The following is a 72089-nucleotide window of genomic DNA, read 5'->3' on the forward strand; positions in this document are numbered from 1 at the left end:
TGGATCCTAGGGTGTCAGGAAACCATGTGTGTATTATTTTGGCAATTGACGAGGGCCTTCCATAAAATAACAATTACAGAGCGAGCGTGAACTTGCAGTCGTCTGAGGGGTTTGTTTATTGTATGAAAATGATCTGATAGCTTCTGTCATTCAAACACAATTCATGAAGTCCGGAATGATGTTGTGGTGGTGTACGGCGATGAGGTCTTGGTCTTTTGTTGGTTCCTGGAGAGCCGTTTCCTGGTGGGAAAGGTGTGTTCACTTTTCACTGGCGAACGTACCCCTGACTATGACCTCAGAAGTGAGAACATTAGGTTCTACTCATCACTGGGGTGCAGTTCCCTCCTAGGCCTTGCAGTTCCCTCCTTCCCTTGCCTCCTCACCCCCTCCTCTCCTGCTGTAGTGTGCCGTTATCACAGAATGGCTAAACTATCACGTGGAGGTATTCATGTTTGGAGATGCCTTCAGCTGCTGAAATAAATTCTCCCCTCTAAAATCGTATGGGTCGTGACTGTTCCTTGTTGTCATTGTGTCTCGGTGCTCATGGTATTGCAGTGGTTCTGTCATTATTTTATATTGCTCAATATTTGGACATTTTGAGAGGTAAATGGCCAACAAAGTACAGGGTATGGTGTCACAACGACAAGTACAGGGTATGAGTTAGATGGCGTCACCCTCCTCTCCTGTGTTCCACTGCCTAACAGCCAGCACCCCTTCTGGCTCTCACTCTCAATACAAAACATTACACTGAACAAGAAGCAGAGAACTGTGCCTGTAACTGTTGGGAGCATTGGGACCGCAGTGATGACAGGACCCGGCTGGTGACCTGAGAGGTGCAAGGGGACGTCACCGGGCCAGCGGGGTGAAAAGGTAAGAGGGACCCACTGAGGTTCCCCTGACCTCAATTATCACAATAATACTATGGCCTAGACCAGTGGTATTCAACTCTTACCCTTTGAGGTCCGAAGTTTTCTGTTCTACCTGATAATTAATTGCACCCACCTGGTGCCCCAGGTCTAAATCAGTCCCTTTAGAGTGGAACAACGAAAGAAAGTTGTGGAACTGGCTTTGAGGTCCAGAGTTGAATTTGAGGGACCTAGACGAACCCGTGTTTACAACAATGCTATATCCCTACAAGACCACAGCACAGAGAGAGAGAGAGACAGAGAGAGAGAGAAAGATAGAGAGAGAGAGAAAGAGAAAGAGAAAGAGAGAGAGAGAGAGAGAGAGAAATAAACAAGGGAGAGAAAGAGAGAATGATAAACAAGGGAGAGAAAGAGAGAGAAAGAGAGAGAGAGAGAATGACAAACAAGGGAGAGAAAGAGAGAGAGAGAGAGAGAATGATAAACGAGGGAGAGAGAAGGTGGAGAAAGAGCAATTTATAGACACTTTATAACAAAATTAATTCAAACAAGTGATACTTCCAAAAGTACCGAAAACATCAGCGGGGCACCTCAACTCTTTGTTGACTGAGACTTGCTTCCATGGTTATGGTCGACGGTATGTGCTGTGCATGACGGCGGGGCATGGCGTGTGCCAAAAGAGGAATGGCACTACCAATACCTGTGAGTTCAGTACATACATGGAAACACAAGGTTTGTCAAAACAAAGTTAATGGCCAATTAGAAGAGTGCAAAGGTGTCTTGTTATTTCTTCAGGCAGTGTGTGGAGTGGGCCAGTCCTTCCGCCTCACAACAGCACTTTTCCCAGATATATAAACTGTATACAGCATACTTTATGTGGTGTGACCAGACCAGACAGACATGCTTAGTTAGCTGGGCCACCATTAAAACATTCCACCCGTATAAAATATGACAACAGGACAATAAAAGTATAACCATCACAGCTATCCAGTACTCGCTGGTTGACTACGGTAATCGCCAGCCCACCTCCTACAGCCCTTTTCCCTCCCCCACGCCAACTCCCCTCTCTCCCCTACACCCCTTTGTACTGAGTCCCGTTTTCCATTCCGGAGGGGTCTTTTCTCCATAGCCTGGTGAAGGGCAGGGCAGCCTGTGGTGGAGCTGCTCTTCGATGGTCCATAGGATGAGATGCCCTGACGCGAGTGAGATGCGTAACGCTTAGTTTACTATGGGGCTGGCTGAACTCCTTTATGCTTTTAGGCAGTGTAGAGCAACACAGGAGGGCGTCCATCACCTCCAATGTACTGTAGACCTGTTGATGGGCAATCGCCTGCCAGTCGCATATCCTGTTTTGGTGATTTGCTGCTGATTCTGTGAATACCTAAAACAAGTTAGGTCTTGGAATGTGGGCAGAAATATCATCATCAATACACACCACTCATGCAGTACACCGTCATCTATTTTCATCTGAGGGGAATTTTGGTTGAGTGAGATGCTGATGTTGAATGGAAGATTGCCACGTTACTTATTTTGACATTGTTTTGCTTGACTGTGGGAAAAAAAGTAGGTTAGCAGCTCTCAGGCTTCGCAGATTGACGTCACTTCCTGTTCACATACAGATCTTAATTTGATCACCCTGTTACCGAAGAACTTTCCTGCAATGCAGAACATTTTTAACTTGTAGTGTTTTTTCATTTTAAAAACACTTCTGAAGTTTTTAATTTCCTCTTCAAAATGTTATATTTGGTTTTCCATTCAGAAAAATGTATCACCCCCTACAAAAATGTAAATGCATTATAATCCACATAATAATTCACATTTCCTGTTGCTGCAGGATTATTTTATTGATGTAGCAAACTGGCTCCAATTAAGATCAGACATCTGTAATCAGTCACTCCGTTAGATCATACAAAATGTCTAATTATTGTCATCAAGTAGTGAAAAGCTGTGGTAGCCCATCTGTAGTTTGAGCTCTCTTCCTGCCTGTCCATCAACCCTTCTCTTGATCAATCTGCAAACGCTGCTTTGCTCTACTAGATGAAGATTTGGAGATTGTCACGCCCTGACCATATAGAGCCTTTTTATTCTCTAGGTCGGGGTGTGACTAGGGTGGGTAATCTAGGTAGTTTTTTTCTATGTTGGCCTGGTATGGTTCCCAATCAGAGGCAGCTGTTTATCGTTGTCTCTGATTGGGGATCATATTTAGGCAGCCATTTCCCCACTGTGTTTTGTGGGATCTTGTTTATGTGTAGTTGCCTGTGAGCACTCCATAGCTTCACGTATCGTTTGCTGTTTTTTTATTGTTTTGTGCGTTTCACGAATAAAAAGATGTGGAACCCATATCACGCTGCGCCTTGGTCCGAATGTTATTACGACGATCGTGACAGAGATAAAACAAAGAGTTCACTAATTTCTCTGAGTCATCAGGTTTTGTTATTATTTTTTGTATTGGTACTATGATGCAAGTATCTCACTCTCCAGATAAAACAAAGGACTTAGCATTGATTCCCTCTGTTTTTGAACTATAACAGGTTCTGGCCAGCTAGACTCTCTGCAGACAATTCACCATAATTAATGGTTGGACTCATGTAGTGGTAATGACAATGTTTCAGGGAAAACGTTCTGGTAGGCAATATCAGGTTTCATTTGATTAGTGACTCATCAGTGGTAGTTTGATTATGGTGATTTTTCTCAGTTCGGATGGCAACATGTGTTCAAGGACAAAACTCTATGTAACACCACAAGGTGCGATACTGACCTGAACTAACCCAATGTTATCATGGTGTCATTCTGTATTAAAGTAATAAAAACACATTCACTACCTTTTACGATATAGTATCGATTTATCTAAATATTTGATCTGCTTCCATTTCTTGGATTATAGCAATGTCAAAACACATACTAAATCCCAGTGATAAACTTTGATCAAAACATATAGTTGAACATAAAACATACCAATACTAAGATCACACACATTGACAATCTGCAGAATATGTAATTCAAACCAGAATTTTCAAATATCTACTGCCAGAATCTGTCGTGGTAGTTTTAGGAGCTGGTCTGATTGGGCCAAGCAGTACAAAGCCAACAGGATCCTGATGAGTACTGTACAAAGAGGAGCCTCTAGTCAGCCAGGGAGTTCAGAGGAAAGCGTCCGTCTGTCTCCTGGTGAACAGAGATGTGGACAGAGATGTAAGGGGGAGGCAGAAGACTCCTGGCATCAAAGACACACTCACTCACCTAAATGATAAACATGCCTCGTTGATATACTAGAAATATCTCTCTCTCACACACACACACACACACACACACACACACACACACACACACACACACACACACACACACACACACACACACACACACACACACACACACACACACACACACACACACACACACACACACACACACACACACACACACACACACACACACACACACACACACACACACCAGTACCTCTGGATTGAGATCTACAACTATAACATTAGGATATATCTTCCCGGATGGGGAATGAGATTACACTAACATGCTACTGGGGCTACTCCTTATCCATAATATAATCACTGTTCTCATTTGTCATCGCATGGGGCTGACCAGCATCCCGGAGTCGCCTCTTCACTGTTGACGTTGAGACTGGTGTTTTGTGGGTACTATTTAATGAAGCTGCCAGTTGAGGACATGTGAGGCGTCTGTTTCTCAAACTAGACACTCTAATGTACTTGTCCTCTTGCTCAGTTGTGCACCGGGAGTGAAGGGAGTAGTACACAGCGTTGTAAGAGATCTTCAGTTTCTCTGCAATTTCTCACATGGAATAGCCTTCATTTCTCAGAACAAGAATAGACTGACGAGTTCCAGAAGGAAGTTATTTGTTTCTGGCCATTTTGAGCCTGTAATCGAACCCACAAATGCTGATGCTCCAGATACTCAACTAGTCTAAAGATGGCCAGTTTTATTGCTTCTTTAATCAGATCAACAATTTTCAGCTGTGCTAACATAATTGCAAAAGGGTTTTCTAACGATCAATTAGCCTTATAAAATGATACACTTCGATTAGCTAACACAACGTGCCATTGGAACACAGGAGTGATGGTTGCGGATAATGCCACTAGTGGCCAAAAGGCCGTATTAGTATGGGCAGTGGCATTGAGGGCTTCCACCATTTTAATGTAGTCAACTGGGTCGGATATCCAACTTCATTGGCTAATCTCTGCTGGTGACCCTGTTGGAATCATGTCCTACCTGGTCATCAGGAGGGATCACCCAATTGTGAAGAAGAAAATTGACTACTTCAAAATGGAGATTGCCTCAATGGCGCTGACCATGCTGTCACAGACGCTATAATGGCACAGATACAAAGATGAGTCCTCTAGCTAACTCTATGGATCTAGCCCACTCCCCTATGTTGGTCTAAGGCCAGTTTGGCAGACCAAGGTAGAGGAGCGCAGAGCCATCCCATCCCTGTGTACATAACCTTTAGGAAGTATCAATCAGGTAAGAGGATGGAATCGTGTTCCCTCAATGCATCATAGTCTGTGTTCCTATGCCATTCACTTTTTCAACACAGAAGGTATAGGTTTAGGTACTACCAACCAGTAACTTGCTCTTGAAGTCCAGAATCGTAGGTAGACGTCAATACCATGAGAGCGACAAGCCATAAAAATCCCTACCACCTCATTTTGGGTTTTCCATTCCCTCTTATTGAGTTGATCATTTCCCACAATGCATTGCGCTAGCATACCTCCTTGACATTTGCGGTTGGTGGTGGCACGCATGGTATTGTGCTTGGTTACCATAAACCTGAGATATAACAACCTGCTAGTCAGAGAACACACATCGGCAGCGTTTACACAGGCAGCACAATTCTGATCTTTTTTTTCCCAATAATTGGTCTTTTGACCAATCATGTCAGATCTTTTCACATCAGATCTTTTTCAGAGATGGTCTGATTGGTCACAAGACCAATTAGTGGGAAAAATAACCGATACGGGCAGCATGTGTAAACGCAGCCATCTAGGCCACACCATGCACATATTAGCCTACCCACTTGGCTGCACCAAGTGCGGTTTCACAGAGAAAACAGCTTAGAACAACCTGCTAAAGAACATTACAACCTCAACGCAGAGCACATATTAAAACTCTCTAGGAGAGCTGCTGTGGTCGCTGCGCGTGCTACAACTCCAGACCCACCAGACCCCCAAGAATCAAGCGAAGCTAGTTCAGCCAGGCAACCTGAGTGTTGCATCAGCTGATATTGCACTAATTAGATTCATCATACTAACTTCATATGGTGGCCTAATAGTCAACCAGGTATGCACACACATTCTCTGATGGCTGCAAGCTATGCGCTAATGTTCTTGGTGACATGCTAATGCTGTAACATGCATTACTCGCTAGCGTGTCAGTTTTCTGCTTTCCTACCACACACCCCAGTTTCTATTTGGGCTCTGCTTTTGTTTCGGTCAAAGGGATTGTCTAGCATACCTTATTCTCTGTCTGTTGTTATTGTGATGTATGCTCTGTTATGATGCATGAGCAGAGCCTAACGTCAAGAGTAATGTACTGCAGGTATTGTGATCTTAAATAAATGGTTAAATGAATACGTGGCGTTTCCTGTCTGAACTGGTGTTATGGGCAGAATTGTACCTCAACAAAAGTGGCTTCCCTCAGCAGGGTCAACTCAGATCATCTGTGGGAGGCGTGAAGAAGTGAGGTGATTGACACGGTGTTGTTTGTCTTCTTGATCTGTGTGTCGAGGGGTGAGATATTACTGAGTGACTAAGCATGTTTTTTCCCTCTGTGGCTACGTTGCCTGGACTTGCAGACCATAACTCTGTCTCTTCCTGTAATGTCTAGGGGCTCTATTCAATCCGTATCGTAGAAGTTCAGCGTTACAGCGTGATTGAAATGTAATGGCATAGTTCCTGCATTCACGGTATACGCTGCAATAGGAAATTACCTTTAAGCAGTAAGGCACGAGGAGGTATGGTATATGGCCAATATACAACGGCTATGGTCTATTCTTAAGCCGGACGCAACGCAGAGTGCCTGGCTACATCCCTTAGCCGTGGTATATTGGCCATATACCACAAACCCCCGATGTGCCTTATTGCTATTATAAACTGGTTACCAACGTAATTAGAGCCATCAAAGTTTTTGTCGTACCCGTGGTACAGTATGCGATCTGATATACCACGGCTGTCAGCCAATCAGCATGCAGGGCTCGAACCACCCAGTTTTTAAATACATTTATACAGCGCAATCTGTAACGGTTGAGCTATAGAGATTGGATAAAGCCCTAGGATTCCTGCTACTTGAGAACAACACATGCAGGCAGATGGGAGGATAATTATGCTTGGCAAGAACTATACATTTTTATAAAAAACTATTTCCCCCCAATGGTTTACCAATGTGTGCTTTCCAAGCAACTGATTAGCTGTATAATAGGTCTCCTATGATATAATCTTTCATGACATTGGCATTTACCAAAATCAAATTTAGCTTGATTTAACTTAGCTTCATTTCACTTAACTTGATTTAACTTAGCTTGTATTGCTTTCCATCTCAGTGCACTCTTTCCCTAGTGATGTCCTCACATGGCACGAGACATCCAATCATCACACACACACACACACACACACACACACACACACACACACACACACACACACACACACACACACACACACACACACACACACACACACACACACACACACACACACACACACACACGGAGGATAAAGTGTTTTACACACACACAGGGAGTAAGGGAGGTGTGACTGTGCCACCAGCATTCTGACACACACTTGTCATCGAGCTGTCCCTATAAACCGTGAGTGTGTCACCCGATCTGTCCCTATAAACCGTGGGTGTGTCACCACCTGATGCTGCACGGCTATTTTTAAACCTGGTTTATTTTCACAGTGTGATGTCATCAGCCCCCGACACAGTAAAACCCACAGGGGTGTCTCACACCGGGGTGTGAGGGAGACAGGGAGCGGGAGCAGAGAGAGACAACGGGGGGGGGGGGTGGGGGGGCATGGTAGACACAAGTTCCACTGGGAGGAAGCACAACAGAGAGGGGTATTTTACACCCTGACGACAGGCCCAGGGCCCAGGGTAGTCCTCTGTTCCTCCTGTCCTCTCACCCTCTCTGTGGGTTAGGAGGACAGCCAGGGGCGCAGTGAGGGAACTATGTGAAGTTTCCACCACATGAAAAGGCACGTTAAATCTATGGATGTCTCTTTCCTCTCTTTCGGATTCACAGTCTCCCTGATTTACCAGACACAAGTTAAAGAACCAGAATTACCTTCAGAATTGAATAAGCATTTTTTTTTGTCCTAGTGGGGATATCTTATTGCCTTCACAGCCAAATGAAATCACCTAACTAATACCAGTGTTTCTGTATGTCTTACATACACCATATTGCAATAATCTATCTTATTAACTTCAGTTCAGGTTGAACAAACCAACTGGGCTAAAACATGGGAGTGACCAGCAGTGGAACTGACCTTCAGAGTACATACACATCATATTTAACATTCTTTCCGTTCATCACTTATTGGCATAAACAAGGCAGGTAGGAATAGCTCACCCTCATTCCTGTTGATGTTTGCTTTGTCACAGTAGAGACATTGGATGCTGCAGGGTGTTTTGAGACAGGTTGTTTGGGCAATTTTTAATAATCTGTGTTGGCCCAGGTCCAAAAACAGCAGACTTTGAGTTGTTTGAAAATGGGAGTGAGTCAGACAGACAGAGACAGAGAGACAGAGAGACAGAGAGACAGAGAGACAGACAGACAGAGAGACAGACAGACAGAGAGACAGACAGACAGACAGACAGACAGACAGACAGACAGACAGACAGACAGACAGACAGACAGACAGACAGACAGACAGACAGACAGACAGACAGACAGACAGACAGACAGACAGACAGACAGACAGACAGACAGACAGTACAGACAATACTCATCCGTGAACCTCGGAAGGTGGCATCTCAGTTGGTCTGCCAGGGCTGTTTGGAAGCAGAAGAGTTTTTTTTTGTCAAGCATCAGACAGACATGAACACTGTAAAGTGTGGGCTGTGATACAGAGACAGCGCTAGAGCAGTGAAAGCACATGCGGATCCGAACATAACGTACAGCATATCCATTACCCTGTCTGCCTGATCCCCACCCACACACATACTTTACCACGTCACCTTCGCCACTTTACCCTTTGCCTCAGTTGCTCATACCAACTATTGAACAACAAATAAAAGCTACTTCATCCTTGATATCATCTTACATTACAAACGTGTACGCTATTACAGTGGATTGGGTACTTTGTATAAGTTCTTCAGGTTCAGGACATGGAGCCAGTGTAGCTTTCCCCTGGACTCATAAATCACAGTGTGCCAGAGAATGGCAGGATAATATTGTTGCTGTTAGTGATCGGGAAGTCTCCCCTGGTTATTCCACAGTCTGTTTCCCAGCTGATCCCCTGCAGCCTTGTGGGTCACACACACACATATGCACCAAGACACACATGTGCATACACTATGGGCATTTTAACTCCTTGGCGCCTGGGTCTTCCTGTAGTCCCAGTCTTGGACTGGACAAGCTCTTCCCATAAGGGGCCCGTGGTTTCAGACGGGACCAAGCACCCATTCACCACTGTTTGTTTTCAGTGTCATTAAGGGAGAACGAGTCCTTCTCTGACTTACCGGATCGAAACAGTCCCTCTTCTTTGTCAGCCGCGCTGCCCCGTCACGGAACGAAATAAAAACAGGCATGTGGCTAGATTCCCACACTTAGAAATATAGGTACGTGCACACTCACGTGCAGGGGCACACATACACATCACAGGAGGTTGGTGGAACCTTAATTTGGGAGGACGGGCTCGTGGGAATGGATGGAGCGGAATGAATGGAATGGTATCAAACACATGGTTTCCATTCCATTCACTCTATTCCAGCCATTATTATGAGCCGTCCTCCCCTCAGCAACCTCCACTGATTCACACACATACAAGCACAGTGGCGCGCACACACACACACCCACACACACACACACGAGTGAGCACGCACACACACATACACACCTTTTGGTCTACATCCCATAATGTTTCTCCATTTAACATTTTACTTTAAGTGTATATTTCTTGAAATACTGATACTTTTATGGTCATGCAAAGCATGCTGGGTTATTATGTTTGGACAGTCCACTCTGTCTCCTTTGCATAATGGCACCCGAAAATGAATCACTTTTGATTAGATTAAGATGCGGTTGCAAACAGGATAGGAAGACAGGAGATATTTTGTCTATTTTCTAACATTGGCATCTCACTGTGACATTTTCCAGTCGTTAACCTGAATGTTATTTTTGAGCGTAACCATTTGAAACACTCAAGCAAATCTTCAGGCACATTCATTTTTCGGGAACGGGAAATGAGGTGGTGGGTGTAGGAGATAGACACTGGTCATTACACCAATCCTGACAAATATGAGGTAGTAGGCGGAAAAACACGTTTTGATTAGCAGGTGGAAACTGTGCATATCCTCTGTAATCCACCCTGTCGTAATCACAAACCGACCGATGTTCTTACGCTTCCTGAAAGAGTGGAGGAATGAACAGAGTGTATTGAAATGGACAGAGACATAAACCTTACAATGTACAGACAGGTGTGTGTGTGTGTGTGTGTGTGTGTGTGTGTGTGTGTGTGTGTGTGTGTGTGTGTGTGTGTGTGTGTGTGTGTGTGTGTGTGTGTGTGTGTGTGTGTGTGTGTGTGTGTGTGTGTGTGTGTGTGTGTGTGTGTGTGTGCATGTGTGTGTTCGTGTGCGTACGTGTGTAGGTAGTTTGAGGGTTGTGATTAAATTGTCTCCTAGGCTGCTATATAAGGACTCAGGAACCACATCCTCTCGGTAGACAACTAAAGGAGTAGCTCCTGTTGAGAACAGAGTGTATCCTTGTACAGAACACAACATGCCAGGATATACAGGGTACACCAACATTCAGTATACACAAACGTTTGGTCTTAACTTTGACTTATGGGACAATGATTAACCCTGGGTATGATTTGAGTTGGTTTTAATGTAATACCTGGTCTAGAACAGCAGGGAGAGTGTCTTTGAGGAGAGAAGAAGAGAAGAGGAGAGAGAAGAGGAAAGGGGAGGAGAGGAGAAAGAGAAGAGGAGAAGAGAAGAGAAAGAGAAGAGGAGAAGAAAGGAGAAAGAGAAAGAGAAGAGAGAGAGAAGAGGAGAAGAGAGGAGAAAGAGAAAGAGAAGAGAAAGAGAAGAGGAGAAGAGAGGAGAAAGAGAAAGAGAAGAGGAGAAGAGAAGAGAGGAGAGAAGAAAGAGAAGGAGGGAGGAGAGGAGAAGAGGAGAGGAGAGGAGAGGAGAGGAGAGGAGAGGAGAAAGAGAAAGAGAAAGAGAAAGAGAAAGAGAGGAGAGGAGAGGAGAGAAGAAAGAGAAGGAGGGAGGAGAAGAGGAGAGGAGAAAGAGAAGAGCATGAGAGACATAAATACATAAAAAAACAAGATCCGCTCCAGCCGCCCCACCACAGGCGTCCTGGCCTGTCTGCCCACCACCTCTTGATGATGTCATCCGGAAGGTTCCAGCTCGGTAGGCACCAAACAGGAGCATGAGTGACGTGACAGGTGCTCTTAATCATACCCCATACTCTCCGACAACCACACCAAAACAGATACAAGCAAACACTCACCCACACACATGTAAATATGCGCAAACAGACACACGCACACACATAAACACACACAAACACACAAAAACACACACACAGATGCAACAGCACGTATGCCCACCCACCATCCTCCCACGACATCATCATTGTCCATAGCAACCACTACAACCTCTGTTTTCACCAAAATGTTTTTCCACATCAATATTATATCTGTCAATTAAAAAAAACATAATTGGAATAATCACAGACTGTAGAATAAATCAAGAATGAAAAAAAAAGTAAAAATAAATAAATAACATTGTATAAGCAATCCCAAGAAATCAATTAAAACTAAATCAAGAAAGCATGAAACAGACAAAAAAGTTTCAAACTCCTATACGTCAGCACTAACCATAATCACACCACAGCCTGAAGGGCGATGGTCTTCTACATGTGGTTCACTCACATCATATCACATGGTTTGTGTGTGTCATTGGTGTCATTCTAACTTGGAAAGCCTTCTTCCCATCATTTCTTCATGTTTTCCATAGTGGAAGTTCACCAGCCTCTTTGAAAGCAGGCAAAAGCAGGATTGAAACGTAGTGCTGAGATAGTCCTGAGATATTAATGCCTTGAATATCTCCATGGTAATGTTTTCAGAGGCAACGCAAAAACAAGCCAGTCAATTGTAAAGCAGCTCTTTCCAACTACAGATGTAGGATCTTAATTTGATCACCTTGTTGTAGGAGAACTTTCCTGCAGTGCAGGACGTATATTATTTGTAGTGTATTTTGAGTTTTAGAAGGGCTTCTGAAGTTTGTAATTTCCACTTCGAAATTTCAGACTTGATTTCTCCCTTACGGAAAAATGTATTAAAACCCTACAAAAATGTCAATGAATTATCATCCACATAATTATTCACATTTCCTGTTGCTGCAGGTTTCTTTTTCCTGCTGTAGCAAACTGTCTGAAAGTAAGATCCTACATCTGTAGTAGCTCACCAACACAAACATCCCCTGATTCCTCTGTCTCTAATGGTTTTTACAGAAGCTGGTAGACTCTCACAACGTGTTGGGACTTTAGCTAGCTCCGTTTGTGGCAGTAATGGAAAGTGATGTAGAGGGTATATGACAAAACATTTACCCACAGGGTAAATATAGCAACCGGGCACAGGTACTGTTGATCTGTACTCTCTGGATGCAATTACAAATTATTGAAAAGGAAATAAAAACACATTTTGTTTTTAACGCCTCATTATGGTACATTTTGATACAAGAAAATATTTTGTAGAAATGATGATATTATAGGTCTTTTGTTTTCTGTATCTTGTTGTGATGCTCAAATGGGTGCCTCTTACTTGTCACATTCACTTCCGTATACTGCACCCTCGTACAGCACCAAAGGCTTCATGTTTGTATTAGGCTAGAGAAAACTATTCTTAACCTTGAGTGGTTCAGCCCAACCAGATCACACACAAACGTGTGGGGGTCTTTGGTTAGACCGGCCACTCAAAACGCTCCAGTAGGGTAGAACGAATCTAAACCAAACACATAGGACTGAGCTGACTCAGACACTTCCCCGGACACATGCACTTTTACACATAGACAGATGAGAAGCACAGGTCTGCAGAGCTATGTCTATGTCAGAGGAGGACTGGCGATGTTATATTCCACCCCGGCACCTCGAACTAATCCCACCCACACCAGATTGCTGAGCGTGGTTCTACAGAGCTGGTACTCCCTCTCACATTTCCATCGTATTAAGTAAGACAATACGTTAATTGCCGTAGCACACAAAAGCAGTTTTTGTTGCCTGAAGTGCTGAAACCCAGAAGTCCCACACATGAACCTTGGGGAAAGAGTTGACAGCTACTCTGAGCGTGCCGTGCGACTTCTCAGAAGCGAAGGGAGCAGATTAAAAATGTTCTGCCTTCCGTGGTCTAATTGTTAAATATCACCCTGTTTATTTGAGTGTCTTTGATTGCAGACGAGATGTGGCGTTTGGCATGCAGCTAAGGTTGTGAAACGTTGGAGTTTTGTACTGTTTTTCTTCCGCCTCTGTTGACCCTGGGGTAAATGTGATACGGATGTTCAGCGTGTCAGAGGTCTAAATGAATGGGCTTGCACGGGATATTCTACCTGAGACTCTTCAGAACATTTCAGCTGATATCCACATTTGGTTGTGTTTGAGATAACCGTCTGAGAATGAGAAGATATTGAGAATGATATAAGTGTGGAGTTCCATTCAAGGAATTATATTCTTGTACAAGAACTATCAAACTATCTCCAGTCTTTGGTCGTTGATGAGTGTCATTGTCCTCTTGACCTGGTGTAACCTCTGTTCATATCTCTTCTGCCTTTGTTATATACCGCTGAAGTCACATCATGTCAACACACTGCAATGGCTTAAGAACTGTGGCTGCACTTGTAGTCAGACTTGACCAATACCAGTCAGTGCATTGTGCCTAGCCAAAGTTGCCTGCCTCCCTCTCATTGTCCCAGGTAGGTGGAAACATGACTGACACTGGCTACAGTATTTTGGAACACAGATTCTTTTGAGATTTATTTCCCGAAAAAATCATGCAGCTTATTTCTATATCGGCGACAGCGGCAGACGCAGTTGATTAAAATGTCCCTCTAGGCCCGTCATTTACCGAGAGGTATTGGGTTTCACCTAAAATTAGCCATCACTCTCAATTTATTACCTCAATTGAAAGGCCAGAAAGAATGCCTGTAACAGCTTCCCAACCAACGCAGCCTAGCCTTGGCCCGGCCATATAATGTTGCATTTTAATTCACCTGGAATCACTGGAATCACCAGTGAGGCCAGCCCAACTTTCTTCCAGCTTTTTTTCCTGGAGCGTTGTAGAATATTAAGGGAGTTAAAGAGTGTTAGAAAAACACTCAAATCCAAACAAATTTTTATTGAGGTAAGAAATGTATTTTCCCTGTCGACTAGTTGACGGCACACACACTGGCTCTCAGACACCTTCGCGTAGTTTTGTTTAGTGTAACATGGGCAAAAATAACGAAGACCAAGACTGCACGGGTACTTCTGGTCTCTCTCGGTCTGGCTAAGAAAATACCTTGTGGAGGAATTATATTATTGAGTCAGGAATTATGGAGGCAAGCTTTTTTAGTTAATTACCCAAACGTATGTCTCCATAAAAGCAAGGGAGACTGAAGAAAATGTCTCCATAAAGGACTGGTAATCACAAAGATTGAGCAATAGAACATAAACCCATCCAGAAGTTAACAAACATATCCATACATGTTCTCTACTAGTGTAAAATGTCTCAAAGCCCCAGAGCCAATAGATTAGGTGTGCATTTGGTGGAAGTAATACGAGAGTAACAAATTCATATTTTTTTCATCAGAAGTAATGAGGTACCTGTAACTTATTTTGGCACGAGGTGTTGATTTTATAAGACTCTCACATGACTCCCCCTCCTTCTCTCCGATCTACTGTGAAATCTGCCCCAGTCACTTTGCTCTCTGCAGCCTATTCTTAGCTAAAGCTGCGGCCGCTCCAGTAATATTTTCAAAGATTATTATAGTATTCTGTAACCATTTTTTCCCCTTCGGCGGCCTTCCAGTGTTTTTTTTCTCTTTTTTTCCCCCTTTCTCATTCCCCCTTCTGCCTTTCTCTCGACAGCGATCTTCGGTTGTAAAATAATAGACCATCAGCCAGCAATAATTTGCAGTCCAAACAGAGCCGACGCTGCCTGACGTTTATTGAAACCTCATCCCCTGCGCGCCGGTTTCCCTTTCCCCCTCTCCTTCGCTCTGTGTTTGTGCAGACAGACCCTGAGCCCTGGCCATCGCTTTTAATAATGAGGGCCGCGGCCGGCCTTGGCTAGTCCCTGTGTGCTTGTGTTGGCCTGTACAGAGCACCGGCTAGCAGTCAGTCAGCAGGAAGACTAGCATGCACGCAGGAAGAGAGACACAGACAGACAGACAGACAGACAGACAGACAGACAGACAGACAGACAGACAGACAGACAGACAGACAGACAGACAGACAGACAGACAGACAGACAGACAGACAGGCAGACAGACAGGCAGACAGACAGACAGACAGGCAGACAGACAGACAGACAGACAGACAGACAGACAGACAGACAGACAGACAGACAGACAGACAGACAGACAGACAGACAGACAGACAGACAAGCATGCAGCAGACATGCTCACCTGCAGGCAAGCAGCATACAGGCTAGCTCAGGGTGCTTGTGTTGGACTGTACCAATCACCGGCTAGCAGGCGGCAGGAAGACTAGCATGCCAACAGAAAGATACGCAGACAGACAGATGAGCATGCCCACAAGCATGAAGCATACAAGCCAGCATGAAGATATAGAGGCAGCAAGAGTGGGAAAGGGGTCACGTTGACAGACAAAGAGAAAGGAAGGAAGGCTAAAAGGCAGACAGACAAGTGGTCAGACAGATATACAGGTGGTGTAGACAGACAGATAGACAGGCTGAAATCTAAGCCATATTTATACTCCATCTGTTTCCTTAGATTTCAGCCCTGTGGACTCTTTCACGGTTAGTGGACGGACTGTGAAAACTAATTTGAGAATGGACCGTGGCCTGAGGTGTATCAGAGGAATAATATTTTTCATCATCATCACCACAATGACACACACACACACACACTCGCCCCCCCCCCCCCCCCCCCCCCATCTCCTTAATGTCAAGCTAATGTCGTTATAAACCCACTCACAACCATCATGATTTTCCTCTGACTAACCCTACCTTCCTCTACCTTTCCCCTCATCTCATATCATTAGTAAGGGAGGAAATTGAGCAGGACACTTCATTAAGGGACAGAGATTAAAAGCTTGGGTGGATGCAGAAATAGTGTGATTGCAAATACCCATGAAATCATAATTATGGGCGCTTTACGTAAAATGATTTTATAGGAGTGTGAGTAACCCCCAGGGTCAGGATGGGGGCCCGCGTCGCCCATCACATAATACATGCCTTGTTATCCATGACCCCTGGATGAGAGAGAGAGAGAGGAGAGAGAGGAGAGAGAGGAGAGAGAGAGAGAGAGAGAGAGAGAGAGAGAGAGAGAGAGAGAGAGAGAGAGAGAGAGAGAGAGAGAGAGAGAGAGATGGATGAGCTCAATTATCCTCCTATTTTCCTCCATGGAAAGCAGGGGGAATAGAAAAATATAGAAATGTGTCGGCTGATGGAGGGTGATAATTAAAAACGTCTGCGGTCCCAGACCCAGTGATTGTACTGTAATTAACCCATCACGGGGACTTCTTCCCTCTAATGATTCCAATAAGTGCAAGGGTGAGGGTTTGGCTGAGAGGAGTTTACATGCACACTCCATTGAACCCACTCATACACGTCAAGGTGTTCATTAGTCATGGTATGTTTTCAACATCCAGCCGTTCCACAGTCCAAAGTACCAAACGTTGGCTTGTTAGTTGAGAAGGAATTGAGCAGATGTTGGATTTGAATCATAACATAAAAGTAAACAAATAGGGTGGAAATACAGTGAGTTAACGAACGGAGAAACATCATGTTGGACATGTTTGAGTCGTGTGCTTACGTGTGTGTCTGTATTGTGGTCACATAAGGGACTATGTCCACGAAGGAGAACACCAAAGTAGAAATAATGAATGGGTTTCGGGGTTAAAAGATCCCGCAACAAAATGCCTCACTACAGCAGCTGTGATACCTCAACCTCTGAGAAGACACATCCTTTTCCTGTCTGCTTTTCTCCTGAAGCCCTGCCTGGCCTCTCTTCAGTTGTGGAATACAGCCCAGGCTGGTCTCTAGCATGTTCAATATGTTTGCTTTAAACTCTACAGTAATTTGTCTTCCTGGTCTCTACGGCCTGTTTATCAGCTGTGGTGATGCATCCAGGAAACAGCCATCTATTGAATTAGCTCACACAGCAGCCATCACATCAGTCAAATGTGTCTTCAAAAACACTTTCACCCGTTTGCTTTTCAACATTGAAAATGTTACATTTCAATACAATATTGTGCGGACCATCATTTGTAGTGTCTTTATGCTTATGTTCAATTCCCAGTGGAAGTTAGGAGTTCCTCTATTCCCTGAAAAACAATGGAGGGAATTCCTGGAAGTTGTTCCCTCATCTGTACTGTATGTGACAGGTGGGGCCTTCTTGATCCAGGGCTATTCCGATTTCAAAAGGCCAAACTATCTACACTGTCTCATTGTCTAAAGAGCCCAGAACAGGTACACCTTCACCTGTCATATCAAAATATGACAGAGTTGTGGTGTTTTCTCGCTTTAAACTAATCTAAATGATGTCATAGGAATTGCCTGTGGATAAGAACGTGGATGTAGATATGCCTCCCTCTCTCCTCCTGTCATTCCCCTTGTCTGAGTCTTTGATGATGGGATGGTGTCATGTGGTCTCCTCCTGTCATTCCCCTTGTCTGAGTCTTTGATGATGGGATGGTGTCATGTGGTCTCCTCCTGTCATTCCCCTTGTCTGAGTCTTTGATGATGGGATGGTGTCATGTGGTCTCCTCCTGTCATTCCCCTTGTCTGAGTCTTTGATGATGGGATGGTGTCATGTGGTCTCTTCCTGTCATTCCCCTTGTCTGAGTCTTTGATTATGGGATGGTGTCATGTGGTCTCCTCCTGTCATTCCCCTTGTCTGAGTCTTTGATGATGAGATGGTATCATGTGGTCTCCTGTCATTCCCCTTGTCTGAGTCTTTGATGATGGGATGGTGTCATGTGGGAGGGTCATCTCTGTCGGGCTAACTTTGAGAAAGTATAGATATCCACATCTTCTAACTACACTCTTAGAAAACAGTGTTCCGGAAGGGTTCTTTGGCTGTCCCCATACAGTAGGATAACCCTTTTTGGTTCCAGGTAGAACAATTTTTTTCCCAGGTAGAACCATTTTGAGTGCCATGTAGAACCCTTTCTACAGAGGGTTCTACATGGCACTCAAAAGGATTCTACCTGGAACCAAAAGGGTTCTTCAAAGGGTTAACTTATGGGGACAGCCGAAGAACACTTCAAGGTTCTAGAAGGCACCTTTTGGAGTGTAGATGCTCCAAACAGCATTGTTTTCATTCTCTTCCTTATTAACATAACACCGGATCTGCAAACTAACACCTCCAATTTTCTATGTTAGAGTAGATTCAGATGTCGGATAAATGAGAAGTCGGGAGAAGTAGACATTCTTCAGACTTTACATAAAGAGACATTATAAATAGACCCGTGACACGAACAAGCACATCATTTTTTATTTATATCATTATATACCTTAGTTTTAATTCTCCAACTATGCCTGCAAAGTTTGGAAAGCCATTTTAATGTACACTGAGCGTACAAAACACTAGGAACATTCCTAATGAACAGAACAGCCTCAATTCGTCAGGACATGGACTCTACAAGGTGTCGAAAGTGTTCCACAGGGATGCTGGCCCACGTTCACTCCAATGCTTCCCACAGTTGTGTCAAGTTGGCTGGATGTTTTTTGGGTGGTGGACCATTCTTGATACGCATGGGAAACTGTTGAGTGTGAAAAGCTCAGCAGCGTTGCAGGTCTTGAAATGCTCCAACTGGTGCACCTGGCACCTGCTACCAAACCCTGTTCAAAGGCACATAAATCTGAATGGCACACATACATAATCCATGTCTCAATTGTCTCAAGGGTTAAAAATCCTTCTTTAACCTGTCTCCTTCCCTTCATCTACACTGATTGAAGTGGATTTAATGACAACAATAAGGGATCAAAGCTTTCACCTGCTTTCACCTGGTCAGTCTATGTCATGGAAAGAGCAGGTGTTCCTAATGTTTTGTATACTCAGTGTAAATCATTTTTTCACCATACATTTTTTATTTCTTCCTCTTCTCCTTTGTTTCTGAGGCCAATCAATTGTTTATTGACGTAAACAAATAATAATCAATATACAAATGTGAATTATTGTTATTGATAATGACATTTTTGATATCTAAAAATATATACCCCAAAAAATGTTTTGATATCGATAATTATGTTTTTTATATAAAGCATTTGAATTATTGATATAAAAAAAGTAATTATCGATATCAAAAATGGGGTTCTCCATTGAATCCTATGGGGAATTATTACATTAAATTATCATTATAATGTTCAATATTATTGATATTGATAATTCAATTTATTTAAAAAATAAAAAATGTTGATATAAAAGATTCGATGAAATATGTTAAAACAGCTTCCCATAGATGTTTAGTCATTTTTTTCATCGTGAATTTATTTTCTTACATATTCTCATTTTCTTCTGATGCCAACCAATTGTTCTTGGATTAAATAGTTGGAGATTAAACTATTTGAGATTAAACTATTGGATAGAAAGTGTAAGTAGGGATATCCAAAGGCTGAAAACTAAAATAATGAACCAATTTGTCACACCCAGGATGCCATAGACAAAATAATCTAGAAATAAAAGAGAAGCTAGGAAGACTTCTAGCGGGTGTGGAGAAAGGATTGGGGCGATATGTAAGACTTGTGGTGAGGTGAGGTGCAGTTTGTAAGGAAGGATCACTTAGCATGAAGCATTAAGCATGGGAAGACTGAAAGCAACATGTCGTCTTCACCAAAGGAGGGAGTTGTTTTAATTCTTGCAATATTTAAAAAAATATATATATTTATATATTTTTTTACTATAGTCAATGAAAATAGTAGCCATTTTTTGCTAACAATAATGAGCCAGCTAGTGCTAGTTACTTGGCTGGCTAGTGGCTAGCTAGCATAACAGAATACTCCTGCAGGGAAAGCAAGCAAACAAGCCAACCAACTAAACTAAAGATATTTTATGTTTTGATCAAACATTATTTTATCATAGAAAGAAAATCATAAGCTTCCCACATTGGTAACACCAAAGTCACAGTTTGGTAGCAAGATCCAGCTAGTCAAAATGTTGCAAACGTTTGAGCAGAAGGCCAGGCCAATTCAACTCTGCTCAAACGTTTGCAACATTATATAGTCTATTGTAGTCTCGCTTAATGGTATGTGATGTTCATTAATGTTTTGGATATGTGTACTAAATAGCTCTCTGAATGGAGACAGCACCTGGGTTTGTTCTCTGCACCCCAGCACTGCCTGTTCACCGGTCCCAATCACTACCTCTGCCCCCAGTATTGACTGGTGATCGGCCCCCAGCCCATCTCCTACATTGAGTTGCAGTGCAGAATTAGAAACAATCTCCATGCAGGACCTGGGAAGCTCTTTCCTCGACCCATTTCCAAGACCTACTCCACTGGCTTGCTCCTCACAGAGCAGCAGCAGTAGTAGCAGGGTTGTGAGCCCCTCAGTGTTGCCACAGAGCAGCAGCAGTAGTAGCAGGGTTGTGAGCTCCTCAGTGTTGCCACAGAGCAGCAGCAGTAGTAGCAGGGTTGTGAGCTCCTCAGCATTGCCACAGAGCAGCAGCAGTAGTAGCAGGGTTGTGAGCTCCTAAGTGATGCCACAGAGCAGCAGTAGTAGTAGCAGGGGTGTGAGAAGAAGGCAGAAAAGAGATGCAGACTCAATCCTTGAGACATCATTCGCAAAGGCATTGCAAATGATTGAAGAATATCTTAAGATCTGGAGAACGTCATGCACCGAGCTACCAGCTTGTCCCAGAGGTAAATAAATATAAATATTTTCAGACTACTCTGATCCCCTTTCCTCTCTTCTGTTGTCCTTTTTCCTCCTCTCCTCACCATGTACACTGCTCTCCAGACACTCCTAATTTCTCCCCTCTTCTCATCCTCTCCACATGGTCCTGGCACCTATAGCTGATTTCGTGGACGAACTCTGGCCAAAACTTCCGATCATCAGCTGCATGAGTTTATGCATGACGAACATGGACCGGACGACTGGTACCACAGTGGTTCAGACATCTCAGGAGTCAAACACTTGACACTTTCATTCCCCCAAAAAACTTTTGTTATTTACACGTCTCTTCATAAGACACTGATTTACTACTGTTCCGAAATATTCATATTTCTCATAAATCTTTGTACCTTGAACATCAAGTGCTGACAACGTACTGAAGAGCTGTGTGCCACAGACTTTACAGCCTTGTGGTGTAGTTCAATCTTATCCAAATGACTCCATACTGTGACCTCCCAGAACGAGGTTTAACGTTATTAACACGATTACAACTCTACTGGTTCACAGTACACACAAAGAACTGAGTGTGTGTCCATCAAGAGTCCTCATCCTTGCAGCCATGATGCAGAATATATTCTCTGACTCTCCTACAACAAGAAAGGTGGTAGTTCCAGGTAGGCCCAGGTTTATTGAGATGGACTTGATAAAAATACATTTCTCATATAGGGGTACATACATGTATGCAGAAACAAGGGAAATTAGAAATATAAAAAGTTAAATTGATTCCAACATTCTATTATCAACATACCTGGATAAGGGCGCATGAGGTTCTCATGTAGGAGGAAAGCTGCATCTCCCAGGAAAACATGAGGACTTGGCATTGTGGTACCTGGAAAGATAGCTGGCGGTGGTAAATCGAGAATCTTTTGCAGCAGTTTGGACCCAAAAGAACTCTCTTGAAACACTCCACCATAGCTCTCTTGGCCTTACGTCCCTACATCCACAATAGTGAACCTGTAGCGGGCATCTTCTCTGTCTCCGTATCTGGCCTATTATACGTACAGTGGGGCAAAAAAGTATTTAGTCAGCCACCAATTGTGCAAGTTCTCCCACTTAAAAAGATGAGAGAGGCCTGTAATTTTCATCATAGGTACACTTCAACTATGACAGACAAAATGAGAAAAAAAAAACCCAGAAAATCACATTGTAGGATTTTTAATGAATTTATTTGCAAATTATGGTGGAAAATAAGTATTTGGTCAATAACAAAAGTTTATCTCAATACTTTGTTATATACCCTTTGTTGGCAATGACAGAGGTCAAACGTTTTCTGTAAGTCTTCACAAGGTTTTCACACACTGTTGCTGGTATTTTGGCCCATTCCTCCATGCAGATCTCCTCTAGAACAGTGATGTTTTGGGGCTGTTGCTGGGCAACACGGACTTTCAACTCCCTCCAAAGATTTTCTATGGCGTTGAGATCTGGAGACTGGCTAGGCCACTCCAGGACCTTGAAATGCTTCTTACGAAGCCACTCCTTCGTTGCCCGGGCGGTGTGTTTGGGATCATTGTCATGCTGAAAGACCCAGCCACGTTTCATCTTCTATTGCCCTTGCTGATGGAAGGAGGTGTTCACTCAAAATCTCATGATACATGGCCCCATTCATTCTGTCCTTCACACGGATCAGTCGTCCTGGTCCCTTTGCAGAAAAACAGTCCCAAAGCATGATGTTTCCACCCCCATGCTTCACAGTAGGTATGGTGTTCTTTGGATGCAACTCAGCATTCTTTGTCCTCCAAACACGACGAGTTGAGTTTTTACCAAAAAGTTCTATTTTGGTTTCATCTGACCATATGACATTCTCCCAATCTTCTTCTGGATCATCCAAATGCTCTCTAGCAAACTTCAGACGGGCCTGGACATGTACTGGCTTAAGCAGGGGGACACGTCTGGCACTGCAGGATTTGAGTCCCTGGCGGCGTAGTGTGTTACTGATGGTAGGCTTTGTTACTTTGGTCCCAGCTCTCTGCAGGTCATTCACTAGGTCCCCCCGTGTGGTTCTGGGATTTTTGCTCACCGTTCTTGTGATCATTTGACCCCACGGGGTGAGATCTTGCGTGGAGCCCCAGATCGAGGGAGATTATCAGTGGTCTTGTATGTCTTTCATTTCCTAATAATTGCTCCCACAGTTGATTTCTTCAAACCAAGCTGCTTACCTATTGCAGATTCAGTCTTCCTAGCCTGGTGCAGGTCTACAATTTTGTTTCTGGTGTCCTTTGACAGCTCTTTGGTCTTGGCCGTAGTGGAGTTTGGAGTGTGACTGTTTGAGGTTGTGAACAGGTGTCTTTTATACTGATAACAAGTTCAAACAGGTGCCATTAATACAGGTAACGAGTGGAGGACAGAGGAGCCTCTTAAAGAAGAAGTTACAGGTCTGTGAGAGCCAGAAATCTTGCTTGTTTGTAGGTGACCAAATACTTATTTTCCACCATAATTTGCAAATAAATTCATAAAAAATCCGACAATGTGATTTTCTGGATTTTTTTTCTCATTTTGTCTGTCATAGTTGAAGTGTACCTATGATGAAAATTACAGGCCTCTCTCATCTTTATAAGTGGGAGAACTTGCACAATTGGTGGCTGACTAAATACTTTTTTGCCCCACTGTATGTGTTGCTAGGCACATAAAATCTAGTAGAGCCTCGAGAATTAGCACAATTTAGATTTTCTCGCAAGTCGATTGTCGTCTTCTTCTTCTTTAAGTTTAATTTGGCGACTCGCAACCAACTGACATGTGCATACACCACCACCTACTGTACTGGAGTGTGAGGCCAGTCACGACCTACACCATATATACAAAAGTATGTGGACACCCCTTCAAATTAGTGGATTCGGCTATTTCAGGGACACCCGTTGCTGACAGGTGTATAAAATCGAGCACACATGGCATGGAATCTCAATAGACAAACATTGGCTGTAGAATGGTCTTACTGTAGAGCTCAGTGACTTTCAACGTGGCACCGTCATAGGATGCCACCTTTCCAACAAGTCAGTTCACCAAATTTCTGCCATGCTAGGGCTGCCCGGTCAACTGTAAGTGCTGTTTTTGTGAAGTGAAACCGTCTAGGAGCAACAACAGCTCAGCCGCGAAGTGGTAGACCACACAAGCTCACAGAACAGGACCGCCAAGGGCTGAAGCATGTAAAAATCATCTGTCCTCGGTTGCAACACTCCCTTCTGAGTTCCAAACTGCCTCTGGAAATAATGTCAGCACAAGAACTGTTAAGCGGGAGCTTCATGAAATGGGTTTCCATGGCTGAGCAGCTGCACACAAGCCTACGATCACTATGCGCAATGCCAAGTGTCCACTGGAGTGGTGTAAAGCTCACCGCCATTAGACTCTAGAGCAGTGGAAACACGTTCTCTAGAGAGATGAATCACGCTTCACCATCTGTCAGTCCGACAGACAAATCTGGGTTTGGCAGATGCCAGGAGAATGCTACCTACCCGAATGCATAGTGCCAACTGTAAAGTTTGGTGGAGGAGGAATAATGGTCTGGGGCTGTTTTTCATGGTTCGGGCTAGGCCCCTTAGTTTCAGTGAAGGGAAATCTTAACCATACAGCATACAATTACATTCTAGATGATTCTGTGCTTCCAACTTTGTGGAAACAGTTTGGGGAAGACACTTAGCTGTTTCAGCATGACAACACCCCTGTGCACAAAGCTAGGTCCAGACAGATATGGTTTGTTGAGATCGGTGTGGAAGAACATGACTGGTCTGCATAGAGCCCTGTCCTTAACCTCATCGAACATCTCTGGGATGAATTGAAATGCTGACTGCGAGCCAAGCCTAATTGCCCAACATCAGTGGCCGACTTCACTTTTTACTTTTATTTTATTTCACCTTTATTTAACCAGGTCGGCCAGTTGAGAACAAGTTCTCATTCACAACTGCGACCTGGCCAAGATAAAGCAAAGCAGTGCGACAAAAACAACAACACAGAGTTACACATGGGATAAACAAACGTACAGTCAATAACACAATAGAAAAATCTGTATAGTGTGTGTAAATGAAGTAAGGAGGCAAGGCAATAGATAGGCCAGTAGTGGCGAAGTAATTACAATTTAGCAATTTACACTGGAGTGATATACTGTATATGTGCAGATGAAGATGCTCATGAAGCAAGAATGGAAGCTCCATTCCCATCTAACCTCTCTGACCCTGTCAAAGAACCTCTCCCTTCTGTTCCCATTGTAGGACACTATCTCACGTACAGATTTCATTGTACTATAAAAATGTCTGCCCATTGTCTCTACCAGCAATCTAAACCATTTTTCCAAATCAATATTTTAATTTCCCCTCTACCCAACTGCACCTGTATATCCACAATATTATTTTCACTGCTCTTTTTGCTGTTATATCTACTATATAATTTCCATAAACACCTGTATGAGCCGGAATCCAACAGAACTGAATTTCAATACCATTTCCTTGTAACCCCAACAACAGCATCATTATGTCCTACCATGAATCCTCACGTTCTGACGTTCCAGATCTTTAAACTACACAAAACTGATGCAGAGTCCCATCATATTACTGCTCTTGCTGGTTGCACCTCCTCTATCCATTCCTACCCTACAATTATCACAACCATTCCTACCCTACAATTATCACAACCATTCCTACCCTACAATTATCACAACCATTCCTACCCTACAATTATCACAACCATTCCTACCCTACAATTATCACAACCATTCCTACCCTACATTTATCACAACCATTCCTACCCTACCATTATCACAACCATTCCTACCCTACCATTATCACAACCATTCCTACCCTACCATTATCACAACCATTCCTATCCTACCATTATCACAACCATTCCTATCCTACAATTATCACAACCATTCCTACCCTACAATTATCACAACCATTCCTACCCTACAATTATCAAAACCATTCCTGTTGAATATACAGATAAATCATTTGTTAGATTAACATCAACCTCAGGAATAAATACACTTGCTCCTGTTTTCCCGTTCATGGGATCTTTTGAACCTTCTGTATACACTGCAAGACGATAATAAAACGGATTACTTATATATTGATCCACTATTGTTCCTACATTATCTCATTCAGACCACCGTTTGTTTTCTTCTATCAGGTTATAAGATCAACATGTGATTTTGTATAAAACCACATTGGTACATTTCCTATTGCCACAGATGGCCCTATGGCAATATCTCTGAGTTCATATTCATCAACTCTTTTTCCAATCTCTGGGCCAAAACCTCTCTTTTGATATCGTTCATATTCACAGCAGTCTTCCAATACTGCCAGTGTCCAGTCAAATGTCTTTCTGTGTACAGTATTTTATTCTCCCGCGCGTATTCCTTTTTTGGGTGTGTTGTCACGTCCTTGTTTGGCCGTAGATCGCTATTACCAGCTTAACGCCGTCTACTGACCTGGGGTTATATTGCCGCTTTCCCCATTTTTTTTTTTTATCAAACGTCTTTTTAGGGAGCATTTTAACACACTCGTTCGGTTCGGCTAGCTGACAGCCGAACTGAAGCCTGTTGACGCCTTTAGGCCTGGTCATCGAAGCGAGTCAGGCAATAGGTAGAACGAGGGTAGAGGAGAAAGGAGAATGGGACTCTAGGGCGCGTCCATGGGAAGGTCACGGACAGTGTGGAGAGCTGGTGTTGTTCCTGGCGAGCGTCAGGAGAAATGTCACATTGGGGGATGTTACGTTTCTGAAGTGGATCCACTGAGAGTAGTGTAAAACAGACTAGACACACTTTATCGCTCCCCGAAGCATAACGTTTTTGCAGAGCTCAGCGAATTTAAAACAAAGTGATGTGTCCAAACAGAGCAACACCGTTGTGATCTTAGCCAAATGTAACGTTTTGAGGATACAAGTTACTTTACAGCTTGGAACTAAAATCAAACCAAATCCTATTTATTTATAGAGCCCTTTTTACATCAACAGATGTCACAAAGTGCTTATACAGAAACCCAACCTAAAACTCCAAACAGCAAGCAACGCAGATGTAGAAGCATGGTGGCTAGGAAAATCTCCCTAGAATGGCAGGAACCTAGGAAGAAACCTAGAGAGGAACCAGGCTCTGAGGGGTGGCCAGTCCTTTTCTGGCTGTGCCAGGTGAAACACATTTGATTTGACGTAATTAATTCTCCCTGTGACTGTCCAAACGCTGTCATAACAGAGATTGTCAAATTGTCGCTCTTGGCCATTCAACAATGTTAGGGTCTTTTTGCAGCACAGGGTGTAGTTGTGAATAAAGTTTAAAAGTGTCGACTGCATCAAGTCTTACTAATGACTAACACACAAACTTAATGCTCGTTAATCATTCATTTGAATGCATTTTAATCACTTCCTATGTGATGCCTTGGTACCCTATTGGAACAAAACTGCTTAATGCACTGCCAGCAACACACTAATAAAGGCCATGGCCATTATTATTATTGAGGGAGACGACTTCCCCGGGACAACAGTCACAAGTGATTCAGCTGATCAAACTACCTCTGAGGAACACCGTTACTATTAGCTGGACAGATTTGATATATGTGGGGGGGGGGGGGGGGGGGGGGGGCACAGAGACTGAGGCGGAATCTTCCAATGCTGTGTGTATCCCCAACCAAGCGTTAATTTTTTTCTCAGAGCCGGCCCTGCTTGGGAAAATATGTTCCATGATTTCCAAATGGTATCTGTGTGGCTGGGGATCGGACGACCGAGTCTGTAGAGTAAACAACACCGGGCAAGGTTTTGCTTGGGCCTTAGTGAATTGAGTGGAAAAGGGGAAACTCACTGGCCCGTGTAGATTGATGGGTAAATATTGCCTGCACCTCAGAAGTTACCCCTGGAGGTTTGGTGAAGTGTCCGTTAAGCTAACTGATGTTGATGCTCGTCCCATGCAGGTCCGTTCAAACAAAACTTGTTTGTAGAGTTGCTAAGCTTCCATGAAAGTTCATTACCTGGTTTGGACTATTACATTGATTTGGGAGAATTTAAAACAAGAAATTATAGATCATTATTTATGTTTACCTTTGCACAGCGGCGCTTCAATTAAATCAATGTGACTGTAGTTTGGGAGAGCTGTTGCGCTTTATTTTACAGTTTGATTGATTTCATGGTAAAAAAATTAGCCTACATAATAATAACATAATGACTTGTTTTTGGTTTCTTCTGGACTCCATATATGTTTAATTTGTTGCCAGGTAGTTACCAAATGGATTGAATTATCCTTGTTACTACATGATGAATAGGCCTACCAGCTGAAATAGAACGATAGAATAAACCATTACCCAGCAGGACAAGGAACACCATATCCCGTATCAGTGGCAGCTTCAAAGAACATATGATAGTCTAGGGTCAGAGGGCGAGCATCAGAGGAGAGAGATTAAATAAAAGCAGTAACGTGGCATTAATCCGACTCCGTCTCCAGCCCTGAGTCGCTCCCTCACGCTATGCCATCCCCAGGGCAGGGGCACACTGGCACACTGCCCACCATGACCCACCGATCCATCAAAAGTCCCTTATGACTCCGTTTGGCATCATCTACCAAGATTAACAGTCCTGCTTTTCACACTACGTCCAGCACACACACTGAATGTAACCTGGGTGTCAGGCTGAGCGAGAGAAAATTAAGGGTAGCTAGGCTGAAAGAAAGAGGCGCTTTTGAAAAACGTAGTATCAAAATGTTTGCTTGCAGTAAAATATTGGCTAGTCTCTTATTTTCAAGGATATTATTTCCCCCTGTTACCGATGCTGTCCCAGGGCACAGCAGGGGGTTGGAAAAACACTTGCTGTTCTGGACGTGTTGCTGAGTTAGTGAGCAAGCATCCTGACTGAAAGTCCAGATTTGACCATTCTTCAGTAGCAAATGATTATTTCATGAATGGAATGAAGTCTGTACATAACCATAGCAAAATAAAAATGTAAAAGTATTAATGTAAAGTCACAGATTGATTTAAAAAAAACTGATTTAGAAAATAAAAGAAATAATAAAATAATAAAAATATATAAAAAAATATATAACCTGATCTGCTATATTGAATATTTTTCTAATCAGCTTCCAGCAATTCCTGAGCTAATTATCTCAATGATCTTTTCTATGCACGGGAGTTTTTCGATCCGTTTTACTTTTGCCTTGTAGGAGCCTCGTTCCATTTAGTATAGAAGGAAAGCAGGTTAGCTTGAGGTTGCTGAAGACAAATGGCTCGGCGGGGTTACCATAACAAACACATGAAAGGCTACATTGAGAGTGTGTCTGTTTATTTCACACAAGGGATGTGAATGAACGCATGACGTGATCACATCACGTAAGATGTTAAAGCCATCACAACAGACCCCTACCTCCTGACCACAAACACACACAAACACACGCACACCCCTTCACACACACAAACACACACACACACAACCTGTTTAGAGCTTGTAAGGAGGAGGAGAGCAGTGGGCAGCGGGTCACACAGAGAATCTATTTTGCCCAAAGCAACAAGTCAGAGCTTCCAGATTCATGACGGTTGACATCAGCTCTCTGTTGGCAAGCCAACAACAGCATCCACACATCTCCCAAGCAAGTGGCTAGAAGTTCAGGAGGAAGGTTAGTGCTGTCAGGCACAAGGAGTGCGGTTGTTTCGGTAGTGCTCTTTAGAGAGAGTGATTGTTTTATTATTCACAAATCTGCAATGACGAAGGACTATGTCCACAGCTACTTGACTTTTCAATTTGACATTTTAGTAATTTAGCAGACACTCTTATTCAGAGCGACTTACAGGAGCAATCAAAGTTAAGTGCCTTGCTCAAGGGCATGTGTCTGAGTGTTTCAGCCTACAATGGACCTGGAGGGGATGGCTTCTGTTTTACGGGCTCCTAACCAATTGTGCTATTTTGTGTGTTTTGTAACTTGTTTTGTATATAATGTTGCTGCTACCGTCTCTTATGACCGAAAATAGCTTCTAAATATCAGAACAGCGATTACTCACCTCGAACTGGACAGAGATTCTTTCTCTAATGAGTCTGACGCGAAGGACCTACTTTTGCTCCCGGACCAGGCCTAAATCCCCGTCATTTGCATGAAGAAAAGACAGAGATACAGGGGCCGCAGATCAGGGTGCCTTGTGAGAATTCGTCAGCGAGTGGTTAACCCGTCTCTACTGTAGTATCCGTTCTATTGGCCAACGTGCAATCACTGGAGAATAAACTGGATGAGCTCCGTTCGAGATGATCATAACAACGGGACATTAAAAACTGTAATATCTTATGTTTCCCCGAGTCATGGCTGAACGACGACACGGATAATATGCAGTTGGCTGAGTTTTCCGTGCATCAGCTGGACAGAACAGCTACGTCCGGTAAGATGAGGGGTGGTGGTGTGTGTCATTAACAGCTGGTGCGTGATGTCTAATATTAAGGAAGACCCAAGCTATTGCTTGCCTGAGGTACAGTACCTCATGATAAGCTGTAGACCACACTATCTACCAAGAGGGTTTTCATCTACATTTACGTAGCCGTCTATTTACCACCTCAAATCACTGCTGGCACTAAGACCGCACTTAACGAGCTGAATAAGGCCATAAGCAAACAAGAAAATGCTCACCCAGAAGCAGGAAATGCTCACCCAGAAGCAGGAAATGCTCACCCAGAAGCAGGAAATGCTCACCCAGAAGCAGGAAACAGGAAATGCTCACCCAGAAGCAGGAAATGCTCACCCAGAAGCAGGAAATTCTCATCCAGAAGCAGGAAATGCTCACCCAGAAGCAGGAAAACTCAGTTCTACCAGCATGTCACATGTGCAACCAGAGGGGGAAAAAACTCTAGACCACGTTTACTCCTCACACAGAGACGCGTCCGAAGCTATTCCAAATCTGACCATAATTCTATCCTCCTGATTCATACTTACAAGCAAAAACTAAAGCAGATAAAACTAAAGCAAAAACCAGTGACATGCTCAATACGGAAGTGGTCAAATGAGACGGATGCTACACTACAGGACTATTTTGCTATCACAGGCTGGAATATGATCCGGGATTCATCCAATGGCATTGAGGAGTATGTCACCTCAGTCACGGGCTTCATCAATAAGAGCATCAACGACGTTGTCTCCACGGCTCACAAGTCCTCAACTGGCAGCTCCATTAAATAGTCAAATCAAATCAAGTTTATTTTATATAGCCCTTCGTACATCAGCTAATATCTCGAAGTGCTGTACAGAAACCCAGCCTAAAACCCCAAACAGCAAGCAATGCAGGTGTAGAAGCACGGTGGCTAGGAAAAACTCCCTAGAAAGGCCAAAACCTAGGAAGAAACCTAGAGAGGAACCAGGCTATGAGGGGTGGCCAGTCCTCTTCTGGCTGTGCCGGGTGGAGATTATAACAGAACATGGCCAAGATGTTCAAATGTTCATAAATGACCAGCATGGTCAAATAATAATAATCACAGTAGTTATCGAGGGTGTAGCAAGTCAGCACCTCAGGAGTAAATGTCAGTTGGCTTTTCATTAAGAGTTTCTCTACCGCTCCTGCGGTCTCTAGAGAGTTGAAAACAGCAGGTCTGGGACAGGTAGCACGTCCGGTGGACAGGTCATGGTTCCATAGCCGCAGGCAGAACAGAAATAGTACCCGCAAAACACCAGTCTCAACGTCAATAGTGAAGAGGCGACTCCGGGATGCTGGCCTTCTAGGCAGAGTTCCTCTGTCCAGCGTCTGTTCTTTTGCCCATCTTAATCTTTTATTTTTATTGGCCAGTCTGAGATATGGCTTTTTCTTTGCAACTCTGCCTAGAAGGCCAACATCCCGGAGTCGCTTCTTCACTGTTGGTATTTTGCAGGCACTATTTAATAAAGCTGCCAGTTGAGGACTTGAGGCGTCTGTTTCTCAAAATAGACACTCTAATGTACTTGTCATCTTGCTCAGATGTGCACCGGGGCCTCCCACTCTTCTATCTATTCTGGTTAGAGACAGTTTGCGCTGTTCTGTGAAGGGGGTAGTACACAGCGTTGTACGAAATTTCTTGTCAATTTCTCGCATGGAATAGCCTTCATTTCTCAGATCAAGAATAGACTGACGAGTTTCGGAAGAAAGGTCTTTGTTTCTGGCCATTTTGCATCACCTGACCGGTTGCATCACCACCTGGTATGGCAACTGCTCGGCTTCCAACCTACAGAGGGTAGTGCGTATGGCCCAGTACATCACTGGGGCCAAGATTCCTGCCATCGAGGACCTATATACTAGGCTGTGTCAGAGGAAGGCCCAAAAAATTGTCAAAGACTCCGGTCACCCAAGTCATAGACTGTTCTCTCTTTTACCGCACGGCAAGCGGTACCGGAGCACCAAGTCTAGGTCCAAAAGGCTCCTTAACAGGTTCTACCCCCAAGCCATAAGACTGCTTAAACTGCTGCTACTCGCTGTTTATTATCTATGCATAGTTGCCCTATCCCTACCTACATGTACACATTACCTTGACTAACCTGTTCCCCTGCAAATTGACTCGGTACCTGTACCCCCTGTATATATCCTTGTTATTGATATTTTATTGTGTTTATTTAGTAAATCTTTTCTGATCTCTATTTTCTTAAAACTGCATTGTTGGTTAAGCACTTCACGGTAGGGTCTACACCTGTTGTATTCGGCACATGTGACAAACCAAATTTGATTTGGGGTGTTGTCTGTGTCTTGTTTGGTCGGTTGGCATGGTGACTGAGAGATAGGAAGGAGGGAGGAGGAAGAAGTGTCTGAGTGCTGACGTACAGAAGATGATCATCTCTGATGGAGGACAGCTACTGTACTGTAGGCAGGTATTCACATCATCATACAGAATATTACACTCAGCTCCAGAGAGAGAGAGAGAGAGAGAGAGAGAGAGAGAGAGAGAGAGAGAGAGAGAGAGAGAGAGAGAGAGAGAGAGAGAGAGAGAGAGAGAGAGAGAGAGAGAGAGAGAGAGAGAGAGAGAGAGAGAGAGAGAGAGAGAGAGAGAGAGAGAGAGAGAGAGAGAGAGAGAGATGCAACCACAGACATTTTGTGTACATTGACCACTCAACATTATCATCTCAATCCCTCTAAAATTCATCTGGTTTTGTCAAACTCCCTCGGCAATGATCAGTGAAATTACTATACTTGAATTTACAGGCTGTAAGTACATGGAGGGTGAAACTACTGGCCAGTACATCTTCTCTAATTGTGTTTATACAGTGTCCAGATTCAGACATTGAGGTAGTTAGGTTTTTCTTTGGTTAGATCTGCTACACAACCAAAAATCCACACAATCTAATGTTAATCAAGCGTCAGATGCCGGCTGGGTAGGATCTACACCGAGGTCAATGGCCTTCCACTCAGTTTCTCAATGTAGCGTGAAGCTGCACTAACAGACTCTGACTTGAACGCTCACTGAGAAAGAGATCCCCCATCCACTCCCATTCAACAAAAAGGCCAGTGAAACTTAGCCTTCTTTGTCATCTCCAGCAGAAGTTTCATTTGAAAAAACTAAAGTAAATCCAATAACTGTGCTTAAATAAGCTAACTTGTGGTGTACCAGAGTAAAGCCCTGGGTCCGGGGCGGCCGGGCTCCGGTTTCACCAACACAGCCTTATTATCCAAGTGCTACTCTGTGTGATTAGTCTGTGTTAACCCTGCTCCTTTTTACCATTCCTCAAGGTGTTTATGGATGTCACGTTCCTGACCTGTTTTCTGTTGTTTGGTATGTGTTTAATTGGCCAGGGCGTGAGTTTTGGGTGGGTAGTCTATGTTATGTGTTTTCTATGTTGGGTTAATGGGTTGCCTGGTATGGCTCTCAATTAGAGGCAGGTGTTTGGCGTTTCCTCTGATTGAGAGTCATATTAAGGTAGGTTGTTTCACATTGTTTGTTGTGGGTGGTTGTCTTCCGTGTCAGTACATGTTACCACACGGGACTGTTTCGGTTTGTCTGTTCCTGTTCGTGTGTTCTTCGTTTCATGTAAGTTCGTAAGTTTAGGTCTGTTTAGTTCGTTTTGTTATTTTGTATTTCTAAAGTGTATTTCGTTTCGTCTTTGTCTTGTTAAATAAATCATTATGAATTCACACCCCGCTGCACTTTGGTCCAATCACTACTCCTCCTCTTCGTATGAAGAGGAGGAGGAATGCCGTTACAGAACCACCCACCAAACCCGGATCAAGCAGCGGGTTAACGGACAGCGCACGAAGCAGGATTTCTGGTCTTGGGAGGAAATCATGGAAGGAAAAGGACCATGGGCTAAAGTTGAAGTGAATCGCCGCCCATGGGAACAGCTGGAGGCAGCTCGGAGAGCGGAGGAAACCGGAGAGAGGAACCGGCGTTATGAGGGGACGCGTCTAGCACGGAAGCCCGAAAAGCCCGCAAGTACAACCCAAAAATGTCTTGGGGGGGGCTAAGAGGTAGTGGGTCTAGGGCAGGTAGGAGACCTGCGCCCACTTCCCAGGCTAACCGTGGAGAGCGGGAGTACGGGCAGACACCGTGTTACGCAGTAGAGCGCACGGTGTCTCCTGTACGTGTGCATAGCCCGGTGCGGGTTATTCCACCTCCCCGCACTCGTAGGGCTAGATTGAGCATTGAGCCAAGTGCCATGAAGCCGGCTCTACATATCTGGCCACCAGTACGTCTCCTTGGGCCGGCTTACATGGCACCAGCCTTACGCATGGTGTCCCCGGTTCGCCTACATAGCCCGGTGCGGGTTATTCCACCTCCCCGCACTGGTCAGGCGACGGGGAGCATACAACCAGGTAAGGTTGGGCAGGTTCAGTGCTCAAGGGAGCCAGTACGCCTACACGGTCCGGTATATCCGGCGCCACCTTCCCGCCCCAGCTCAGTACCACCAGTGCCTACACCACGCACCAGGCTTCCAGTGCGTCTCCAGAGCCCTGTTCCTCCTCCACGCACTCTCCCTGTGGTGCGTGTCTCAAGCTCAGTGCCTCCAGTTTCGGCACCACGCATCAAGCCTCCTGTGCGTCTCCAGAGCCCTGTACGCACTGTTCCTTCTCCCCGCACTCGCCCTGAGGTGCGTGCCCTCAGCCCGGTACCTCCAGTTCCGGTACCACGCACCAGGCCTATAGTGCGCATCGAGAGTCCAGTGTGCCCTGTTCCTGCTCCCCACACTCGCCCTGAGGTGCGTGCCCTCAGCCCGGTACCTCCAGTTCCGGTACCACGCACCAGGCCTTCTGTGCGCCTCAGCAGGTCAGAGTCGGCTGTCTGCCCAACGCCGCCTGCACTGTTAGTCTGCCCAGCACCGTCTGAGCCATCTGTCTGCCCAGCGCCGTCTGAGCCATCCGTCTGCCCAACGCCGTCTGAGCCATCCGTCTGCCCAACGCCGTCTGAGCCATCCGTCTGCCCAGCGCCTTCTGAGCCATCCGTCTGCCCCGAGCCATTAGAGCCGCCCGTCTGTCCCGAGCCATTAGAGCCGTCCGTCAGTCAGGAGCCGCTAGAGCCGTCCGTCAGTCAGGAGCTGCCAGAGCCGCCAGCCAGTCAGGAGCTGCCAGAGCCGCCATCCAGTCAGAAGCTGCCAGAGCCGCCATCCAGTCAGGAGCTGCCAGAGCCGCCAGCCAGTCAGGAGCTGCCAGAGCCGCCAGCCAGTCAGGAGCTGCCAGAACCGCCAGCCAGTCAGGAGCTGCCAGAGCTGCCCTACAGTCATGAGCTGCCCTACAGTCATGAGCTGCCCTACAGTCATGAGCTGCCCTACAGTCATGAGTTGCCCTACAGTCATGAGCTGCCCTTCAGTCATGAGCTGCCCTACAGTCATGAGCTGCCCTCCAGTCATGAGCTGCCCTTCAGTCATGAGCTGCCCTTCAGTCATGAGCTGCCCTCCAGTCATGAGCTGCCCTACAGTCATGAGCTGCCCTACAGTCATGAGCTGCCCTACAGTCATGAGCTGCCCTTCAGTCATGAGCTGCCCTTCAGTCATGAGCTGCCCTTCAGTCATGAGCTGCCACTCAGTCCGGAGCTGCCACTCAGTCCGGAGCTGCCACTCAGTCCGGAGCTGCCACCCAGTCCGGAGCTGCCACTCAGTCCGGAGCTGCCATTAGTACAGAGTTGTCCCTCTGTCCTAAGCTACCTCTCTGTCCGGAGCTACCTCTCTGTCCGGAGCTACCTCTCTGTCCGGAGCTACCTCTCTGTCCGGAGCTACCTCTCTGTCCTGAGCTACCTCTCTGTCCTGAGCTACCTCTCTGTCCTGAGCTACCTCTCTGTCCTGAGCTGTCTCCTCTATGTAGGAGGGGCCTTAGTGAAGGTTCCTGGACCATGGTCGGGGGCGAGGGTCGCCACTCAAAGGACGCGAAGGAGAGGGACAAAGACAGTGGTGGAGTGGTGTCCTCATCCACCGCCGGAGCCGCCACCGCGGACAGATGCCCACCCAGACCCTCCCCTTGAGTTGTAGGGGTGCGCCCGGAGTTCGCACCTTGAGGGGGGGGTTCTGTCACGTTCCTGACCTGTTTTCTGTTGTTTGGTATGTGTTTAATTGGTCAGGGCGTGAGTTTTGGGTGGGTAGTCTATGTTATGTGTTTTCTATGTTGGGTTAATGGGTTGCCTGGTATGGCTCTCAATTAGAGGCAGGTGTTTGGCGTTTCCTCTGATTGAGAGTCATATTAAGGTAGGTTGCTTCACATTGTTTGTTGTGGGTGGTTGTCTTCCGTGTCAGTACATGTTACCACACGGGACTGTTTCGGTTTGTCTGTTCCTGTTCGTGTGTTCTTCGTTTCATGTAAGTTCGTAAGTTTAGGTCTGTTTAGTTCGTTTTGTTATTTTGTATTTCTAAAGTGTATTTCGTTTCGTCTTTGTCTTGTTAAATAAATCATTATGAATTCACACCCCGCTGCACTTTGGTCCAATCACTACTCCTCCTCTTCGTATGAAGAGGAGGAGGAATGCCGTTACAGAACCACCCACCAAACCCGGATCAAGCAGCGGGTTAACGGACAGCGCACGAAGCAGGATTTCTGGTCTTGGGAGGAAATCATGGAAGGAAAAGGACCATGGGCTAAAGTTGAAGTGAATCGCCGCCCATGGGAACAGCTGGAGGCAGCTCGGAGAGCGGAGGAAACCGGAGAGAGGAACCGGCGTTATGAGGGGACGCGTCTAGCACGGAAGCCCGAAAAGCCCGCAAGTACAACCCAAAAATTTCTTGGGGGGGGGGGCTAAGAGGTAGTGGGTCTAGGGCAGGTAGGAGACCTGCGCCCACTTCCCAGGCTAACCGTGGAGAGCGGGAGTACGGGCAGACACCGTGTTACGCAGTAGAGCGCACGGTGTCTCCTGTACGTGTGCATAGCCCGGTGCGGGTTATTCCACCTCCCCGCACTCGTAGGGCTAGATTGAGCATTGAGCCAAGTGCCATGAAGCCGGCTCTACATATCTGGCCACCAGTACGTCTCCTTGGGCCGGCTTACATGGCACCAGCCTTACGCTTCGACGTTTCGTCTTTGTCTTGTTAAATAAATCATTATGAATTCACACCCCGCTGCACTTTGGTCCAATCACTACTCCTCCTCTTCGTATGAAGAGGAGGAGGAATGCCGTTACAATGGAAAACATCTGCCATTTAAGAAAAAAATATTTAACATTTAAAAAGCTCGTCAGATGCAAAAGAGTTTGAACGCTTAACCAAGCTGTTATTTTCAGGGGTTTTGAGGCCAGTGGGTTTGTCATTCCTGCCCTGTTTATATTTGGGATTTTACGGAATGCCTATATAACAAATGATGAGTGTTGGGGAAGTTACTCTGAAAATGTAGTTTACCGAGCTACCAATGACTTCACACTGGAAGAAGGTAAGCTACACTAAAGCTGCCCTTAAGAAAAATATAGTTACTTAACTAAAGTTACTTTGAAAAAGTTGTTCACTACAGCCAAACTACTTAGTGAAACATTATCAAATATGAATCTGAAATGGCATAGACAGATCACTCAGCTACGTTATCTTGCTAGGTATATTAATAGCCTTAGGTTGGTTGTTTTTAAGCTCACCTTCAAGATTTCCACCAATGATGTTAACAGAATGTGTAATTTAGCCTATTAAAACACAAAACATGAGAATTAGGCACACAAAAAGGGTTTGAAGTTGGAATTAGTCAGGTCTGATGGGGGAAAAATAAATAAACGTCTTGCCTACTTCACATGTATTTTATTTTTGCACAAAAAAAGCACTGTGTAGTTCCAGTAGTTAGCTACACCGCTCCATGGCAACAAAGCAATTAACTACAGAAGAAACTACCAATATTTGAATTTAGTTCAACTACCACCAAGCTAATGCAAAATGCAATTAAACTAATAGTTGAACCACATTTAGTTCACTACTCCCCAACACTGCAAATGATGCATATCACCTTCTCGTATTAGACAAGAATTTGGAAGGCAGAGTGTAGCTGTAGCAAGCTGGTCTGCCAAGGCCAAAAAACACTGGAAAAAGTGGGTGGGCAGCTCCATGGACTCAGTCAGGTCTTTGTAACATCAGGGGAGGTTTTTCTAGAACATGCCTCAAAGTATGTGGACGCATTAACCGGACCTACCGAGTGGTGCAACTGCATGAGTGATGCATGATGCCTAGTGTGAGTGAGGAAGAATGAAATGATTGACTGAAAACTACGGTTTTAACACCACTGTTGGCTGACAAGGAAGAATATTTCAGGATAAATAAAGACTGACTTAGATAGACTTTCATTTTGTTTCAGATGTGTACTAACATTTACTGAAATAGCCGTGTACTACATCAAATCATTATCCAATATACCCACCTAAAAGCACATTATGTAAGTGTACTGCAAGACTGGATTCTCTTCTAGGAGGTGAGTTCATGATTGAATATAGAAAAGAGCCAAGGATTCCTCACCACAGTGCTTATTGAGAAATTACTAACGTTGAGGTCTTCACGTGTTTCACGTTTCCCTTTCTGATTGAAGTGAAATGGAGCGTTTCTCCACAGCTCCCGCAAAGTTTACCAAACTGTGGTCGGAATCTCAGACTATTATCTTAACCAGCAGTAATGTCAGCGATTAGAATGTGAAGACACTCACTGTCCTCGCTAGCTTGCCTCCCCCACTGAGGGATGTAGTCTACCGTATATTCAAGCCATGTCCTCTTTGCCAATGTCTTTCAAATCCAAGTTGTTGCGTGAACAAAGGAGAGACAAAATGGGAGTTGTTTCCATTTTATCCAAGATATGCCTGCGAGGCAAGTCTAAACAGATGCAAACCAAGCATTTCCATGACAATCATTCACAAACAAAGGGCTGAAGCATTCTCACTCTGACGTAACCATTACTTTCACCGCTAAGGCAAAATGTGTGTTTGTCAACACAAATAATGGTTATCAGGACATCAAATGCTTAGATGGTATATTAAAAGGGGCTGTTGGCATGTCAATCAACGTAATAAAAGCCACTGAAAACAGTTAGGCGCTGCTATTTTTGAATTCACTGGAACTCATGACTGAAGTAACAGAAGTCTAGCAGAAGAGTTGACACATGGAAACAGACACATTTCCATGATCCCAAACCCATTCTTAACATTTGTTTATTTTTGTGAGTAAATTAAGCATGATAATTATAAAAAAATAAAAAAATAAAACGGTTTATTTGTCTGTGTAAGTTTGTGTATGATTATGTGCTACGGTGGTGAATTAGTGTGTATTACCTGCTGGTGTAAAAACAGTCCTCCTTTCTCCTAACATCTCTTAATTCAACATAATTAAAGACCAAACCTGACCAGCCCGCACCCATACCAAAACATAAAACATGTCATTTAGGTCTGCTTTTAGTTTTCTACGCTGCCTTTAATTCGCCTCAAAACAAATTCAGGTCACCAACCCGCAATATGAAAAGGACAGGGCGAAAGGTGGGGAAATGGAAAGTTCCAGTGCATGAGAGAGGGGTGGAGGGTTCCCTAGTTTTTTTTCTTACACCTTTGTGTTCACGTGCAAAAGGTCTGGAAAAAAAGGCCCCTATTTTGGTGTAATTTATGGGAATCCCTGTAATTGCCTGTAATAGGCCAGTCTGCCATGTAGCTGTCATCCCTAGGTCCTGTGTCCCTCTGCCCCTGTGGAAAGAGTTGAGAGTCAGAGGGCTATGGGGCTGAAAGCATAGCCTAATATGGGACCTGAGTGTGTCCTCTCATTTACATTTACATTTAAGTCATTTAGCAGACGCTCTTATCCAGAGCGACTTACAAGTACATACATTCATACTTTTTTGTACTGGCCCCCCGTGGGAATCGAACCCACAACCCTGGCGTTGCAAGCGCCATGCTCTACCAACTGAGCTACACGGGACTCTCAGTATGGATCATTCTGTGAGTAAGACATGTTATTGTCCTACTCTAACTGCAGTTGAAGTTTCCATTACTATACCCTTAACTCTGAGAATAAGGAAAGAAAGGAAGCCTTCCAGTTGGATACAATTGTGCCTATCTTTTTGCTGTAAGATAAATGAGCATGACCCTGTAGATTCAGAATCTAACGGCTTCTACATGTTGCAAAGTCCATTGTCCCACCAGTAGATAGACACGCAGCAGACAGAGAGAGAAAGGCTGAGAGCTGTGGTGTCTGCATCAATAAAATGTTCAGCTTTTTCCTCAGTGTGCGACACAGAAACAGACAGCGCGTCGTGACCCAACCTTTTCCACACTTACCTCGGCTCTTTAACTTTCCACATGAAGTGTGACATCCTGTACTCAGTGACAGTTTGTTTTTACTGACACGTGCTGTTTTAATGTTGTATTGAGGTTTGCGTTGCTACTCAGTTCAATACTCCATCAGAATCTGCACCGATAGGTTGTCATATTTACTCACATTGATCACCATTGATAAACGTAGGTCCCAAGTCACTTGGACAACACTCTAGCCTTTCTAGAGTTGTAGTCTTCTACACTATAATATCACAGTCAGGAAATGTGTCAGAAATGTTTAAGGAGTGCAATTTAAACATGGAGATTGATGGCAAATGTGCTTTCATTTATGTATTTTACTCTTACTATATTCAGTGGGGTGGGAAAGCTGGAAAATGTTGGTCAATCACGCAGGGACATCCAGTAGAAACAGTACAGACATTTGTGACCAACAACCAATGCAGAGAAAACCCCAACTATCATTTAGTTTGTATGGGGGTGTGCGGTGGATAATTTCATAAAACAAGAGTTTCACAAAAACAGCAGTCTGTAGTTTGTCTCGTGGTGGAAATGGTAAACTCCATGTCAATGGAGAAAATGGATGGATTAAATATTATGATAGCTCTGAAAGAAATATATGGGCCAGCGCCAATTGCCCACATTATTAAAAAAAATTCTAAGCCCACATTTGTATGGCATGGAGTAGCCGCTGCACGTGACATGGAAGCTTAGACGAATATGGGTAATTTCAGTGGTTCAGTGGTTCATTGGCAGAATTCCTGACCATAATCCCATGAAAACTCAGACATTCCAGTTCATAATATTGATCCGCATTTCAAAAACGTTCGGAGAGCATTTAAAGCCTGGCAACTCTATTTGGTTCATGAAATGGGCATAAACAAACAAAACCGCATCGTTCTCAATATGCTATAATGAAGGGTGTATTACCAAATCAGACTGAGGCAGAGGCCCATCTATAAACATCTGTGGCACAACCTTTTCCTGCTCTCGTTTCATATCTTATAGTCTATACCAAAAATATTCAATGAAGTAATGAGAGAAGAATTGACTCAGACAAAGAAGAAGAAAAAAGGTAAACAAGGGAGAGAAGAAGAAAGATGGTAAACAAGGGAGAGAAGAAGAAAGATGGTAAACAATGGAGATAAGAAGAAAGAAGGTAAACAAGGGAGAGAAGAAGAAAGATGGTAAACAAGGGAGAGAAGAAGAAATATGGTAAACAAAGGAGAGAAGAAGAAAGAAGGTAAACAAGGGAGAGAAGAAGAAAGAAGGTAAACAAGGGAGAGAAGAAGAAAGATAGAGCAAGGAAAAGGAAGAGAGATGTAGAAAAAGAGAGAGAAACGTGTCCTGCATTTGTTACTGAGCTAAGCATAACACAACACATCATGATGTAGTAAACGAAAGGTATAGGAGGACTGCACTACCCCATGTCAGTGGGATGTGCCTTGGGCTTACAGGGGAGGGGGTCTGGACCTTGGCTAGGATCTCTACACCCCAACCCCACCCTAGCAAATCTGGGCCCAGTGCCCCCACACCACTCAGTGATAAATGAGAGCTTTCACACACTGCGTTTGTACTGGCAACTCTGCCAGGGTGCCTGCAATGCTGCTGCTGCCCTGCTAGCTAGCGACCACAGCAGAATTCCCGATGAGCCCTTTCAGCCGAGAGAGAGAGAGAGAGAGAGAGAGAGAGAGAGAGAGAGAGAGAGAGAGAGAGAGAGAGAGAGAGAGAGAGAGAGAGAGAGAGAGAGAGAGAGAGAGAGAGAGAGAGAGAGAGAGAGAGAGAGAGAGAGAGAGAGAGAGAGAGCAGAAGGAAGAGGGGACTACAGTAGGTAGAAGACCATGAGGGAGGATGGAGAGCAGGAATCAGCCAATTGAGTTTAAATTTGTCTGGCGGCTGGTCTGGTCCATTTGTAAATTCCTGATCAGCCCATTGCAGGCCACATTAAGCACTGCAGCACACTGCCCTGTGTTCTCGTGCCCGAGTGCTTGAGCATGTGTGCATTCTTCTCTTCTTATTCTTCACATTAGTCGCTTTCTTTGCTACTTCTCATGAACACATACATTTCCCACCGACCATTTCAATCTCCACAAAATCAAAGCAACTTCCAGTGAGGGCCACATTGGTCACAAGAAGTAGTCGAGGGATAAGAAGAAAGGAAACACAGCAAATTGTCAGTTGAGAATGCACAGCAATAGGAAATATAGAGTAATGATGCTGTTATTGTTAGTTGATCTGTCTGCTGTGGGACGTTCGACGGCAGTAGGATTCCGGGCTGTTATTCTTGCCTTCACGTCTAATTCAAGTCTTCCACCACGCAAACCCTGTTGCCAATACTGATGGCGGCTGTTTTAATCCGGTGCCACCGAACCGCTGGCTAAAATAGGGGGTGTAATGCAAACATGGAAGCCCTAATCAGAGCTAGAGGCTCTTGGAGGTCGTAGAAGTTTGATGCCATCTGTGTCATGGAAACAGAATGTAGTCCGTAGCGATATACGGCTTGAGCTTGGTTACAAGGAACAACCACTGGTTACCGCCGTTACGAAGACATGTATAGTGTGTCGCTAAAATGGAAAAGGGGTGTGTGTGGGATTGTGACCGTTTTTTGCGAAACTTTAAATGTACAGGCATGGGCCTGCAAAATCTGTTGCAATGGTTTCAATAGCACCCTTGTAAGTGTGTCTCAAAATCGTCTAAATACAGAATAACATCGTCTACGTGGACTAAAGCAGATATTGTGGTGAAACAAAGGGCATGTGTTCAAACTAACAAAGGTCAAATGGAGTTTAACTTTTTGAGTCCTCTATACAGATAGTAATGTGGGTGGATAAGGATAGAGCAGGTCACAGGAGGGTTCAAGTTCAGAAGTTATTGTTGGATTCCCCAATTCATTCATCAATCCCACTCTTTCACCCTGACCCCAACACTTCCTGTTCCTTTCCTCATCTTTCACACCATCCTACACATTTAACCTTTGACCTCCTGGGCTCAATTGTGAGGTCAGCATCCCCCCATTGCTGAGCCCCAATAAAATGCTACCAGAGTCAAATTATCAAAGAGGCATTGTCCTCTCTCAACATGAATAGCACTGGACAATGACAGGCACCACCCTTCAGTTACCTCTATTCATGGGCACAGTCATAGACCTTCTTTAACTCTATTAGTGTCAGGGTTCTAGAGCTACTGCTCCTTTCAGAACAGTTAGACCTGTGCGTGGTAAAACGGGGTCAAACGGGGTCAAACGGACCAAATGGACTTGAAGCCTTGTATCTTTCCCATGCGAAGACACTCAACATCTCCCTTGCTTTCTTTAACTTTTGCTCTCTTCCACCCTCTCTCTTTCACTCTCCCTCCCCTTTAATGTCTCTCTCCACCTCCCCGCCCCCTTGTTCTTACAAGCATAAACAACCTCATAAACGACTTGCTTTTTAGACCTCTTTCCACCCATAGCTTTGGTGAGGCGTCCATCATCCTGCCAGCCTATCCCTGCTGTGGATTACCTGTAGTAACGCCCCAGACTGTCACTCAGCCACAAAGATACCATGAAACCATTACAACATGCCACAACAAGAGATAATTACTACCAGCGATAGAGAGAGCTGGGGAAACCACCAGGCTTGGTTCTCAGACATTGTGCATGGACCTTAATGGAAATAAATGAGAGGTTTGATTCAACACCCCGACATGGAGAAGAGAAATGTCTGCTTTTGCTGCGAGCCCATTTACAGCTAATTAGAAAACATGTCACTGATTTGGGCCGGTGTAAACACCGCCCCATCTGACTTTCATTACAATAAAGAAATCAAATAAACAGTGGTGCAGGGGGAACAGTAGTAGGCCCATGCTTCATTACAATGGCTACATCATGAAGTACTTAGCACAACTAATTACCACCCCCCACCCCTTTGGTTTCTCGCACCGAAAATATACAAATTAAAAAAACATTTCCACTGATGAGAACAATCTCACAAATCACTTTTAGGACTTACCTCTGAAGCGAATAGACTCATTTTACATCCAAACCATGCTCGCACTAGCCTGTGCCAAGGGGGGGAAAACACCACCGCACCCCTGCAGTCGAAACACTAATATTTAGGTAAACGATCAATGGGAAGGCGTTTGGCTATGTATGAGGGACGTGTAACAGGGTGACGTGGTCAAACAGGGAGCCTTGCCAAAAATGAGATTACTCAAAATGCTGCACATCAAAACAGAACAGGCTTTTGCGGCACAGTCGATAGCGCACTGGACCTCGGGCTAGAAGGTCGAGGGTTCGACACCTGCTCCCTGCCTGTTTCATTACAATACAATACCCAACACGCTTTTCCCCCATCGTTTGACCAATTGCACCCAGACAACTTTGTCATGTGTTAATACACACAACGACAGTGTATAACATTACATTAAGTTCCTGGCTCGGTAGATCTCTGCTGATTTCCTTAATGAACAGGGCCCGGATTCACAAAACCTTAACTATAGACTGAAGAAGAAAGTTAAGCAAAGTTGCTATTCCTCAAAAAGGTTATTGGAAATGTTCTTGCTCAATTTCTTATGTTTCTCCTTAAGCAAAAAGTTAGATTAGATTCTTGAAAATAAAGTGATTGGAAATGTTGTTAATTCCAAGATAGCTAAACTCTTGTCTTAAACTCAGGGCAGTGAGAGAAAAAGATAATGAAAGCAATTGAACATGTTTAATTCACTCACATACTTCATCTGAATGTTTCAGTATTGATTATTTTAAACCCAAGAACATGTTTTAGAACAGTAATCTCAGTACGAATATGCTAGCGTGATTGCCATTGCTAGCAAGATAGCTAGATAGCTAGCTAAAACGGTCGCCTAGCAACAATGGAGATATTTGAGAAGTTCCTAAGAGAATCATATAATCTTAAGACATTGTTGAGGAATTACACTTAAGAACTATCTTATAAACCTTTTTTTTTTTTCTTAAGAAGATTTTTAAGTTTTTGCGTAAGAAGTGTTTTGTGAATCTGGGCCCTGATGACTAATTAGAAACACACACTAATGCTGTGAAATGAATGAGTCCATTAAGCCAAGCTAATCCCAGATCGGGAGCACGGTAGACAGTATTAACAAAGTGTAAAGGGCAGGCTGTCAATGATTAACAGTACAGGCACATTGGCTAATTCACTACAAAACGACTGTCACAGCCCACTCAGAGGCACGTGTCAATGTTGAAGAGCTTGGGAATGAGTGAAGACAATCCAGTCTTGGATTCTCAACTCCCATATGGTGTCCATAATATGAGTTGAGTCATTCTCACAAGGATTTGAGTCATTCTCGCAAGGAGTTGAGTCATTCTCATAAGGATTTGAGTCAGCAGGAGTTGAGTCATTCTCCCAAGGAGTTGAATCATTCCCCCAAGTAGTTGAGTCATTCTCACAATGACTTGATACATTCTCACAAGCAGTTGAGTCAGCAGGAGTTGAGTCATTCTCGCAAGGAGTAGAGTCATAGAGATTCTCACAAGCATTTGAGTCATTCTAACAAGAAGTTGAGTCAGCAGGAGTTTATTCATTCTCACAAGGAGTTGAGTCATTTTCACAATGATTGAGTCATTCTCACAAGGAGTTGAAACATCCTCACACGGAGTTGAGTCATTCTCAGTAGCAGTTGCATCAGACTCAACTCCTTGCAAGAATGACTCAACTCCTTGTGAGAATGACTCAACTCCTTATTGAGAATGATTAAATTCTTACTGATACTGAAATCGTTCAAATATGGACACTGTTCTCCCATTCTCAGTTATATAAAACAGATACCTTGTCGGAAATATACTGCTCCATGTGTTAATGCCCTTAGGCTCCTTTCTCTCAGCTCCCTGTTCTTGTGTTCATTCCCAGTGTAAAACAAGGAATGTTCTTATCACTTACAGCTGTGAAGGACGATGGTGGCCTGCTCCTGTTTTGCCCAAGCAGAGATTCGAGAGGAGATTGTGTTGGCAACCAACAGTAGGCTGCTTTCATCTCTGTCTTTTATTTCCAGTCTCTGGCTCAGTATCCAGGTATGATGTGTCTCGATACTGTGAGTGGGGAGACTAATACAAAACTTTTGTCAGCTATCCAGTCCAAACGCTCAGTGTGTGTGTTTGTGTGTGTGTTTGTCTACCATTCATCCTCTGGGAGAGACAGAGGGTGTCAGTCTGTGGGGTTGTCAGAGCCCCCTCTCTCACAGCCACTAAATTCAACAACCCCCATTTGGAGTAACACATGCCCCGATATTAACCCCCGATTCACCTAACCCCCCAGCACGGACCCTGCCTCAAAAGGCCCAATTTCAATGCAACACACCCAACTATTGATTAATACCAATTCACTACCCCTGCCACTACAAATGACTGTATTAAAGGTCTTATATGTATTATTCTTGAGGGGCCCTGACCAGAATCACACAGGGGACACCTGAATTGCTTTTGTCTGTCTGTCTGGCTGGCTGGCCTGGTATGATGTAAAGCCTGCCTGCGATGGAGGAGAAAGGGATGGATTGAGGGAGGGAGAGGTGGCGTCATATAGTCACAACTAATCAATCACAGAGCGCCCGTGACTGGTGTAAGGGATAATACCACATGCTCTGGCTTCAGCTACCTCACCACTACCACCAGTCAGAAGGGGTGGACGAGCCTGAGGATACGGTGATGAGTTATGTTACACTGGGGCCCTGAAGAACTCTCCCTTCTCAACAATCAGCACCAGGGTCGGTCTTCCACAAAGGCAGCGGGAGGGTGAGCTGGAGAGGTACACTGACAGACAATGGATTGCAAAGAAAAAAGAGCAAGGCAGATGAACAGACACACTTGGGAAGAAGAGACAAGTGAGAGATGGATCACCCAAACCCAGTAATGCTCTTCTTATGGAGCAAGAGCACGAGAGAAACGAATGTATCAAGCATGAATAAAAATATGAAGTACATATGGCTATTTGTTGTTGTTGTCATTTACCAGGCACTCCAGAGTGACTTACAGTCCCCATGGGAATTGAACCCACACCCCTGGCATTGTAGGCACCATGCTCTACCAACTGAGCCACACAGTAAAGTACTGTATGTTCATAACTAATGCATAACATTCACACATTATTGAGGCATTCCACTATCAATTATTCAAAATATAATATATAACATTCTTAGCAGTGATCTTGAAACATTACCGCATATTAAGCAGTGTATAATATTCAACTTTGTGATAAATAGTTACCTTGACCTTACTGTATAAAGTCGAGGTATGAAAAAAGCAGCGTTGTCATGTATAGTTTGTCTGATCCAGTCAGGAGTCGTTGGCAATGAGGCTCCGAATGCCTGGTCTAGTCCGTATCACATAATCTACCTAAGCCCCAGTCTGTGCCCATCTTCCCTGACATCCTCAACATGCTCCCTGGACGCAGACACAAAGCCCATTCTCCCCATGTCAACCTATTCATTTTTTGTTGTTATCAAAACAGCCAATCACCCTCGATTTGGATGATTAGGAGCCTGAACAAAGGCTGACAGCTCTGTCAGTGGAAGGCTAGGAGTGGGGAGAGAGAAGGAAGAGGGCGCGAAGAGGGGGTGAAGATGATGAAGAGGAAGAGAACAGAGTTGAGAGGAAGAGGGGGAGAGTAGGGAAAGGAGGAAGACAAGAAAGGGGAAGAGAGATAGACTGTGGATTTAAACTCCACAGGAGAGATACTGGAGCTGATCACCTCCTCACCACACTCAACCCACCCCACCCCAGCCCAGATTAATATTGACAGGGTTGATATGTTACAGCTTGTCTGTTCTCACCAGCCCTCCTGCATGGGAAGCAGTGAGTGATAGTCCAGAGACAGAGTCTTCAGTCATACACACATTATGCCTGCTGTAGAAGTCAAAGGTCAACAGGTAGGAAGCCAGCAGCGTCACATGTTACAAATTAAATCACTGCATTCCAACCATAGCTACCCTTTGTGAGTAATGTGGTCCATGAGGCACAGCACAGCAGTTGGTGGATAATCTAATGTGGAAACTGATGTCACCTTGCCGTCTTATTTTTGTCAGTTTAGCCAAATCAGGGACAGAGTGTGGGTTGGACAACCCTGGAGGACCAGGTAAGATTGATTTCAACATATTTTCTTCTCAGGTAAACATTGAACACTCAGCCAAAATTGTGTAATATATTATTGGCACCCAGGGTGGCAGGTAGACTAATGGTTAAAGTGCTGGGCCGTTGTTCGAATCCCTGAAGCTGACAAGGTGAACATCTGCCGTTGAGCAAGGCACTTAACCCTAATTGTTCCAGGGTTGTATTGATAATGGCAAATCCTGGCTGTGACTTCACTCTCTGAGGGTGTTTCAGGGAGAGTTGGGATATGAAAAACACATTTCCAATTGACACATTTTGCTAATGTGTTCCTGCTGTGCATGGCAGATATCCTCTGTCACCCTTAATACAGCATCACACATAATACAGGACCAAAGGCCAATCAGATCAGCTGTTATTGTGTGAGACGTGATGCTAACAGGAGAGCAGGTCACGGAGTGGACATGAACAGATTAACTGCTAAATTAATATTTATCGTTTTAAGGGTACCCATTTCCTCCGATGTGATATGGGACTGACTCACAGTGGCTGTGGTGGCGGATGACTCGACGTTTCGTGGTGAAGTTTTCATTCAGTAAGGCCACTTAGACTATATTACAATATGTTTTCTAATGAGGCAGGGCAGCTACTGACATTATTTCAGTTATGGCAGGTCAGTGCTTTTCTAGGCATCCAGAGGTGGACAAAGTAGCCGAGGCTCAGAAAATAGCTCAGTCTGAACTGTGAAAGATTCATTAGGTAAATAGATGACAGCCTATCACATAATTCAAAAGAGTCTGTGCCTTGCTTTGCTGCTACGTCAGCGGTACTGCTAGATTTCATCAAACTTGTGACCCTGTGTATTACATTGGAAATCATTACAGTAGGGCTGAGCCATTAGTGCTTTTTGAGGTTTACAGTTTGAGTATGAAAAAATTATGACGTTTTTTAAAATTCTGGTTCCAATCATTTTTTAAACATTAAATGCAGTATGCATTATCTGGGTTTAATGCTGTAACAACACAGAATGAAACAATGAATTGAAGTCCCATGATGGTCGTGACTGCTACAACTTATTAACCATCATTTATTTACATTGTTTCAATAAAATGTTTCAGTTTTTGTGTACATTACATTTGTTGAATTTTCATGATTTTATTATTTAATTCCAAGTCATCCTCTCATCTCTGTAGAGCTGCTGCCTATGCTGTCAGACACAATCACAAGTAGTAGTTCTTCAAAGTAAATAAGACATTATTTTATGACTGCTTCATACCAACTATCAACCACTTAACTCGTGTATTGTGAGGTATAGATACCTCGGCTAGCAACTGCTCTATCCCTCTCAGTCGAGCATTCGCTCATTCTTCTGTCCCTTTTGCATAGCAGGCATAAAATAAACAGTCCGGACGAGTAGGCGCGCAATGGATTATGGTCATTGTAGTTAATTAACCCATTTTCAGCGTTAAACTATGTAGAATATTGGCATGTTGGAAACTACAACATCACACATTTCGTGCTTGATCTGATTTATCTCAACAGAAACTGCACAATGTGTCCATTGAAGTCACAGAATTTTTTTTAACATTCATGTAATTGAACCGACTTCGGTCAATTAGTTGTTTCAAAACTTGTAATGGCATCCATATTCTTCGAACCAATGACCCCCACCTCACTATCATCCTCGGGGTGATAGAAAACCATGACCAGGTTTTCCCTCTATCATAAGATAAATACGTTGTGTCTTAGCAACCGGTGCTGTTATTTTCTCATTTTTTATTTTTATTTACTTTGTGCAAAATCTGGCCCTCAGGCCTGGAACCCCTAGGACATATCACCTTTCACACCGCTCCAGATATTCAGCACCTTGCACGTACACTGCACAGCATTTAAAATGAGCTGTGTCTGTACTTCACAAGTGATTCATTTCTCCATTATTCTGCCATATGGAAACACGTCACTGATTGACAATGTGAAATGAATTATAGAACTGTTCACCTGGTTTGATGTGTTGCATTATATACTGTATATATAAAAAATTAAAAAATCTTTATTATGTAAAAAAAAAGCTAGGATGTTGAACCCAAAATAATTTTGAAATGTTGTATAAGCAAAAGAAAAACAGTCACCACACTGTAGTGACATGGTTCTGACTTTCATAGCTTTGGTGGGTCCTTCTGGTCTCGCCTTCTCGCTCACAGAAAATACAGGTAAGGGATTTGCAAAACAAAAATAGTCCCTGAAAAAAGGAGTAATGGACAGAAAAGGAGAAAGAAACATTACAGGAATGCTCCCTGCATATGCCTTTGCAATTTTGTCCAATTTGTCTAAATTGCTCGGCCGACCTCCGAAACAAAACTGTATGCTTACTGTCAAAATGCAGTGAAATATGACGGATCACCTTCATTTTGTCCATTTCGGTCTTCGGCACAGGTCTCTAAATTGTGTATTTTTTCCATGGCACCAAACTACCCGCCCAGGCTTTAATTAATTTCCTTTTATTTATACAGCTAAACGTTGCTGCACTTTTAAAACACAAAGTTTCCTTGCTTTGGGGGAGACGAGTAGATCGTAGTTTAATCATCATTTCATGTCACTTAAATAGTCTCATTTCAGCCGTTCAGGGTCTCTGACGAATGGGTGCGCACAGGAAAAAAACTGAAATTAATTTGTCAAGATCTGATTTAAAAGATGAAATTACAGTCATCAGGAGCAATTGGATAGTAATGGTTTGAGAAAATAATGAGGCCAGTGGCTTTTATTTTCAGTGGCAAAGGTCTTGTCCAATTTCCCTGTTCATTTGGCCCCACATGGATCATTGGATAACGTGTAGATCAAGACCTAAAATAAACAACTTTGCCATTATCAAAGGCTCAGGTCTTTTCTAAAAGGCCGGCATTCACGGAGCAATGTAACTCAAAGTGCTGAGGCTTTTTTATACAACGGCCATGGTCCGAAGAGTAATGACTGCTTTATAGTTGCAATGACTCCTATTTAAAGGCAACAAGTAACCAAGTCACATTCACCTTCCCCGGAGATAAGAGTTGCATTCACTCTAGGTTTTCCATTTTGACTGCCTACGAAACCAACCTAGCGTTGTACTTCTGTCGTCATCCTTCTCCAGTTTTAGCCAAAAAGTAGAAAATGTTCTCTTTCTCCTCCAGCTTTACACTTGTTTACCTCAAGGTAGGGCTGTTCCAGTAAGTGAACCATCAATCCATCATCTTCACGGTGGGTAACCAAATGAGCCCATTTTCCACTGGGGTAAAGCCCCTCCAGAGGATGGAACCGGGTGACGGAGGAAGGGGCCCCAGAGCAGTGCTCTGTGCTGGAGGGCGAGGGAGTGTGTGAGCTGGGGCTGAGGGGATGGAGGGCTGGGGCTAGGGAGACGGGAGGGCTGGGGGGATGGAGAGCTGGGGCTAGGGAGACTGCTAGGGCCCGTGCCATGTCTGTCTGTGATGGTAGGCAGACACCACCTTGACACCACACGCAAGGGAACATCTGAACGCGCCCCAGCTGCGCCTACAGCCACAAATTATTCCTGCACGGAGGCCTGAAATAGCACTGTGGCAGTTCATTTATTACGGCCAAGCCTCCCATTCCAGCAGGCGTGTACTATTCCGACCCCCTACCCTCTTAAACACTCTGTCAGGATTCCCCCTCTTTTTTTCTCACTCCTTTTCTTTACTTCTCACGTATTCTTACTAAATTTCATCAACGGTCTGCATTTGTGGGACAGCCCCAATGTGCAGCCTTCCAAAATCCCCAGATCCCAGTTGAATTAGGACTCTGCTTCACTAAAGGGACATGAGAAATCCTGAGCTTGTATGAAGACTTATATTATATACACACCTTGAGAATCAGCCTGTGTAGACTGCCGTATCAACATGTTCCTCATTCACAGTTCCTATCAACTCTGCAAACACAAAGGTTAGCTCAGCCTGATGATGATTTGGGTTTTCCTGATGATTTGTTTAACGAAGTGCCAAGACACCACTTAGAAGTGACCTGAATGCTTTCCCTCAGCACAGATAAGCTATGACAAAGAGGGTGCATCTTGAGGTGGTCTGTTCTGTGCAGAATCACTGGTTCCCAAAGGGAATTTAACACAGCGGATTCGCTGTAGTGAGATTCAGGCTCGTGGATTCGCTGAATTCTTAGACACGGCAATTACCCTAATTTACGAAGGTGTGCCGGTACGATGCATCCCTGAGGTGACACAGGTTTATGTAACATTCAGGCGAAAAGAAAATATGAATACGTAAATAAATAAAAATATTATTGGAAAAACACATATGCACCGTACGCCACACAGGAATCCTTGTGAGACTCCTTGTCGTTGCTATTCCTTCTATTCTTTTTCATGAATCACATTATGTGATAAATCACAGCATTTGAGTGGGACAGTTTCATGACATCATTCACGCTCAATTTCCAGCAGTGGGCCGGTTTTTGATTAGGGCAGTAAATCTCTTCTCTACCTCCATCAGTTCCATCGTTCAGAAGGTAGAAAGGGTGGACAGTGTGCTCTGTCTGCTTTCTAGTTTTGAAACTTTACCATGCATGGCTTTGTGGCGTGGCAGTCGGATTTGACTGGCCCCAGATGGAACAGTGATTTCCTGGAGGGTTCCGATTTAATGGGTAACATTTACCATCAGGGACAGGTAGTGGAGGGGAGTCACTGATCTCCTACCACCCTTTAACCTGGTTGGGAAACGGTAGCCTTTATGGCAGCTAACAAACAACCGTAGACATTCATAATCATCAGTGTTATATGTCAGAATTCACATATTTAGTATTGCTACCAAAGGTCACTTTGAGCATTTAGTATACATGACATGTAAGACTGTCATCACTGGTTGCGAGATCGAATCCCCGAGCTGACAAGGTAAAAATCTGTCGTTCTGCCCCTGAACAAAGCAGTTAACCCATCGTTCCTAGGCCGTCATTGAAAGTAAGAATTTGTTCTTAACTGACTTGCCTAGTTAAATAAAGGTAAAATCTAGGTAAAATAAATTCCCACAATCCATATTTTTCAAAAATGTTTTTGATAATAATGAGTCTATATTGTAACCAACAAAATAAACGGTATAACTAAGTGTCTCTTTGCAGACCGACAATATTCAGAACATAACAACTCCAACTCACTACATCATCCACACCAGCCCAATATGCAGCAACATTGGACAATATACACTTGTATTTCTTTTCAATTGGTTGTTTTCCCCCCAGAGGCCTCTCTGAGGCCAGTGAAGTATGTAAGTGATTTGCAGGTAGCTTCATTGGTTGAAAAGAGAGCAACCCAGGCATGACTTATTGAATGGTAATTCTGTGGTCCTACAGTACTGAGTAGTATGACATCACTTCATCATTATGCTGACAAGGAGGTGCAGTCCCTAGTGGAATTCCCCCATGTCTGCTATGTCAGGGGAGGAGGGGAGGACTGCTATGTCAGGGGAGGAGGGGAGGACTGCTTGGACAGGGGAGGAGGGGAGGACTGCTTGGTCAGGGGAGGAGAGGTCTGCTTGGTCAGGGGAGGAGAGGAGGTCTGCTTGGTCAGGGGAGGAGAGGAGGTCTGCTTGGTCAGGAGAGAAGTGGAGGACTGCTTGGTCAGGGGAGGAGAGGAGGACCGCTTGGTCAGGGGAGGAGAGGAGGTCTGCTTGGTCAGGGGAGGAGAGGAGGTCTGCTTGGTCAGGGGAGGAGAGGAGGTCTACTTGGTCAGGGGAGGAGAGGAGGTCTGCTTGGTCAGGGGAGGAGAGGAGGTCTGCTTGGTCAGGGGAGGAGGGGGGACTGCTTGGTCAGGGGAGGAGAGGAGGACTGCTTGGTCAGGGGAGGAGAGGGGGACTGCTTGGTCAGGGGAGGAGAGGAGGACTGCTTGGTCAGGGCAGGAGAGGGGGACTGCTTGGTCAGGGAGGAGAGGAGGTCTGCTTGGTCAGGAGAGGAGAGGAGGACCGCTTGGTCAGGGGAGGAGAGGAGGTCTGCTTGGTCAGGGGAGGAGAGGAGGTCTGCTCAGGGGAGGAGAGGAGGACTGCTTGGTCAGGGGAGGAGAGGAGGACTGCTTGGTCAGGGGAGGAGAGGAGGACTGCTTGGTCAGGGGAGGAGAGGAGGTCTGCTTGGTCAGGGGAGGAGAGGAGGTCTGCTCAGGGGAGGAGAGGAGGTCTGCTCGGGCAGGGGAGGAGAGGAAGTCTGCTTGGTCAAGGGAGGAGAGAAGGTCTGCTTGGTAAGGGGAGGAGAGAAGGTCTGCTTGGTCAGGGGAGGACAGGAGTTCTGCTTGATCAGGGGAGGAGAGGAGGTCTGCTTGGTCAAGGGAGGAGAGGAGGTCTGCTTGGTCAGGAGAGGAGGTCTGCTTGGTCAGGAGAGGAGGTCTGCTTGGTCAGGGTAGGAGAGGAGGTCTGTTTGGTCAGGGGAGGAGAGGAGGTCTGCTTGGTCAGGAGAGAAGAGGAGGACTGCTTGGTCAGGGGAGGAGAGGGGGACTGCTTGGTCAGGGGAGGAGAGGAGGTCTGCTTGGTCAGGGGAGGAGAGGAGGTCTGCTTGGTCAGGGGAGGAGAGGAGGTCTGCTTGGTCAGGGAAGGAGAGAAGGTCTGCTTGGTCAGGGTAGGAGAGGAGGTCTGCTTGGTCAGGAGAGGAGGTCTGCTTGGTCAGGGGAGGAGAGGGGGACTGCTTGGTCAGGAGAGAAGAGGAGGACTGCTTGGTCAGGAGAGAAGAGGAGGACTGCTTGGTCAGGGGAGGAGAGGAGGACTGCTTGGTCAGGGGGGAGAGGGGGACTGCTTGGTCAGGGGAGGAGAGGAGGACTGCTTGGTCAGGGTAGGAGAGGGGGACTGCTTGGTCAGGGGAGGAGAGGAGGACTGCTTGGTCAGGGGAGGAGAGGAGGTCTGCTTCGTCAGGAGAGGAGAGGAGGACCGCTTGGTCAGGGGAGGAGAGGAGGACCGCTTGGTCAGGGGAGGAGAGGAGGTCTGCTCAGGGGAGGAGAGGAGGACTGCTTGGTCAGGGGAGGAGAGGAGGACTGCTTGGTCAGGGGAGGAGAGGAGGACTGCTTGGTCAGGGGAGGATAGGAGGACTGCTTGGTCAGGGGAGGAGAGGAGGTCTGCTTGGTCAGGGGTGGAGAGGAGGTCTGCTCAGGGGAGGAGAGGAGGACTGCTTGGTCAGGGGAGGAGAGGAGGACTGCTTGGTCAGGGGAGGAGAGGAGGTCTGCTTGGTCAGGGGAGGAGAGGAGGACTGCTTGGTCAGGGCAGGAGAGGGGGACTGCTTGGTCAGGGGAGGAGAGGAGGTCTGCTTGGTCAGGAGAGGAGAGGAGGACCGCTTGGTCAGGGGAGGAGAGGAGGTCTGCTTGGTCAGGGGAGGAGAGGAGGTCTGCTCAGGGGAGGAGAGGAGGACTGCTTGGTCAGGGGAGGAGAGGAGGACTGCTTGGTCAGGGGAGGAGAGGAGGACTGCTTGGTCAGGGGAGGAGAGGAGGACTGCTTGGTCAGGGCAGGAGAGGGGGACTGCTTGGTCAGGGGAGGAGAGGAGGTCTGCTTGGTCAGGAGAGGAGAGGAGGACCGCTTGGTCAAGGGAGGAGAGGAGGTCTGCTTGGTCAGGGGAGGAGAGGAGGTCTGCTCAGGGGAGGAGAGGAGGACTGCTTGGTCAGGGGAGGAGAGGAGGACTGCTTGGTCAGGGGAGGAGAGGAGGACTGCTTGGTCAGGGGAGGAGAGGAGGACTGCTTGGTCAGGGGAGGAGAGGAGGTCTGCTTGGTCAGGGGAGGAGAGGAGGTCTGCTCAGGGGAGGAGAGGAGGTCTGCTCGGTCAGGGGAGGAGAGGAAGTCTGCTTGGTCAAGGGAGGAGAGAAGGTCTGCTTGGTAAGGGGAGGAGAGAAGGTCTGCTTGGTCAGGGGAGGACAGGAGTTCTGCTTGATCAGGGGAGGAGAGGAGGTCTGCTTGGTCAGGGGAGGAGAGGAGGTCTGCTTGGTCAGGAGAGGAGGTCTGCTTGGTCAGGGTAGGAGAGGAGGTCTGCTTGGTCAGGGGAGGAGAGGAGGTCTGCTTGGTCAGGAGAGAAGAGGAGGACTGCTTGGTCAGGGGAGGAGAGGGGGACTGCTTGGTCAGGGGAGGACAGGAGGTCTGCTTGGTCAGGGGAGGAGAGGAGGTCTGCTTGGTCAGGAGAGAAGAGGAGGACTGCTTGGTCAGGGGAGGAGAGGGGGACTGCTTGGTCAGGGGAGGAGAGGAGGTCTGCTTGATCAGGGGAGGAGGGGGGACTGCTTGGTCAGGGGAGGAGAGGAGGACTGCTTGGTCAGGGGGGAGAGGGGGACTGCTTGGTCAGGGGAGGAGAGGAGGACTGCTTGGTCAGGGCAGGAGAGGGGGACTGCTTGGTCAGGGGAGGAGAGGAGGACTGCTTGGTCAGGGGAGGAGAGGAGGTCTGCTTCGTCAGGAGAGGAGAGGAGGACCGCTTGGTCAGGGGAGGAGAGGAGGACTGCTTGGTCAGGGGAGGAGAGGAGGTCTGCTTGGTCAGGAGAGGAGAGGAGGACCGCTTGGTCAGGGGAGGAGAGGAGGACCGCTTGGTCAGGGGAGGAGAGGAGGTCTGCTCAGGGGAGGAGAGGAGGACTGCTTGGTCAGGGGAGGAGAGGAGGACTGCTTGGTCAGGGGAGGAGAGGAGGACTGCTTGGTCAGGGGAGGATAGGAGGACTGCTTGGTCAGGGGAGGAGAGGAGGTCTGCTTGGTCAGGGGTGGAGAGGAGGTCTGCTCAGGGGAGGAGAGGAGGTCTGCTTGGTCAGGGGAGGAGAGGAGGTCTGCTTGGTCAAGGGAGGAGAGAAGGTCTGCTTGGTCAGGGGAGGAGAGAAGGTCTGCTTGGTCAGGGGAGGAGAGGAGTTCTGCTTGATCAGGGGAGGAGAGGAGGTCTGCTTGGTCAGGGGAGGAGAGGAGGTCTGCTTGGTCAGGGAAGGAGAGGAGGTCTGCTTGGTCAGGAGAGGAGGTCTGCTTGGTCAGGGGAGGAGAGGGGGTCTGCTTGGTCAGGGGAGGAGAGGGGATCTGCTTGGTCAGGAGAGAAGAGGAGGACTGCTTGGTCAGGGGAGGAGAGGGGGACTGCTTGGTCAGGGGAGGAGAGGAGGTCTGCTTGGTCAGGGGAGGAGAGGAGGTCTGCTTGGTCAGGGGAGGAGAGGAGGACTGCTTGGTCAGGGGAGGAGAGGAGGTCTGCTTGGTCAGGGGAGGAGAGGAGGTCTGCTTGCTCAGGGGAGGAGAGGAGCACTGCTTGGTCAGGGGAGGAGAGGGGGACTGCTTGTTTCAGGGGAGGAGCTCTGCTCAGGGGAGAAGGGGAGTGGGGAACAATACAATATGGGGGATATGAGCTTTTCAAACCACAGTTAGTATTTGATTTAATGATAATATGGTCCTGTTGAGAAAATTATGCTTTATTTTGTTTAATTAAGATTATATATAAATCAGTACTCTTTCGGTTTAACTACTTTGTTCTAGTAATGCACTCAACAATATGAATTTGCGTTCTTCTATGACACATAATTACTGTTCTAAGAAAACATGATTTAGTTGTGCATTGTATAAATTAACTGTGTTTCCTCCGTCTCTCATTACATAGTCTAAAAACACATACTGTAAACCAGGTCTGAGTAAGACAATGCATTTGGCAAATCCAAACAGCGCCTGGATAAAAATTTCAACTGACATTCTTTAGCCAAAATCCTCGTCTCCTGTGACAGAAAATAGCAAGTCGAAATTGCCACAGTCCACAGTCATTACTAATTCAACATAAACAGAGAGCGCGGAGCAGGTGGTTGTGGGGGATTTTCAGGCTTCTATTTAATGCTTGGTGCCAATTATGTGTCATACAGGATGTCAAAGCCACAGTGTTGCCCCTCAGATATCTGGTGCTTAATGTTTATGTTAGCAATTCATTGTGGCATATGGTTTTTAATGTGCATCCCCGGGCTAAATTAGAGAAAGTTATTACCTCCACCCTCCATTACAAGGGCCCTGTGAGGGGGAGAAGAAACTACTGGATGCAAACTGTAGTCTGAGGCATACTGGAGATTTACAGTCCTACCCAAATAAGATGCAGGTTTGGAAATGCACCATGTGGTTTTCAGTTTCAGTGGATTGCGATGTTGTGGTGAGAATTGTCTCGACATGTTTTTGAAAGCTCACTGTACATTACATGGACTTTCTCCATTTGTTATAGATTCGTGCATACAGTGCCTTTGGAAAGTATTCAGACCCCTTGACTTTTTCCAAATGTTGTGACGTTACAGCCTTATGCTAAAATGTATTAAATACAAAACAAATCCTCAGCAATCTACACACAATACCCCATAATGACAAAGCGAAAACAGGTTTTTTGAAATTTTAGCAAACGTATAAAAAAAGCTAAAAAAAACGAAATATCTTATTTACATAAGTATTCAGACTCTTTGCTGTGAGACTCGAAATTTAGCTCGGGTGCATCCTGTTTCCATTGATCATCCTTGAGATGTTTCCACATCCTGATTGTAGTCCACCTGTAGTAAATTCAATTGATTGGACATGATTTTGAAAGACACACAAGTGTCTATAAAAGGTCCCACAGTTGACAGTGTATGGCACAGCAAAAACCAAGCCATGAGGTCGAAGGAATTGTCCGTAGAGCTCAGCGACAGGATTGTGTTGAGGCACAGATCTGGGGAAGGGTACAAAAACAGTTCTGCAGCATTGAAGGTCCCTAAGAACACAGTGCCCTCCATCATGCTTAAATGGAAGAAGTTTGGAACCACCAAGACTCTTCCTAGAGCTGGCAGCCCAGCCAAATTGAGCAATCGGGGGAGAAGGGCCTTGGTCAGGGAGGTGACCAAGAACCCAATGGTCACTCTGACAGAGCTCTAGAGTTCCTCTGTGGAGATGGGAGAACCTTCCAGAAGGACAACCATCTCTGCAGCAGTCCACCAATCAGGCCTTTATGGTAGAGCAGCCAGACGGAAGCCAATCCTCAGTAAAAGGCACATGACAGCCTGCTTGGAGTTTGCCAAAAGCACCTAAAGACTCTCAGGCCATAAGAAACAAGATTCTCTGATCTTATGAAACCAAGATTGAACTCTTGAGGCCTGAATGCCAGGCGTCATGTCTGGAGGAAACCCTATGGTGAAGCATGGTGGTGGCAGCATCAGGCTGTGGGGATGTTTTTCAGTGGCAGGGACTGGGAGACTAGTCAGAATCGAGGCAAAGATGAATGGAGCAAAGTACAGAGAGATCTGCTCCAGAGCGCTTAGGACTTCAGACTGGGGTGAAGGTTCACCTACCAACAGGACAATGACCCTAAGCACACAGCCAAAACAATGCAGGAGTGGCCTCGGGACAAGTCTCTGAATGTCCTTGAGTGACCCAGCCAGAGCCCGGACTTGAACCCGATCAAACATCTCTGGAGAAACCTGAAAACGACCCTACTCATCCAACCTGACAGAGGTTGAGAGGATCTGCAGAGAAGAAAGGGAGAACCTCCCCATATACAGGTGTGCCAAGCTTGTAGTGTCATATCCAAGAAGACTCGAGGCTGTAGTCACTGCCAAAGGTGCTTTAACAAAGTACTGAGTAGAGGGTCTGAATACTTATGTAAATGCAATATATCAGTTTATTTTATTTTATATAAATTTGTAAAAAAAATCTAAAAACGTGTTTTTGCTTTGACATTATGAGGTATTGTGTGTAGATTGATGATGTCATTTAAAAAAAATACATTTTAGAACAAGGCTGTAAAATAACAAAATGTGGAAAAGGTCAAGGTGTCTGAATACTTTCCGAAGTCATTGTATAAATCAAAGGTATTTTTAATGGCAGTGAAATGAGCACAGACCAAGGATGAGGCCCTACAGGATGAGGCCCTACAGGGCAGCAAGTAGAGCTCAGGTGAAGAGCGGTGTTGCTCATAGGTAATTCCATGATAACAGAGTAACTGTAACAGAGAGATGCTGAGACTCCGATTTTTCACTTTAAAGTGAATTTCAAAAAACTATGATTACAAAGTTAAAGAAATCATACAACTCTTTGCACAAGGGCGACTTTTAACGATTTCCACGGAAAATCTTACAAAAACCCATTTACAGGAAGAACAGTGCAGGTGCAAAATTTGGTAACAGTTTGTGCTGTTTGTGTTGTCATTCTGTTACCAAACTTTGCATCTTCATTGTACTTAAAGTAAATGTGTTCCATTTTTGGTGGACAATTATATAGAAACTAGATATGTGTTCTGTAGTCAGGGCAGCTGGTAGAACACTGATGGGGATAGGAGTGAGTGTCCTTGAAAAGAGCAAGGTGGGTGTCACGTTCGTTATAATGAATGTCGGACCAAGGCGCAGCGTACTTTGAGTTCCACATAATTTATTAAAGAAGTGAAACTTTAGCAAAGACAAAACAATAAAGAATAAACGAACTGTGACGACAATGCAGTGCTAACAGGCAACTAAACATAAACAATATCCCATAACCCACAGGTGGAAAAAATGCAACTTTAGTATGATCCCCAATTAGAGACAACGATTACCAGCTGCCTCTAATGGGGAATCATACACAAACACCAACATAGAAAATTAAACCTAGAACCCCACGTAGAAATAATAAATTTGACTAAAAACCCCTAGTCACGCCCTGACCTACTCTACCATAGAAAATACAGGCTTTCTATGGTCAGGACGTGACAGTGGGCAAACTGAAAAGAAACATTGCATTGTTAGGTGCCTATCTTGTATATTCTCTATGAGGAATCCCTATGGTTAATGATGTTGTTTGAAATGTTTTTGAAATGTCCACCATCACTATTTCTCTATGTATTTTATTGGGCAGGTATTCCAAAAACTGGGACACACACACCTCCATGGGTACACGCAATGCTGTCAAGAGGGAACGCCAAATATAAATTTGATTCACATTTTCAAACAGTCCATTTATATTTTCAGAAGGGGTTATACGTTTGGGTGAGTTTTTCATCTCGCCTGAGTAGCCTCGTTTCACTGCCAAAAATACAATTAAACCATCTAGTGTTCAGCGAAACAACAACACAATGTCAAATACAAGGTAGCCTAGTCAAATAATGAACATCCAATCACAATAACCATTACTCTGTCGCGAGAATTCCACTAACGGTCCATACGTAGCCAAACATAGCTGCTGCTCATTCCGTTTGCTCGAAAATTGATAAATGGTTTAAAAAAGTAAGGCCCGCATCCATAGAGACACATACCAGCTCTACTGGTAGTACTGCTACGACCAACAGTCTACACGTGAACCTGTCGATAACACAAGTTGTTCTGCTTCCACAAGCACATCCAATGCTAGCATCAGTAATTCTACATGTGTTGTTAGCCCAGCTAGCATGGACAGTGACAGTTGTGAATCTGATGCAGCCGAAGAGCTACTGGCCCCTTGCACGGGAAAGCACCGAACAACAGACAGGGACGTTGGACCATCGAAGAGGCACAAATATGATGAGAACAACATTGATTTGGGGTTCACTTCTATTGGGAGTAGTGCCTTTTCTCAGCCACAGTGTGTTATATTACCAGGATAACAGGTGAGGATATTTTTTAAGTACTGGACAGCTTTGTGACATCAAATCGACTGGTGGTCAAGATGTGTTGGTATCTGTACTGATGGCGCAAAAGCCATGACAGGGAGGCATAGTGGAGTGGTAACGCACGTGCAAGCAGTTGCTCCCGACGCCACTTGGGTACAATGCAGCATAAGAGGGCTCTTGCTGCCAAGGGAATGCCTGACAGCTTAAAAGACATTTTGGACACTACAGTGAAAATGCAAGGCCTCTGAACTCTTGTGTATATTCTGCACTATGCAATGATATGGTCAGCGAACATGTAATGCTTTTACAACATACAGAAGTGTGCTGGTTATCAAGGGGCAAAGTATTGACACGTGTTTTGAATTGAGAGCTTAAAGTTTTCTTTACTGACCATAATTTTCACTTATCTGACCGCTTGCATGATGCCGAGTTTCTCACACGGCTGGCCTATTTGGATGATGTTTTATCTCGCCTGAATGATCTGAATCTAGGATTACAGGGACTCTCCGCAACTATATTCAATGTGCGGGAAAAAATGTAGGCTATGATTAAGAAGTTGGAGCTCTTCTCTGTCTGCATTAACAAGGAGAACACACAGGTCTTTCCATCATTGTGTTTACGGACATATTCAACCAATCCTTATCCCAGTCTGCTGTTCCCACATGCCTCAAGAGGGCCACCATTGTTCCTGTTCCCAAGAAAGCTAAGGTAACTGAGCTAAACGACTACCGCCCCGTAGCACTCACTTCCGTCATCATGAAGTGCTTTGAGAGACTAGTCAAGGACCATATCACCTCCACCCTACCTGACACCCTAGACCCACTCCAATTTGCTTACCGACCCAATAGGTCCACAGATGACGCAATCGAAACCACACTGCACACTGCCCTAACCCATCTGGACAAGAGGAATACCTATGTGAGAATGCTGTTCATCGACTACAGCTCAGCAATTAACACCATAGTACCCTCCAAACTCGTCATCAAGCTCGAGACCCTGGGTCTCGACCCTGCCCTGTGCAACTGGGTACTGGACTTTCTGACGGGCCGCCCCCAGGTGGTGAGGGTAGGTAACAACATCTCCACCCCGCTGATCCTCAACACTGGGGCCCCACAAGGGTGCGTTCTGAGCCCTCTCCTGTACTCCCTGTTCACCCACGACTGTGTGGCCATGCACGCCTCCAACTCAATCATCAAGTTTGCGGACGACACTACAGTGGTAGGCTTGATTACCAACAACGACGAGACTGCCTACAGGGAGGAGGTGAGGGCCCTCGGAGTGTGGTGTCAGGAAAATAACCTCACACTCAAAGTCAACAAAACAAAGGAGATGATTGTGGACTTCAGGAAACAGCAGAGGGAGCACCCCCCTATCCACATCGACGGGACAGTAGTGGAGAAGGTAGTAAGTTTTAAGTTCCTCGGCGTACACATCACGGACAAACTGAATTGGTCCACCCACACAGACAGCGTTGTGAAGAAGGCGCAGCAGTGCCTCTTCAACCTCAGGAGGCTGAAGAAATTCGGCTTGTCACCAAAAGCACTCACAAACTTCTACAGATGCACAATCGAGAGCATCCTGTCGGGCTGTATCACCGCCTCCGCCCACAACCGTAAGGCTCTCCAGAGGGTAGTGAGGTCTGCACAATGCATCACCGGGGGCAAACTACCTGCCCTCCAGGACACCTACACCACCCGATGTCACAGGAAGGCCATAAAGATCATCAAGGACAACAACCACCCGAGCCACTGCCTGTTCACCCCGCTATCATCCAGAAGGCGAGGTCAGTACAGGTGCATCAAAGCAGGGACCGAGAGACTGAAAAACAGCTTCTATCTCAAGGCCATCAGACTGTTAAACAGCCACCACTAACATTTAGTGGCTGCTGCCAACATACTGACTCAACTCCAGCCACTTTAATAAGGGGAATTGATGGAAATGTATGTAAAAATGTATCACTAGCCACTTTAAACAATGCCACTTAATATAATGTTTACATACCCTACATTACTCATCTCATGTATATATCTCATGTATATACTGTACTCTATATCATCTACTGCATCTTGCCATCTTTATGTAATACATGTATCACTAGCCACTTTAAACTATGCCACTTCATGTTTATATACCCTACATTACTCATCTCATATGTATATACTGTACTCTATACCATCTACTGCATCTTGCCTATGCCGTTCTGTACCATCACTCATTCATATATCTTTATGTACATATTCTTTATCCCTTTACACTTGTGTGTATAAGGTAGTAGTTGTGGAATTGTTAGGTTAGATTACTCGTTGGTTATTACTGCACTGTCGGAACTAGAAGCACAAGCATTTCGCTACACTCGCATTAACATCTGCTAACCATGTGTATGTGACAAATGACATTTGATTTGATTTGATTTGATAATTGTATGATTTTTTGTGTGCAAATGAACTCAAGCTTACGGACAATGTCAAATGTGATATAGCAAAGCACCTGAGTGAGTTGGGTGCGCAATCACGCAGGTACTTTCCCGAAACGGATGACACAAACAACTGGATTCGTTATCCCTTTGATGCCCTGCCTTCAGTCCACTTACTGATATCTGAACAAGAGAGCCTCATTGAAATTGCAACAAGCGGTTCTGTGAAAATGTAATTTAATCAGACGCCACTGCCAGATTGCTGGATTGGGCTGCGGTCAGAGTATCCTGCCTTGGCAAATCGCGCTGCTAAGACACTGATGCCCTTTGCAACCACGTACCTATGTGAGACTGGATTCTCGGCCCTCACTAGCATGAAAACTAAATACAGGCACAGACTGTGTTTGGAAAATCATTTAAGACTGAGACTCTCTCCAATACAACCCAACATTGCAGAGTTATGTGCATCATTTCAAGCACACCCTTCTCATTAACCTGTGGGGAGATATTCACAAATAACAAATACGTTATTATATGTAAGATGGTTAAATAAAGAGCAAAATTCATTGATTATTATTATATTATTATTTGTGCCCTGGTCCTTTAAGTGCTTTTTGTCACTTCCCACGAGCCGGGTTGTGACAAAAACTCACACTCATTCTTATGTTTAATGAATGTATTGTATAGTGTGTGTGTGGCAGACTTACAATGATGGCAAAAATCAACATTTGAGAGTGCGCTGACCCTGTATGCAGCTGGAGGTTTAATGTTTGAAGCGGTATGGGACTATAAAACGTTTGGGAACCACTGTTCTGGGGCAATCATCAGGTTCATTAATGCACACAGATGAAATATCACCTGAAGTACTGAACTATTGTACAGAAATAGGTCAAACATTATGCTAAAGTTTGATAGTCTCTCTCTCTCTCTCTCTCTCTCTCTCTCTCTCTCTCTCTCTCTCTCTCTCTCTCTCTCTCTCTCTGGCTCTCTCTCTCTGTCTCTCTCTCTCTGGCTCTCTCTCTCTCTCTCTCTCTCTCTCTCTCTCTCTCTCTCTCTCTCTCTGTCTCTCTCTCTCTCTCTCTCTCTCTGGCTCTCTCTCTCTCTCTCTGTCTCTCTCTCTCTCTCTCTCTCTCTGTCTCTCTCTCTCTCTCTCTCTCTCTCTCTCTCTCTCTCTCTCTCTCTCTCTCTCTCTCTCTCGCACTCTCTCTCGCTCTCTCGAACCACTCTATGTGTCAGTGAGCGGTGGCAGTGGCTGTCACCGCTACTGCTCCCTGACACACTGCACACTGTGTGAGAGGAGAGTGATGCCAATCTCTGTGGTCCCAGTGACACTTCCATGGCCCTTCCAGCCTAGGCTCTCTGTCTACTATTGGAGCCCACGGACAGCTTCACAAGGCCCCTGTGTTGAGAGAGATGTCCAGAGATTGGAGTGGAAATAAGAGCAACTTTGTGTGGGCTTTCTCCTCATCACTCCACAGCAACCTTAAAAGCCCTGTCAAACTCAATAGAGCCGTAAGTCGTTAGAGTCACTTTCTGCCCTGAAAGTGATGTTTTTATTGATATTTTGGGGATAAATATGGTGTTACTGTATGCCTCGTGTCCAGTAATATATTCCAGGATGTTGCAATTAGATGCCAGCTGAGAATCATAATCATACTTCGGAAAAATGTTGTCATAAAGTAGATCATCCATTTCTACATTTATAGCTATTATACACAAACATGTTATGTCTGAGGGGGCAGAAAATGTCTGGAATCGTGAATAAAAGCATCTCATGCATGTAGCGTGCAAGTGGTGCCCACTTCTCTACATCTCATTTTCTCCTGTTCATAATTTATAATTCCCCGCAGTAAAACATGAACAGTCCTCCTTTTTCCATTCATTTACATTTTTGGAATCCTCAGATTAAAGAAAAAAATGCAAATATTTTGTAATACAGAGAATGCGCCACCTAATGAAGTAGGTGGCGCATTTATATGCAGTACCAGTTGTTTGCACACACAGTGTGCAAAGCTGTCATCAAGACAAAGGGTGGCTACTTTGAAGGATCTCAAAAATCAAATATATTTTGATTTGTTTCGATGTCTTCACTATTATTCTATAAATGTAGAAAATAGTAAAAATAAAGAAAAACCCTTGAATGAGTAGGTGTGTCCAAACTTTTGACTGGTACTGTATATATATATAAAAGTCTAGAGCACTTCCCATCAACATTTGCTATGCCCCTTCCCTCTCAGAATCAAGCATGAAATGGCAACTCTAAACTGGTAAAATAACACGTTTACGTCCAGGCGGTGCATGTCTGCGGCTAACATATTGGTATAATCAGGAACGCAGGACAACCTCTACGCTCCACTCTCTATGAAAAAGCCCATTCACCAAACAGACCTTCCACTTGAGTGTCTCTGAGAACTCTTCATTTACTAATGGTGATCGTATTTCAGCTACGGACAAATATTGTACAAATAGTGGGTAATGTATGTATCGAGAACAGAAACTCTCTCAAAAATGTGCCATTTTGCAAACGACTGTATGTATAAGGGAATGGATAAGGAATAAAGTTGACTAAAGTAAACAGACAAAATGGAGGGGCTGGCTATGCTGCGGGTGTTAGCCAATGTACAGAAAGTTCTCCACCAACCACGTGTTGGCTTTCGAAACCACCCTGAAACATCACACTAATCAGCTAGGCGTGGCACAGATAGGGGTAATCTCAGGGCTTTGGCCGGCGGCACACATCGTCAGCCCCAGCGTCACAGAAGCTCCCTCCTTAGCTGCATATGGATCCCATCTCCACCTCGGAGTGCCCAGCATGCTTTGGTTCCAGACAGCCTGGCTTTGAAATGTAAATACCGCTGTGTGGTATGAGTGGATTATACTGCTCTCAAATTAACTCCAGAGAGCTCAATAGCAAGCCCAATCCCTGACAAATTAACACACACACACACACACACACACACACACACACACACACACACACACACACACACACACACACACACACACACACACACACACACACACACACACACACACACACACACACACACACACACACAGAAACAATGTTTGCATCTACAAGCCTGGATTGTGGCCTACAGAGCATTAGACGGATAGGAATTTTATTCAGAGCAAATATGACTGAAAATCCATTCAGTTAAGTCCCAGACACAGCTGTATACAATCTTCATTGAGAGCCAAAACATCTGCACTGAAAAGGTAATGGAAAGACGTTTGCTAAGCAACAACAAAAAACGCAAGAGGAAGTTGCATGTCGGTGTTCTCCCATACGTGAAAATGGAGGGGCATTATGCCAGGTGTCAACCCTGATACATCCAAAAACACTGGAATGGGAACATTCTTCTTCCTCTGTGTCTCAGTCTCTAATGGGCCTCCACCCTCAATAGCTAAGAAAATGAAAATACACTGATCCTCCCCACACCTCCTGCCAAAGGCACAGGCAGGGACAGTGCAGCCCGCTGTCAGGGGACATATGGACGGCATCAGACCCCACCACAGGATACTTCCTCCTGCCTAGCGGAAAGCATTGGAGAAGGGGCCAGTACATGATAAGGCCAGAGTAGAGGACACCTATTCCCCATCAGCTCACACCACGCAGCGGAACAAAACTACAGGCAGGTACAGGACTTATCAGAAACACCATGAGCCAGACTAGAGGGGGATGAAGACCCTATATCTTGGAGAGAGGATTTGGCTTCCTATATCCACTGTGTAGCATTGTATTACATATGCTGCTAGGCCCAAACCTTTACATTTATAGGAATCTAACCTCCATTATAAATCCCAATTATATATTGTTATATAATACCATATTGATGCCCTCTTTCATGTTTTTGGTTTATATTTCTGGGTTTGGTAAAGCACAGCAGCTGTCTGTCACCCAGAAAATATGTTTTAAAAAATCTATCAAACAGAACAACTTGCCCTTTAGAAAATCTAGGTGGGGAGAACCTAGACACCACAGTTGAATGCAGAGAGGCAGCAGACATGCTTAAAACTTCACATTGTCCTTTGTTACAAACTTGCTGACATGGAGTATCACATCACAGTTGCTATAACCAGATGCAAGGCATTCTGAAACATTTCCCCTCTGTGTTTTACAGACAGGGAGGCCTGGTCAGGGCCAGAGCATGACAACGTTCGGACAGCCATGCAGTTGAAATAAACACAGCTAAATGAGTGAAATCTGGAACGGGGACACTGTGGATGTTGGCACCGGGTAATGTTGCCAAAAGTAGAAAAAGGAAAGGGTGTCTAATTTTCTTGTCTGCTGATACCACACAGAAAAGACAGCAGCTCTTCTGTGTATCTAAACTGCCAGGCCAGCAGGTGTGAAAAGGGGAGTTCTGAGTTGAGGTTGGAGTTTATTGACACACTCACCACTGTGTCGTTCTGGACTGGTCCTTATGTTGAGCCGGGGAAAAAACCTTAGCTAAGCAATTTTTCTAATCGGGAACTACAGTATAGGTTAGGCACCATAATACAGTATTACAATTGAGGTATGGATAGAAATGTGAGATTCTTGTGTATTTTGAATTCACGCTTTTAGATTCGCTGTTTTAGGAATGATTGTTTTTGTACTAGCCTCTGCCGAGTCCCCAACAACCGGATGTTCCGGTTTTCATGTTTCAACGAGAGCCTGTGACTCGACTTCCGCTTTTGGACGTTAACAAGGCGACATTCCAGCTTAACTCCTCCTCCACATTTACTGGATTGGTTGAACAGTGCGGAAGAGAACCCCCCCCCGACACGTTTTACTTCTTCTCGTCAAGACCAGTATGTAGTGGATCTAGTTGTAATGTGTTTATTTCACGTCTGCTACGTTAAGTTAGTTGGAGTGCTGACAGAGCGTGAAGCTGAAGTATCTTCTTTGGATATCAAATGACCATGACCTCTGTGTGTTGCATGTTCTCAAAACACAGCAAACAGCATATGTTCTCCGAACCTCTCCCTCAACGTGATCAAGACAAAGGAGATGATTGTAGACTACAGGAAAATGGAGGGTCAGGCAAGCCTCCATTCACATCGATGGGGATGTAGTGGAGCAGGTTGAGAGCTTCAAGTTCCTCGGTGTCCAAATCAGCAACAAACTATCATGGTCCAAACGCACTAAGACCAACACCTACTCACCATCAGAAATAGGTGTTGGCATGGGTCCTCAGATCCTCAAAAGGTTCTACAGCTGCACCACCGAGAGCATCCTGACTGGTTGCATCACCACCTGGTATGGTAACTGCTCGGCTTCTGACCGCAAGGCGCTACAGAGGGTAGTGCGTACGGCTCAGTACATCAGTGGAGCCACGCTTCCTGCCATCCACGACCTCTATACCAGGCGGTGTCAGAGGAAGGCCCTAAAAATTGTCAAAGACTCCAGCCACCCTAGTCTTAGATTGTTCTCTCTGCAACCGCATAGCAAGCGGTACCGGAGTGTCAATTCTAGGTCCAAAAGTCTCCTTAACAGCTTCTACCCTCAAGCCATAAGACTGCTGAACAGTTAATCAAATTGCTACCCGGACTATTTGAATTGACCCCCCATTTTTTTACGCTGCTGCTGCTACTCGTTGTTCATTATCTATTTTTGGTCACTACCGAGATGTACATATCACCTCAATTACTTCGACTAACCTTTACCCCCACACAATGACTCGGTAACGCCTGTATATGTCCTCATTATTGTTCTTTTATTCTGTTACTTTATTAAACTTTAGTTTATTTAGTAAATATTTTCCTAATTCTTATTTTTCTTGAACCTCATTGTTGGTTAAGGGCTTGTAAGCAAGCATTTCACCGTAAGGTCTGCACCTGTTGTATTCGGCACATGTGACAAATAACATTTGATTTGATTTGAACTTCCAGATGGTTTTCAAAGAAAGTCAGGAGTGGAATTTTGCAAGGAAACTACCAAGGTGATTGCATTGCCTACTTCTACTGAATATACTGAGACGCAATAACATACACTTTGAAATGTATCAGATACTGTAACTGTATTTATAAAATCAAATAACCAATAAACGTCATAATTCACATAACATAACATATAATTATTAGGTAGTGTGTTTGTTTACGTGTCATGTTTGAGTGTTTTAATCTGTATCAGAATGATTATAATCTTAATCTGATATTTCAGCACAAGAGACATTACAAACAGAGATAAAACAAAGCCTCCTGTTTGAAGTGTGTGTGAAGTGAGGCATTCTGGGGAGGGGTCAGAGGTCAAGATGGGCATTTCACTGGCCACATGGAGAAAATGGCAAGGGGGTGGCAAGTAGCCTAGTTATTAAGAGCGTTTGGCCAGTAACCGAAAGGTCTCTGGTTGAAATCCCTGAGCTAAGTGAATAATCTGTCGATGTGCCCTTGAGCAAGGCACTTAACCCTAATTGCTCCTGTAAGTCGCTCTGGATAAGAGCATCTGCTAAATGACCAAAATGTACAACATCTGTAGTATGCAGATGTTCCTATGGGAACATTAAACAATATATACGCCACAGAGGCTAAATAGACATACAGTGGGGCAAAAAAGTATTTAGTCAGCCACCAATTGTGCAAGTTCTCCCACTTAAAAAGATGAGAGAGGCCTGTAATTTTCATCATAGGTACACTTCAACTATGACAGACAAAATGAGGAAAAAAAATCCAGAAAATCACATTGTAGGATTTTTAATGAATTTATTTGCAAATTATGGTGGAAAATAAGTATTTGGTCAATAACAAAAGTTTATCTCAATACTTTGTTATATACCCTTTGTTGGCAAAGGTCAAACGTTTTCTGTAAGTCTTCACAAGGTTTTCACACACTGTTGCTGGTATTTTGGCCCATTCCTCCATGCAGATCTCCTCTAGAGCAGTGATGTTTTGGGGCTGTTGCTGGGCAACACGGACTTTCAACTCCCTCCAAAGATTTTCTATAGGGTTGAGATCTGGAGACTGGCTAGGCCACTCCAGGACCTTGAAATGCTTCTTACGAAGCCACTCCTTCGTTGCCCGGGCGGTGTGTTTGGGATCATTGTCATGCTGAAAGACCCAGCCACGTTTCATCTTCAATGCCCTTGCTGATGGAAGGAGGTTTTCACTCAAAATCTCACGATACATGGCCCCATTCATTCTTTCCTTTACACGGATCAGTCGTCCTGGTCCCTTTGCAGAAAAACAGCCCCAAAGCATGATGTTTCCACCCCCATGCTTCACAGTAGGTATGGTGTTCTTTGGATGCAACTCAGCATTCTTTGTCCTCCAAACACGACGAGTTGAGTTTTTACCAAAAAGTTCTATTTTGGTTTCATCTGACCATATGACATTCTCCCAATCTTCTTCTGGATCATCCAAATGCTCTCTAGCAAAC

Source organism: Salvelinus namaycush, chromosome 4 (genome assembly GCF_016432855.1).
Source record: "Salvelinus namaycush isolate Seneca chromosome 4, SaNama_1.0, whole genome shotgun sequence".
Lineage (NCBI taxonomy): Eukaryota > Metazoa > Chordata > Actinopteri > Salmoniformes > Salmonidae > Salvelinus > Salvelinus namaycush.